The 72089-nt window shown below is 34.5% G+C and overlaps 2 pseudogenes; both read left to right on the top strand.

The window, feature by feature from the left end:
- Positions 1 to 24004: 24004 nt before the first annotated feature.
- LOC120595889 (uncharacterized) lies at positions 24005 to 24123 on the top strand (annotated as a pseudogene).
- Positions 24124 to 61339: 37216 nt separating this feature from the next.
- On the top strand, positions 61340 to 61458 carry LOC120595815 (uncharacterized; annotated as a pseudogene).
- Positions 61459 to 72089: the final 10631 nt, after the last annotated feature.

Below are 72089 nucleotides of genomic sequence, written 5' to 3'. Positions count from 1 at the left end.
TTACATAGGGCTGCCCTGCCAGTCACCAAATCTTGGTAGCAACCACACAGGCATCTTTTTAGAGGTGTATAAATTTTCAGGAGGAAGTCAGAGCAGTTGGTTAGTGTACAGAAAGAACTGAGAGAAATGGAAAGGATAATGTTTGTCAGAACTCAGAAATTCTTTAAATTCTTCTTCTTTTTAAGCCAGAGTGAGGAATTTGAACAGACTGAAGCACGAATCAATGCTGCACTGTTAATTCACACCCAGACTCTAAATTGAGATGTGTGTGGTGGGGAAGTAGGTGAGTATGGTTTCATTTCTGCTCTTTTTTGATGTCGTCATCTGACAAGGAAGATCACTACTGACCTCATCCTCACTCCCATTTTCAGGTGCTCAGAAGATCAGATCAATGGTTATAAAAACATGAGTGAGCTCATGCTGGGAAACAACCTTCTTAAAAGAATAGACATTAGCTTTTGGCTGAAATTTCTTCATGTTCTCCAGAATTTGTGAAATTACTTTAAAAAATTGATTTTCATTATTCTAAAATCCTGGAGCCTTTTATACGCTAGTTACTCTGAGTGACTCATTCTCTATTTGGTCTCTGAGTTACCCAGATACCAGTGGGCTTCAACCCAATCTCAAAAATTAAAGTGGATGGGGTATAGGACTATGTGTTCTGACAACTCATTGATGTTTTAAAGAAATATCTTTTAGGACAAGGAAAAGATAATGCAATAATTTTCAAGTGAATAGTTAATGACATGGTTCAAAAAGGAAGTAGATTCAAGATGCCTTGTCTCAATGGTTTTCAAACTCTTTCTTATGGTCCTTGGTTTTCTTGAAAATGTCTTTGGGACTTCCTCAGATGTGGTGAAAGATATTAAGAAGTCAGGAATTCTAAGCCCATTTCAAAATAAGTAAGTTCTATTTTTACCTATCAATGGATATGGGTCTTTTGAAAGATTTCTGTTGACAAAAAGAGTTTCAGAGCTTAACCAAGTTTGAAAACATCAGTGTAGCTGAACTCCTCCATGATAAATAACTTCACAAAGAGGTAAAGGGAAGTTAATTCATTTTTTTGTCATCACTTTCTGATACAAAACCTTTAACAGTTCTGTATTGCCTAATTAATTAGGTTCAGGTCTCTATGTAAAGCATTCAAACCTCTTCATTATCTTTAAAATTTTATCTGCCATGTTCTCCTACCCTTATGTTCCAACCAAACTTGACTTCTTGCTACATATTTCTCACCGACCCGCCTTCTCTTCCTGTCTTTACTTATGCTGTTTCCTCAGATTGTAATGAACTCCGATGCAGCTGCCTCCACTTGTCAACATTCTACTTGTCTGTTACTCTCTTTATTTCCAGTTGGCATGTTACTTCTGCATCATACATGCCTATAGCTTCCTGCAAGCTACATTCTGTCTTCCCACTAAACCTTCTCAGTACTCTTTACGTTTTCAATGGTATCTCATATTCTGTTTTACTACTCTTTTATTATCTTATTTTTTGTTTTCTTGTATTTATTTTTTTTACTTCATTTCAAAATTAATCTCTGATTCATTAGATGTCTCTCAGAGCCTTGTACACAATAGGTGCTCAATTTAGGTTGAAATTAAGACATAATATTGGCTTGAGTGGATCATTTGTGGGATTGAATTTTGATTTTTTTTTTTGTCATTGAAAGAACTTAATATTTCTAGATTATGTGGCCACTTTTTAGTTTTCTTAATAGGATAAATGTTCTCTTTCTACTTTCACTGGAATTGCAATTTCGCTCATATAGGAACTAGAAATAATCATTATCTATAAATATGTCCTTGTCGCCTGCTATTTTCAGCTACCCTCACTCTTCTGGACACACTGGCTTCATTGCTATTCCTTGAACAGAAACCACATTTATTTTTGCCTCAGGGCCTTTGCAATTTTCCTCTCTGTGTGGTTTGTTTTTCACCCTCAGTTTAGCCAAATCACTGCTCTTTTTCTAAGACTTTATCTTAAAGAACACCTTGTTGTTATCCATCCCCATTATTCTGATTTATTTTACTGAACCTTATATGCTATCTTACATTTAAATTGATTTATTGGTCGACTTAGCTGGAACTTAAGTTCCGTGAAGGCAAGAACTTAGTCTTGTTTAATGAGATAATTCCAGTACTAGGATAGCATCTGGCATTAAAAAGAAAAAGAGCTCAGGAAATATTTATTAAATAAATAAATAAATACATAAATAAATAAATTAGCATATGCAGACCATGAGAGGGATAATGTGTGTGTGTGTGTTTTCAGAAAGAACCTTAGATTGGAAGATAGAAGATCTCAACTCTAGTCCCTGTTCTGTCCTTAACTAAAATGTGAACTGAGTTAATGCTCTAATTTCAATACTTTTTTCTTTCTTTTGCAAACGAACTGAGAATATTAGTCAAAAAATACAAAAATTTAAAAATCTAACTTGTTATGAATTTTTAAAAATCAATAGCTGTTTCTTCAGTTAGATTTGTGATGTCTTCTTGTACAATGAAGACTTGTAGGCTGTTGGCATACACGGGAGGAAGTCAACTTTCAGAAAGAATTATGACATAGACAAGAAGTGACCAGAATTCACCCTGGAGCTGTTGATATATATGGAGCAGCTTAATGAAATGACAGCTCTTGTTTTGTAAAGCAGCTAATGGACTCGACAAGAATCACAGTTTCCATGCAAGGACACTAGCAGTCCAAATAATGAGTTTTTAACTCACTCACCAGGACTGTCATATCCTGAAAATGCATTTGTTAGGAGCTATTTTGGGCCAAATGCTTAATAAATTCAATAATCTTTTACTAAGTGCATTAGCATTGTCCAGCTACAATCTTGTTGAATTATATTAATTGCATTTAAACAATTAGAAATAGGGCAGTTGTTCCAAGGAAGTAGGGAGGAGAGGGAACCTAGAACTAATTGGTTCCTTTTCTAAACTGGGATGGGTAGCAAAGCTAACTGGGATGCAAAGGCAATTACAAAATCCATTTAAGTGTAACAAATGAAGGTCTGAAAGACTAAAACACTAATTAAGGGCAGGACCATTAAAATTAGAAAGGTGACCACTTAGCCTTAGACCAATGATGCATATCTCTTGCCAAGTAAATTGGTAATAGAATTTTGGGAAGACCTTGCTAGAACTCTGAAGTACTAACAGGAGGCTAAAGCAGGAAGCGTGAAATCAAGGAGTCCAACTTTCAGTGGCCTCTGGACTTCCTGTTTGACTCTTAGAATGTGGAATTTCTTACTGTGCAAGTTGCTACTGGCTTCTAGGTCAAGGGCTTGAAAAACAGCAAACTTCAAGCATGACAGAATGAAATAAAAACCAGAATCTAGACTCAAAGCTAAAGCTCTTTGTTTTAGGCTACCGAGGTTTTATTAGTACACAGAACCACTTCAAGATACAATTTTTAAATATGGCTATGTCTATTGTCCATCTTTCCTTCCTGTGAACATCTGTTGTTACTCAGCACATATTGTTCTACTGTTCTCTATTCCATCTCCTTGGCACTCAGAGATATAACACATTCTCTAGGGAGCCCAGGGTTGTACTGTACAGCATCTTACTATCCTCCCAAACAATGGACTCTTCTTTCATCCTTTCCCTGCTTTAACCTCACCGTGATTACTTGCCCATTCTCTTCCATTAGCTCAAGAGGCAGCTCTTTGCTATGTGATAGTAAGAGACTAATATGTAGATATTAGTCCTGCTAATTTTGTAAGAGGCTAATATATTATCTTTCCAGGAGAACGGAAAGCCTTAATACAAATAACATCAAACACACATTGAATTTTATAGCAAGAGTACAATTTGAAGATGTTTTATTCTAAAACCTTTCTTCTTACCCACAATGAGACTGAATTCCAAGAATCTGGCTATTCTGACCATTGTGATACAGTGCTCTGTTCAGTAACCCATACTGACACCTTACCAAGACATGATGTTAGAATATTAGATGTTTAGAATATTAGATTTTTAGGCTTCCCAGCAGAATTGAGGGACAGATAAGATTTTTGGTGCCTCTTATATCATTCCAAATCCCTCTGTTTACTTAGAGGTACCAACGACTTTATTGCTAGCAGACAGAAGCATAAGATATTGGCAACATTTATATATCATAAAAAGCATAGTCTTCTTAAGGAATTAATATTCTTCAAGTCATACCAGATATCTAGCAGGAAAGCAGCCTGCTGAAAGCATGGCTTTGGGGATCAGCTAGCCCTGAGTTTATATGCTGGCCTCGTCATTTTCGTGAACAGCTCTTTACCCTCATTTCACCACTATATCTTTATTTATAGAGATAATAATACTTACATTTCAGTGATATTGTGAGAAATAAAAATAGTATATATACATATGTATACTATGTACACACATATTTGGCAAAACTTCTGGCATACTGTAAGTAGTCAAAAGAGTAGTTATTGTTTTTCGTTTTTATTAAAATATAAGTAGAGTGATTTCTTAATTATAGTGAAGGGTGAATTGCTTGAATAGCCACCAAACTACAAATGGCAGCCTTTTCCTAATCACATACTTCTACTATGTCAAAGTTACCAAATTTGGACCTGCCAGAAAAGATAGTAACACTTTGGAATTTGTCTAAAATCAGGTGCCCTTTCTAATTGCCACATGCACACACACACACACACATGAGAGAGAGAGAGAGAGAGAGAGAGAGAGAGAAAGTTTATTTTTAAGTGCATAAAGTTGGGAGAAACAACCCCCCACTCCTCCACCAGCTGCAAGGGTAACCTTACTACAGTGGGCTCTCCCAAATGATTCTCCAGGAGACTTCGCTCCCTTTCTCACCCAGCTTAACAGCCAACTGATCACTGCTGCTGGTCAGCACTTGGGAGGCTCGTTGGACACAGTTTCTCATGAGCGTTCCTTTCATGAGTACAAAAACACAGGCTAACGTAGGAGAGGCCATGTTTTCCTTTGCTGTTCTGGTAATTTTATTTCCCCAAACATAATCATACAAAGCTATATGTGTATTATTTTATTGAAAACTTTGGATAATTTGGATAAACTGTAATGAAGGAAAACAATTCAAACTCCGTGCTAACCATTGCTTTCCCATAGTTCTGGGGAATCCCCTAAAAAGCTAATCCCTTGCCCAGATGTTCTTTTCCTTAACCTTGTCCACCTGACCTAAGGGTTCTCCTCCTTCTGAGAGCATTTTCTTCTTCTAGTCTGAGCTGTGTTAGTGGATATCCTTTTTTTTAAAAAAAATTCTAACCCTGATCCTGAGGTTACTGGTGGATTCCACAGGTTCAGGTTAGTAAATGAAGGTAATGAACAGGAAGAAGGTGAGGCTTCATGTTTTTCCATAGCTGGTCACTGATACCTCAAGCTTCAGGAACAGCTTAAAGAAGGGCTTCACCCTGTTAGGTGAAACTGCACACTCTAGGCCTGACACGGAAACGGAGTCAAGTCCTCCTTTGAGATCTCTTCACCTGCGTCAGTTATGGCACACATATTCATCATCCTAATTGTCCAGTGAGTAGCTGTTAAGTCAAGTACAAATGCATGCCAACACAAACCCATGCGGTTTCCCAGAATAGTAACGATCAGTGACAGTGAAGCAAGCCTACGCCCATCAAAGGGAAGAGAATATATCTTTCAAAGTGTCATAAATTTCCAGGTGCTTCTTCACACAACGGTGTGAATATTGCACAGACTTTTGTATGAATAATTATCTCCTGCTTTCAAATGTTGCCTTCTAAGGCCTTTATACCTTATTTATCTTAATGGTCACTCCTGTGGGTACAAAAGAACTGGTCGAAGATTTGAAATTATTCCTTGATAGGATGATGGTAAGTTCTTTGCCATGGACACCCATGCTCTTCAATTTCTATTTTGGATGAAGATGGAGGGGATTTATATTTTTCAGTTGGAGGAATATTTAAAGAAGTTTTCTTTTAGAAAGCCAGTTACATGGCTTTTTCTCTCTAGGTTGACTTCTTATAGGAGTTTTACTAGAAAATTGCCCTTTCAAATCTAGTTTAAACTCAACCTATGCCTAAACTAAAGTGCCCTTTCCCTTTAAATGTTATTATTGTGCACATTGGAATAATCTGGAGCAAAAAAATACAACAAATAGTGTTTGTTGTGTAATGGACCAAGCCGGTAGTCAAAGACTGAAGGAAATAAAGGTATTTCCTGGCTCCTCCAAAAAAGTTTTACTGTAGCTAACCTGGTACTCAGATGCCTTCCAAATCTCCTTTGAGTGCTTTTTAATCCCTGCTAACATGGAACAGCAACCCAGGGACTTGTACATCTTCTTCCACCTATGTGTTGGTCTGGCATTCAGCACTAGATATCCCAGGTACTATTAGAGTCAAAGCTGTTAGAGGAGGACAGCCATCTGAGCAGGCAGTAAAGAGGGTGGGGAAAACATCTAACCTAATGCTGACTCCTTAGACTTGAAGTACTGATGTCTATAGTTAACAAGATGTGTGTTTGTATTGAGCAAGGAGGAGAAAGCTTTCCATTTCAGTTAAATGTCTATTTCCACAACATATATAATTGAATTACATATCTGATTAAATCAGAAAATGGGAAAATCTTTGAGTATGCAGTGCCCTGTGCTGACTACCTTAACGTGAGCTCACTTGCTACCTCACTGCCAGCTTTAATATGGCAATTAGTGCTGGCAAATCTCTATTTGCTTACAGACCTAATTAGAGATCAAGAGAGTGGCTCACTTTTGATAATTGCATGGCTGTGGCCCATCTATCAGCCATTGTTAAATTGTTGTTATATTAATGTAAAGCTTATAATCACTGCTGTTCCAAATTGAATAAAATGTTCTTGCCAATTCTCCGATGCAATTAATTTACATAAAAGCCTCTGGAACCAAAATTAAAATGATATACATCTTTGCAAAGGCTTCAGTTAAAACAAAGCTAAGTAATAAGGAACTCATACATCTTTTCCCCTGCATTTTTATGTTTACTGGCATTAATGGCCAAACAATCATTAAAATGTGCCTAAAACTAATTAAAATTGTTATGCTCATACCTCATTTACTATGTACTCTAATTTATTATTCAAAGCATTAATATTTTAAATTTCCTGTTTCAGAGTCCAGAGAGATTCCAGGCAGTGAAACAGGAGGTCAGCAGTTCCCCTGCCTTCTAGGATCTGCATATAAATCACATTAATCTCACTGAGGCATTTGATATTGGCTCAGAAGAACTGATGATATAGGTAGGCTTATCTGTTTTTGTTTCTTCTGCTTAAACTAAATAAATAAAACAAAACACAGTCACGCATCATCAGAAGATCTGCACAAGATTGCAAGCACGGAATAATACATGACAGGTGCCACATTTATATCAACTTTAAAATAGAGAAAAACAAAAATTTGTTATATGCCATGTGCCAGGCACCTCCCCACTAAGACTAGCAGAAGCAGATATACCAGCGTGGTATTAAGAATCTTCAGAGTTTATCGTAAATACACATTGATGTGACCATTTATAGCAGAGCCAGGTGAGAGAATTGTCTGTGTCTGACATTAGATGTCATATTAATAATGTAATGTATTTATATTATTAGTCTACTTACATTGTTACTCAATTACTAGTATCTACCATTTACTTAGCGACTACTGTGAGGCAGTGTCTCTTACATAATTTATCCAATTTAATCTATACAACAATACTATTATTGCTGCCATTTTAATGTTTGATGAGGAACTAAAGCTCAGAAATGTAAAATAACTTGCCCAAGGTCACAACTGTAGATGACAGGGCAGGAAATTAAACTCATGTGTGTTTCTATTGATATTCCATGATATTTTGATTAGACTTTGCTGATCATTCCAAATAATTTTGATTCTTCTGGAGCTAATAGGTAAGTATTTTCTCTACAAATATCTCCTACACAATTCACCTTCACAGTCTTTATTCTTTATTTTTTTTCTTATTATCTTTTTACCACCATATTACCATAATGCAGGTCTAAAATTGGCACCTTGAAAAGATCAGACGTGAATAGAAATTTTCCACTATGAAAATAGCTGCTAGAAACGTAAGCCTGTTTAAAGCAGAATATTGGGTAAATCCTTGACTTACCTTGAGTCATATCAGTGGACTGAGGAATATTTCAGACTAGCTTCGGGTAAAAGAAAATATTGGTTATTTTGGCAAGATGGAGTATAAAAATGTGCATTTTTCTTGAAACCCATTTCTCATTTTTGATCTTTGACTTTTGTGCTAACGGTATGAATCTGAACAATTCAGTCTCTCTTAGGGCCTATTTTTTTCATCATCTGTAAAAACAGAATGCTGTACAGGAAGTTCAAAAGGCATCCTTGCAGCTCTATTATCTATGATTTTATTTAGAAGAGCTTGAGCATAGACAACGACCATAACTTGGAGCTCATAAAGTTGAAAAAAGAATCATAAATGTGCTCTGGAGGGTTTCAAAAGGAAATTAAAAGTTGAAAATTTTTGCACTAACGAGTGGTTATATATTTAGTTTTTAAAAGTGTCTTTAAGAATAGCATTGTTTTGTCAAAGAAAAGGTGTCCATGTGTGTGTAAACTTGTGCATGCACACGTATATGAATGTATAAACTTCATATATTAAATAAGTTAACTAGAAATAGGTGTGGGGTTTGGATAGTGGAAGTGGAAAGGCTTTAGGAATTTCATTCTCTAAAACAAGATATTCTGCAAAACCCTAGATCTGTGAAGAACACAGCTTAAAAACAACTTCAATGGCAAATTATTCCAATGAGAGCAAGAGAGTGAATGAAAGAGAGGGAAAGAGAGAGAGGGAGAGATAGGAAGCCACTCAAGAAATAGAAATATATGAAACTCCTGAGGGAGCTCTCTGTAAATTTAGGTTACAAAAAAAAAAAAAAAAAAAAGAAAAAAGAAAAAGAAAAAAAAAAAGAAAGAAAAGAAAGAAAGAAAAAGAGTCATTAAAAAGAAATCAAGGAGAAATAGAGACAAGTGGTATAATACTGTAACAACAATGCCAAACCTAAAGTGCATCAAGGCTAAAGACAGCACAACTATCTTTATAAACAGTGTTCACAGTGAAAATTAAAAGGAATATCTCACTGCTGTTGGGGAATGGGTACTTTGGAGGAATGCTGTGGTTATTCAGAAGGAGAAAGTTACTTCCAGCTGTAGCAAATCTGTGAGGAGAATCAGAATAAAGCCAAGAACTCTAGTTGAAAAAGCATTGAAAAGTAGCAATAGACGATGTAACCTTTTTGAAGAATGTGAAGAGTTTATGAAATTTGGCCTTTCAGAGATTTAGGGAAAGGATGAAAGATGTTCTAGGCAAAGGGAAAGGCTGCTAAATGAAGGAAGGGAAGCAAAAGAAAACTGTGCATCTGGGAACGGCATATCTATGTTTTTCAAGATTGGAGACTGAAAAGTTGTGAAAGGTACATTTATTTATTCAACGGTTAATTATTGAATATCTACTATGTGTTTTTGGTTCCAGGGGTACAGTTGTGAATAAAATAGACAAAAGTCCTTGACATCATTCTCTGAGATGACAGATACCATGTAAGATACTACATATGTATTATAGTAAAAAATTATAAGAAGAAAAATTGAATGGGAGACTTCATTGGCAGGGTGAATTTTGAATCAAAACCTGAACTAGTCATATGGATGTGTGAGTGAAAAGCATCCTCATCAGAGAAAAAGCCACCTGTGCCAAGGTCTTGAAATAGGAGCAAGCCAGAAACAGGAAGGTAATATGATTGGATTGTGAATAAAAGTTAACTTAGTATGAGATGAGGGACCAGTTCATGTAGGGCCTATAGAAGATAGTCAGTGCATTGATTTTTAGTCTGAGACAATCAAGAAGCCATTGGAGGGTTTTAATCAGAAGAGGGGCTTGATTCAATCTGTATTTTTAAATGGTAAACCTATCTACTGTGTCGAGAAAAGATAGAAGGAGGCAAGAACAGAAACAGAGATCAGTTAGAAGCCTAGACCAATAAATATCCAAAGGAGGGATGATGGTGATGGGCCAAGATGATGGTAGAGGAGTAAATGGTGAGATTCTGGATATATGTTCAAGGCGAGATGTGCTAAAGAAAGAGAGGTATCAAAATCAAATACAACTTCTAGGTGTTTAGCCTCAGCAACTAAAACAAAAACAGACAACTGACATGGGAAGCCTCAGAGAAGAATTACTTTTTGTTTCATGTAGTTATGCTTTTTAATGGGAAAATATCAGGAACTCAATTTGGGACATTAATTTTGATATGGATATGAAACATCAGGCGGAGGTGTTAATCAGGCAGTTAGATATATCAGACTGAAGTTTAGAAGAAAAGTTTAGACTTGAGATATAAATATAGTGTAATGGTATGTAAAACCGTGAAACTATATAAGATTTTCTAAGGAATAAATGTAGATGGAAAAAAAATTGGGCAAAGACTCAACCTTGGAGCTCTCAACATTTGAGAGCTGGAGACATAAAGAAACATCAGTGAAAATAATCTAAGAAAGGGAGACCAGAAAAGTAGAAGACAAATCAGGAGAGGGTAGAAGCCAAGAGAAGAAAGTGTTCCAAGAAGGAGAAAGGAATCGACTATATCAAATGCTTTTGACAGATCAAGTTAAATGAATATTGAAAAATGACTATGGCATCTAGCAACACAGAAGTTACAAACTTGAGGAGGGCAAGGTGGTATGGTCAGGGCAAAATCTGATTGGAGTGTGTTCAAGAGAGTATGTAAAGAGAAAAAATGGAGATGATTAGTATAGATCCTTTTAAGAGGGTCTGGACTAAAGAGAAGAAATGAAGCACTTGCTAGTGGAGGAAGTAGAAACCAGATATAATTTTTCTTTCTTTTACATTTTTTTTTAAGATGAAAAAACATAAGCATGTTTGTGCAGCGATGAGAATCATCCAATCAAAGAAAGATTGGAAGGAGAAGATAAAACCAGTTCAATAAGACATTAAGTACTAGGTTAATCATAAATTTGAGTGTGGTCTCATAGGCATTGAGGACACACTGAAATCAGTAGATATAACATGTACAGAATTGACATAAAATCAGTATTGTTAATAATGCAGGCTAGTGCTATCATGGCCTAAATTAGAGTCAAAGTAGAAGGCATGCAGCGAGGGAAGATGATTTCAGTAAGGTTTTAAAAGCAGAATCTAGCATACATAACAAATAATGTGGGAGTGAAAGAGAGTGAGAAGGCCAAGTGAAGTGTAAATTTTCACTTATGGGTGACTAAGAGAGTAATGGTAGTATTCATTAAAATAAAGAAATTGGGCAAGTATGAGGTATGGATCAGGTTAACTGGTTGAGATAGGCAAATGTTTATCTGTGTTCCCAGGACATCTACATGGTACATTCTGATAGGCAGTGGAAAATAATCAGTGTGTTGAAGACAATCAACTTACGAAAATTCTTGGGCTGTTCTGGACATTTAAAAATCATAAAACATTAGTAAGCCAAATTAAAATAAAAATATAGCCAATGTTTTGGGGTTCATTTCCCTTTAATGTAATTTTGAAGGCAATAAATAATTAGCATGAACAGTTATGCAAGAATTCCTTAATACTGTCTTAACAAGCTAAGTTATATAAAAAATAAAATAGTACTTTGTTAACAAGTCACATTATTGTTTAAGTAAAAAGTGATATGCACTAATTAGAAACATAAGAGAATTTATGCCTTGACATTTTGATCCCAATAGATATAGCTAGTTTTATGATGTCTGAGATATGAAGAAGCTAAATATGAGAGAGTGATAAATAATATTTGAAACCTTGAGAATTCTCAAATAGGTATAAATAATCACAAGCAAACACTGCTCAAGTATCACTCCTAATTGCCTTCACATCAGCCCTAATTTCTACATCTGACCTATGGTTCTTTTCTACCATTTGTACTGTTTTGCCCAGACTTTGTTGTTAATCCTTAGTTTTCTGACACGTCCCACACTCGAGAGATCCTTCCTTCTCTTACGCTTAGCACTTCAGTCCTATTCTCAACCCTGAGCACCTCCCTCCCTCCACCTCAACTGCTTTTTTCCTTTAGTCTTTCCTAGCTTAGTCCTGAAATAGGAGATAGAAGGTATTTAATTAAACAATTCAAGAAAAGCTTCTAATCCAGCTATCAACAACCTTGATAGCCTCGAGGTACAAAAACAGATCAGCTATGTCCATTGTAGCTCAAGGCATGAGCGGATAAGAAAAGGAGTAGAAGAGAAAAGGGAGAGAAGAAAAAATGAAACACACACAGAAGCAGAAAGAGAGGGTAGATTTATCCTGGTGTGGGTACTTGTAGAATAGGTCATAATATTCCAAAAGCTAATCCAAGAACTGATGCAATCCATAATTAATTTTTCAGATGTGTGTGGCATGAGAAAATAAGGTCCGTTTAATGAATTTTTCATAATTCAAATTTGTTCAATTTATAGCTCTGTCATTTATTGAGAATATATCTTTCCTATGTTTTATATTAAAACGATCTATTAAAAATGATAAAATCAAATGATATTGTTTGCTTATTTTGAATTCCCGACAAAATTAAAAGTGGACAAATATGTGTATAAGTGTGCCTGTGTGTATAAATATGTGTAGTTTATATAAAATTTAATATGAAAAATCCCCAAATCTGGCAACTCCTGTCTAAATTAGTTAAATTTGTCTAAATTGGTGAGTTTAGTTAGCAACTACTGTTGTCTTTATTTCAATGGATCAATGAAACAGAAATAAAGCAAGTTCTATCTTAAAGAGGTAAAGAATAAGGAAAGTAAAGCATCAAAAAGAGCCATTATTTCCTCAGCTTCTCTAACATCTGTAAATCTGGGTACCAACCTGGCTGGTAATCTTTAACCCCATAGAGGAATAGTTTTATATAAATTTAGGCAGTTCCTTGTATTTTACTTTTTTTTATTTCTATGAATGTGCTTGTTCAGATTTGTGTGTTCCTTCATCTTGTTCAGGCTGAACTTAAATGTTTCCTGTGACTGAAATAGTTCTTGCTTGGGTGTCTCTTGTGTATAATTCTCCCTATTTTTTTCTCTGCTCTCTACTTACCTTTCTAGGCAGGAAATTCTAGGGAGCTTCATTTTGTTTGCCTAAGTGTTACTGACCCCAGTTTTCATATCACAGGATCTCCTAATGTTCACTCATTTTTTTCCTCCTGCCTCTAAATCATTATTCCGAGCAACATTTGCTTTAACTTTCCTCTCCTATTATAGTCTTATCCTAGAAGACAGCAGCGTCAGCACTCAAAGTGTCAGCCCACAGTTCAATAACATGCATCAACTTATATTCTAGTCAATTTTTTTTTGCCTATATAAATACAAATGAAAAAGTAAAGCATCTATCTCTCATCATGCTTACTTCTGAAGTTTCACGTTTTCACAAGAAGTCAACAAATGCAAAGGCAATAGTGCAAAAGGAAAAAAAAAAATAGAGAGAGAAGAGAGGAAGTGAAATCTAGCATTTTCACTGGGCCAGAGAAGTATATTTACTCACAGCAACAGCTGACCTTTCTCATGAAGGACATCTTGAGACAGGTGGTGTTCCTGTTAATCATGAATTATCATTCTGCTCATAGCTTCCGGGCCTGCTTTTCTCACAAACACCAGAGATAACGCAGTAAAAGAGGGGCATGCCAATTCTCTTAGTATCATTAAATGCTAGCAACTGAAAAAGCATTTAGATGTCATCAGGTTCATAAAGGTATTCTTTTCAATAACAAATATGACTTGAGAATCTTTCGTATCTGTATGTGTGTCTGTGGGCAGGGGGATCTGCCAGGCGATATACTAGATGATGGGAATGCACAGTCTCTGTTCTCTTGAATAAGTACTAGCCAGAGAAGTTTAAGTGCCTTAGCCGAGGTTATATGTTTAGTGGCTGTGCTATGAGGTACCATGATCCCTAGTATTACACACCTCTCATCCTTCTTTCTTCAAGGCATGTTTATTTATTCTTCCAATTCCAAAGATATTAATATCTTTCCTCATGTTCCTACTAATTTATGATTGCATCATCCTCATTCATCCTTGTGTCTGTCACTAGCTAGTGGAGTGTCTTGAACATGGCACATACTTATGTTTCTTGTTAAATGTACGTATGTTTCCCTAGAGTGTAGACACAACTATTACCTATGTTGATAGAATTGTGCGTAAGGCAGCAGTGGGCATGAAGAAAACATGCAATTATGGAGGGTCAGTCTGCTGTTCCCAGTGATTTCATGGTTCAATGATTTGAAGGTCGATGGAAAGGTTAGAACTGAGTCATTATACACCAATAAAAGACAGTCTTTTCAAACCTGCTTGATCCTTGTCTGCCTTGTGACTTTTAACCAAATGAGAATCTAACTAATTATTTGCATAGCTTCTCAAGCCATATAGAAATGAAAATAAAGCTTGTCGAGCACTGTTTTCTTGGCCCACAGATTATAATTCATGACACTGGCAGATAAAAAGAGATTTTTAGGCTCCTTATTATAAGCATTTTTAAGGTTCTATATACATGTACTTATGGAACATTAAAGTGTAGCAAAAACAGCTCGCCAAAGATAATCAGAAATTGTTTAGACCATGAACATAGATAATTTCGATAGATAAAAATTCTACTTAACTTTTAAGACACAGTTTTGCATCAGAAAGAGTTTTGTGAAAGTATAATAAATGATTTTATTTTCTATAAATGAGACAATTACAGCTTAGAGAATTGTCAGAGTATTCATCACAAATCAAACTAGTTTTCAGGAAGCACAAATTGGTAATAAAAATAGAAAAGTAACTTACTAGAAATGGAAAAATACAAAGTTTAGAAGATTTTTTTTACAGGAAAAAAAGATTAGAAATGAAACCCTCAGAATGATATCTTACTATTTAAAATTTAAACCAACTCTATTTGCTTATTGTGATCGCTAAAACAAATAGAAACTGAGTATAATGGAACTTTGTTGTTTTGAGCTATCTAGGATTTACTTGTCCTTTTAAAAAAATATATATAGCATTCCACTCTTAATTTAATTATCCCTCCTTCCCCCATGAAGCCTATGTTCTTCAACACTAAATAACTTTGATATTTCCCCTTCCTGGTTTAGAGATCTGCATATAACCTAAGCTGGCTCAATGCAATGGGAATCCAGGCCTTCTGTGGAAATACTTTCTCTTTGCTGCTCAATACAGTCAGGGAGCAAGTTCCTGTGTAGCCATTCAACGACAACCATATTTTTAAATTGGATTTTTTTTTATTGTTGAGTTGTATGAGTTCTTTGTATATTTTTGATATTAGGCCGTTATGACAGGTGTTGTTTGCAAATATCTACTCCCATTTGTATAGTTGCCCTTTATCTTATTGATAGTTTCTTTAAAACTGAAAACAACAAACAAACATGACAAACAGAGACTCATGGACTCAGATAGAGAGTCCATGAGTGGTTACTGGAGGGAAGAGGGGGAAGGGGAGGTAGAGAAGGGCAAAAGGAGTCAAATATATGGTGATGGAAGGAAATTTAACTTTTGGTGGTGAACACATAATGCAATATACATATGATGGATTATTGAATCATATATTTGAAACCTATATGACTTTATCAACCAATGTCGCTCCAATAATTTAATTAAAAATAAGTAAATACATAAATAAAGACAACCATGGGGAAAGGATGATGAAATGGTATTAACTCCTGAGAAAAATGGAGAAAGAAAAACCAAGTTTTGGTCAGTTTGTGAAGAAGCCATATCAAGCTTCCCCTAAAGTCAGACCTAACTCTTCAGTTTTTAGGTATATGAGTCCAAAATTATTTCTTATTATTTACATTAGACTGAGATTTATTTATTGAATCTTGCCTAAGTATCATTACTAATACTTAGGGTCACCACAGTCCAAGATCTGCCTTTTAGTATGTCTAAAATTTGGTTTTATCCTTGTACCTAGAAATGATCAAATCCTTGGAGAATAACTCATGCTAAATAAATTAATAAAAGAAAATTTAACTAGAATCACAATTAATTATTTTCCAATAATAATTATCAAAAGAAGTAGGTTTTCGTTTCTTTGGTAATTACTTTTCCTCCTTGTGCAAAATCTACATAAGAAGCTAAATTTTGTCTAGGGATATTCATGGTGGTCTTGAATTAGGAATAAAGCAATTATTTCTATGACTCTAATAAAGGATTTTCTGAAGTATATTTATATAATACAAGTTCTGATGAATATTAATAATTATATGAGAAAAGGGGTTCTCAAAGTCAAACTGATTTTAGAAATCACAGGTTAAACAATTTAAAGTGCTTTTACTTCAAGACTTCTAAGAACCTTTCCTAAATGAACGTGCTTTGTAGCTATCGAAAGGAAGATGTACTATGGGTTATGCAGATTCTATTTTCTTTTTTCTGTAGACTGTCTGTCACAAGATACAACCATGTGGGGTCAATTATTCTTCTTGGACTGCTAATTATTGCTTTAAAATATATTCTGAGTCCAATTGCTCTCACAAGTTTCGTGACTTACGCCATGGGCCAGGTCATTCACCATCTTTCACCTGGACTATTTCAATAGCCTCCTGACTGGTCTCACTCTTTTTATCCTTCACCTCAAACTGTTTATCCTCAACAGAACAACCAAAGTGATTCTATCAAAACTGAACTCAGATCATATCACTCAGCTACATAAAACTGTTGGAGGTGATGGATATGTTTATGGCATTAATTGTGGTGTTGGTTTCATAGAAGTATATTTCTCTCCAAACTCATCAAGTTTTATACATTAAATATAGACAGCATTTTGTATGTTAAAAAATTTAATAAAAGGAAAAAAAGGTGTTTCTGTCTGAGAGTGCTAAAAATAAACAAACGAATAGAAAAACCAAACTAACAAAAACCCAGTGGCTTCTCATGAAATTGAATAATTTAAAATTATACCATGACCTAAAAAACCCTTTTGTATCTGTCCTCTTCCTCTATGCCTTCTTCTGTCACCATTCTCCCCTGTTCATTCTGTTCCAGCCACATGTGCATGTTCCGGCCTGCCTTAGAGCCTATGCCTTTTCTGCTATGTTCGTCTACATGCTCTTTACCCAAGTGTCATTCTGGCCCATACTTTCAATTTATTATCTTTTCTCAGATACCACCTCTCAAGCCACCATGTCAAAAACAGCATCCTCTATCATTTTCTGTTTCTTTACCTGTTTTATATTTCTTCAAAGCACTTTTCACTGTAAGATATTATATACTGATTAGTTTGTTTATTTTCTGTTACCATCCCTAAAATGCATGTTCGATGAGGCTGGAGATTCTGTCTTAGTTAATAGACAGAATCTTTAACTGTGGCTTTCATAGGATAAGTGTAGTTAAGTATAGTTAAGTATAGTTAAGTATAGAGGGCACTCAACGTGCCCTCTCCCAGAAGAGCAGGGAAATACTGACGAGTTATTTTTTTAGATGCTATGCGAATCATTCTTTAGTCTATTAGCAAAATTTAACAAAATATTTCTTCAGAGTTTCTTCTTCCTAATTACAACAATATTCCAATCATGTCTTGATTAAACATTTTTCCCCCCTAAAGCATCTTTAACTCCACAGGTTAATTTTAGAATGGGTTATTTTTTCAGAAATATAATCTCACTCATTAGATGACTTTTTAAAATAATTTTATTTTCTGAGCTTATTTTCAAGTAATGTTGTGGCTACTTTGCTGATAGCTCCATGTACAGACCATGCTTATTCACTGAATACATTAAAAAATTTTTTTGTATATTCTTAGCTCATAGGCAGTAGATACCTTGTCTGACATTAAGCTTTATAATTAAGAACTGGCATTTTTGTGGGCAGAACTGGAGTCAAGCCCTATCTCACATGTTATTTCAACTGTTTCTGTCTTAGGTTTTTCATTTGTAAATTATCAATAACTAAAAAAGTTATCTTACAGTCCTGTTAGGGAGACTAAATAAAATAAGATGCTCCAAGTGCTTAGCACAGTTCTTGATACATGATAAACTTTAAAGTTTTCACTATTAGTATTATTGTCGAGCTTGTTTATTATGCACCCATGCTTAATTAGAGATTTTGATAACAAAAGTCTGTGTTGGTTCCATGTGATTGTTTATATTTTATGAAGAAAAGCATTGGTTCTAACATAAATGAACTAAACATACAGCCATAGCAACAACCCACAGATAAAAACAGAGCATAGCAACTGCACTCCTACAGTTCTAAAATCAAAAACACTTCTCAAAGTCAAACATCTAAATTGGGCTGATAATTATTCTTAGAGGCACTAGGAATATTCTTAGTTTCTGTTTCTGGTTATAAAAACAACCAAAAGTAATGAAGAAAAGACAATATTGAAAATGACAGTGTTTTTTATGCATATAGGATGTTGTTTTTTGCAAAAGACTTTCTTACAAATAAAAGACAGCATTGGAGCATAGTGGTTAAGAGTGAAGACGCAAGACCAAATGTCTGGGTTCAAATCCAAGCCCTACAGCTCTTAATGTATGCGATCTCAGGCAATTTCTTCACCTCTTTGTCTCCCAATTCTTTTATCTATAAAATGGAGAAAACATTAGTTTTCTATAAAGTGGAGAAAACATTAGTATCTATATCATCGGAATGATATGAAACTTAAATGAGTTATTCCTTATAAAGCATTTACAATGAGCCCAGCACGTATTGAACATTATTAGCAATTATTTTCTTAACAATATCAAGACAAATAATAACCCACATTTTGTAGAGAAAGAAACTGACTTTAGAGAGACTAAGTGCTTTGACTAAAATTACAATACTTTTTATGATGGTGCTGGGATTACAGTATAAACTTTCAAATTCCTAAACCAGTGATATTAATGCAATAATATTATCTTCCCTATTGATGTAAAAAAAAAATAGTATAGAGAACAGAACTAATGGGCAGATAACATATTCAGGAGATACTGCCAAGGTAGATATTCACTACCATGTACCAGTGTGCTGTACCCATTGTTGAAATAATAAAATACTTTCATTCTGATTGATAAATAGTCTACTGCCCTGAGCCCTTCAGGTGCCCTTTCCCAACCCTACCCCTAGTCAACGCCTGTGCTTATCTAGTCCTTTCTTTCATAAAACTTGAACTTTCACATTTAACAACCAAGGAATTAATGCCACTACAGGAACATTTAGTCGCTATTTAATTACCTCCTCTGTTCTGATTATTTGGTGCAAGTATAGTTTCTGTTTTTAATGTTTTAAAAATCGTCACTGTTTGCTGAAGACCTTATAGGAATATTATGAGGACCAAAGGAAGTTATGTCTAATATAGTAATGGTAAACTAGAAAATGCTAGATATAAAGACCAGCTCTCTTGATCTACTCTAGGCACAGAATTATATTCCCATGAGATAATCTGAGCATCTCTAAAGGGTATCCTTGTATTAACTACAAATCTTTATATTACAATACCAGTTAGGTTATTTTCAGAGATCACCAAAAGTTATTAATGAACTTGAAATCAATTGAGGATAAAAATATTACTCTATAATTTTTGTCAATATTATCTATCTATCATCTATCTATCTAGTCAATTTCATTTCCAGCCAAAGTGTCCAGCAAGGAGCGACCTGGTGACAGTGCAACAAACAAAAACCTGCCTGAAAGAGAAGATGAAGGCAGGTGGCTTCAAGTTAGAAATAACGTGTTAATGTCGTGTTAATGTTAAGGTGCTTAAAAGAAGTGGGTTGGGGTGAGAAGGTACAAGGAAGGGAATAAACTATCCTTTTTAGAGACCAGGACAGAGTTGGAAGATTTATAGTTTAATTTAATGCATTTGGTTTTGAGGAGGTTCTCCTCAGGAATCATAATGTGGAATTGTCTGAGTTAAATTTCTAGGCAATTATCTCGATAGAAATAAATTTAAAACAACAACAGAGAACATTTTGTATAGAGTCAAATGATTTTTCTTCTTTTTCCAAAGCTCCAAATTTTGTTTTGGTTATTTATGTTTCTAATTTCCAGTTCCCATTTTAACATGTTTAACCACAATGACAACTTTGCCTCACTAAAGGATAAAGTAAAATGTAGCAAAATATATTGTAGTACTGTAAGAAAATGCACATTTCTCATAACTAAGAAAATAGGCCACTTAAAATGTAATTCAGTATGCAATATACTAGGTAGGTGCACTTTGGATGTCAGCTGTAATGTGTGTACTGCAGTTCATCCATACCCATTAAAGTTTGTTTACATCTAACCATCATTGCTTTAAAAATAATTATTGTTCTACTTTAGAAGTAAAACAACATAAACATTTTGAAAACTGTGTCTTTTGTCATAATTTTTAAGATATTAATGTGAGAAGCTGTGCTTCGAAAAGGAGTAAAACAGAAAAGAGATTAAAGTAATTATGAGGAGTGGAGAAGAAAATTTAAATTTATATAAAGCTACATATCTAAATATAGCTTTCCACAGCCTTCTGTACTATATTTCTTCATTATATGTAATGAAATTAATTTATCTTAGGCTGTGCTGACATAACACTAATACCACTAGCTCAATAGTAAGTGTTATTGGGATATTTCCATGTATATATAACTGGTTTGATTAAATTTGTTGAATTAACTAGTTACTTTAGTGTTGTGTAGACAAAAGCTTCATGACACAGAAATCTAGACACGATTTTTAGCTGATGTTAGTGGTGTTTGATGTCAAGTAGTAGAGGAAAAATTCAAAAACTTGCTATTATCTCCACACCCAATTATCAGCCTCTGATGGCATAATCTGTTTTCCACTAGTGTAATAAGGCATGAGGATACTATAACCAGGAACCAGCAGCATCTATTTATACTATCCATAGGACTACACTTAAGTCCACGTATGCTGTTTATAGTCCTTTGGGGGAAATGATTAGTGGAGCAAACAGACTATATACTGCTGAAAGCACAATCCATTATCACCCAAGATTCTCTTAAAATGACAAAATTTGAAAACATCAGAACAACCTCTCTAGAAAGAAAACAGGTATTACTGTGTAATGTGGTCAACAGGTAAACACAGCACAATAAACTAATCATACTGTTTCATCTCTTCCCTTTGTAGAATCATTTGAAATAGAAGCAAGAGAAAAGCTATTCCTGGTGTTTGTAGATGACACCCCAATGCTCACAAATATCATGCTGCTAAATCTGTGCTAGGCTTCTTTAAAGGCCAGTGTGTTTGCAAACTCACTTCCTTCCCAGTTCTGACTTCACAGTAGGATGTGCGATTTTTGTATACAATGCAGGATTCATTGCAACTATAATTTAGAAAATTTTCAAAATGAGGCACGGTGTCATCTTTCTCAGATGATTTCTTTTTAAAAAGCAAATCCTATTCTTTGAGTAATTTATCCATGTTTCCTTTTCTTCTTGAGTAAATGAAAATGTTGGAAATAAAGCACATTATCTTCCCATCCACCTCAACCCTATCAATCTTGCCACCCGCTACAATTACTTTTCACACCACCCGGCATGAACCAGAGGGACAGCCATTAAGACACTACCACACATCAGAAGCCAAAGCTGCTCCAACCCACAGCTGAACTTAATAAAACCGTTAATGTCAGAGCCTGCCGGCTAGCTTCCCAGGAATGCCACTTGCTCAAAATCCTTCCATTCCAGCCATGCATGTGGCATTTCATCCTTCTCCCCATGCAGAACCATGCCATCTGCTATGAGACACAGATATACCACATGCCAGGTGACATTTTCCTTTAAATTCATTTTTTTTTAATTTACTAGGAAATACACTCAACAGGCAGATAGCAAGAAGAAATTTGTGCTCTACCTAGGACTTTTTCCAGTTTCTTAATATTTGTTATATTCTGGCTCTGCATTTGAATGGTTGGTGAGTAATTTATGGGAAGACATCCTTAGAAATAAGTCTGTAGACATGTAATAAAAAGCTCTGAGCACTGGCACTCTAATAAACCAAAGAGTAACTGAGGAGTAGAATGAAAAAAAAAAGGAAGAAGAAAGAGTCATTATGTCAATAATACTGAGGTCTGATGGTGCTGTGCAAAGTCAATAACATCATAAACTTTTATACTGACTTTGGCATGAGAATTTGCTATTATCTGTGGCAAGTGATGGCAAAAGAATTTAGATCTGATATATTTGACCTAGCAGAAAAAGAGATGGAGAGTTTTTGGAGATGCTCCCGCTTTTATACATTTTGGATAACGGTTAAATTTTACATGCATAGATGGCAATGCATTTAAAGTCACTCAGAGACTGTGGTGGGGTCAAAGAAAAATCTGGGAGAATCTATTTTAAAAATTAGAGATTAATTCTTATCTTCATTTTCAATTCTAATTACAAATATAATATATCCTTCCCTACAGGGACATCTATAAAAGTCTTAAGCTATAGATTCGCAGTGTTTGTATATAACAGAGAAGTAAACTATAAGATTTATATGTAGGACCACATAGCCTCCCCCACAGGAGGAAGCATGTTCTCTTATGTACCAGAAGCAGTCTTAAAAGCCAGATCAGTTAAATTATGACCCATTATACTTGGAATATAGCAAAAGACTATCTTGATGATTATTATTTAGCCTAATTGTGTATGCTGGTAGTGGGACACCTAGAAAACTTTAGATTGAAGTATATGCAATATAGTAAACAAGGCTAAATATAATCAGAATTCATTTTATCCATATTAATTACTTGCTCAATTGTTTAAACATAACGCAAATTACTTCACAATTTACTACTCCTGAAATTGACTAATAAATAATAGATTTATATTTAATAGATTCTTAATTACTTTCCTCCATGTGCTATGTTCTTTTATTAACTATTAATTCTCTCTTTGACTTCATACATTCAAATATTTATCCACCTCACTTCACTAAAACTCACCCTAGAGCTATCGATGACCTCCCCCTGACTAAACTTCATAATGTCCACTTTGGCAAACAGATTGATTCCTTGTAAACATCAATCTAGTCATGTCAATTCTTACTGACTCCTGCTTTCTTCTTTCTTTTCTCTCCCGGCCTTGAGAAAATACTTACATACTCATGTCTTATGATTCTTGCCTCTGGTCCACACACACCTTCCAGCTCAGCTCATGTGAGTCCCTCCTGCTCAGCACTTTACTCACACTAGCCTTCCTTTATTTCCTTTCATTCGTCCCTCTAACCTGTGCACATGTTACTCCTTTACCGAATGCTCTTCCATTTCTCCTCTTCACAAGATGCTTTCTTTCCTGATACCTCTTCTCCATTACAGCATTTATTACAACTTCGAATTTATATGAATTCTTTGATTATTGCAGAAGCTTGCTTTTCTGAACTAGTTTGTATACTTCCTGAAGACAGAAAAATGTATTTCTCTGAGCTATGAATCTCTAGTATCTAGAACTCCACTTGGCACTGAATGAGCATGGAATAAAAATCCATTCCCTTAATGAATGAGGAAGTATTATTTCTGCTATGCTTCTTCTGGATTCTTATTCCACTACTGTTCACTAAGCACAAGGAAGTTTAAGGAATGAACTTGAGCTCAGGATGCAAAAAGTTAGCTATCAATTCATTCATAAAATATACATTGTGTCTTTTCCCAAAAGAGATTAACAAGACAGTTATGGTCACTATATTCAAGGAATTTATGTTCTAATGTGATGATAGGCAAAAGTAAAGAAAACACACAAAAAAATTATAGCTTGTAATAAGTTCTAAAAAGGAAATACATAAGGAAAAGATGTAAAGATGACCAGGAGTGTCCTTGAGGTGATCAAAAAAAGCATCTCTGAGAAGAGCAAGGTGAAACACCCAGAAGGAAAATAAATGAGCTATATAGAGAATGAAGGGGAAGAACATCCCAAGTAGAGAGACCAGCACACACAAAGATCCTAATGTGAGAATCGACCTGGTGTGTTTCAAAAATAGAAAACAGTTTAGTGAACTTAGCATAGAATGGCAAGGGATGAGATAGAAGATGATAAGGCTTTGCAGATCAACATAAGAGTTTAGATTTTATTTAAAATGTAGTCGTGGGGTCTATGACTATGCTACCCTCAAAAAGCGCGATCCTGTCTGATCTCAAAAGCTAAGCAGGGTCAGGCCTGGTTAGTACTTGGATGGGAGACTACCTAGGAAGACCGGGTGCTGTGGGTGTAAAAAATAAAAAAAATAAGGGATTGTAAGCTGACAAGGTCCTTGCAATCTATGAAGTCAACAAAAGTTTGCCTCACCTAAAAAATAAAATAAAATAAAAATAAAATGCAGTCATGGCCATTGTCAGGTCTTAAATAGAAAGTGCATCCTCTGATTTATATTTGAGCAAGGTTATTACTGCTTTGGCATGAAGAATGGATTCAAGTGGGCAATTGCAGAAGGAAACAGGCTAACCAGGAGGATTAGGGACCTGCAGAAATAACATGGTGTGGAAAACAAGGTGGTAGTGGAGATGGAGAAACAGATTTGAAATATATTTTGAAGGTAGAAATAAAAGAACTTTCTAATAGCTATGGGTTTTGGGGGGTAGGGCAAAACAATTAATGATAACTCTGGGTTTCCAGCCTCGACACAGGTAGATGATAGTGGCATTTGCTGAAATGGGAAGTACGGGCTTGGGGACGGGTGATGTTGGACAAGAGGAATGAGCAAGATCGATGAAAGTGGAAATTTGGGGATCAGCCTTTTTTTGGCCAAGACATTTTTCCTTTCTGTTTATAGACATCTCCATAAAGCTGTCACTATGAATTTTTATTATCCAGTTAAAATTACAAATCTTTATTTATCCAATACTGGTCACTGGAAAATGAGATTTGACCTTTCTCAATAATGTCGATTATATAACCAATAGAGTCTAAACCTGATGTGAATACTGGATTCAGCAAAATTCTTTCAATATATAAGGTCAGTCTCACAGGCGACAACCTCACTTTAACAGGCCCACTGGAGTGAAGTGTGGAAAGCTAGGAGCGTAGAGGACTGGAGATGTCTTCTACTAATTAAAAGAGAAAGTTCATTTAGCAATGGAGCAGAGAAGTGAGCTCCAGCTGATCCAAACTTGTAGCATAAGAAGAGAATCTAAAATGTCTGTAAGATAAACAGAGACTGTGATAGCATCTAGTCAATATAATTCAATTAAAGAAAATGGACTCCAGCAGGGTAGCAGCACGTAAAGATCACTGGTGCAAATTTTTAAAAGATAAAATCAATGACAAATCTAGAAGTCTAGAAATGCAGTGCCCCTTATAAGAAATGTCAGAAAAAACGCCCTTTAAAAAGTGCAAAATAAAGACATCACCATCTTCACGGGTGTAGTTCGCAACACAATGCAGGAGAGGAGATCCTTGCAAGACTTCTACCTTCCGCTTTACTGGAGGTCTCCTCACTCTCTCCAGTCAAAATAAAGGCCCATGGGTAATTACAGGCCACGACATAATAAATTTTAGACGTGAGTTACTCCTTCCTTTAAGACTAATCGTTCTTGATTTTTATAGCACAGAACCCTTTTTAAGGGTGATAAAATTAGGGACTTTCTTCTCAAGAAAAAAAGTATTTAGAATTACACACATTCTCCTCCTCCAAACCAATCTCTCAGGAATCTAGGATATCAGGTCAAGAACTCCTTTTGTTTTAGCTTAAATGGAAAGGAACCATTAATAAAAATCTGGTCTGGGGATCAGTCTGGTAATCAATCTATAGATGCCCTTTGTTGAGGTGGCAGCTGAGGCAGACCCACCTTACCTCGTCCTCTATGGCTATAAATGGTAAATTGTTTTCACAAGTCCCTTTCAGTCTCTGGGCCTCCCAATATTTCAAGAGCTTTTGATGTTACTGCAGATGAAGTTTGGTCTAAAAAGCCATACTGCTGTGCTTGCAAGTACAATAACTAGCATTTATCACATACTGCTTATGATGAGACATACTCACACCAACCTATGAAATAAATATTGCTATTAGCTCCATCTTACATTTGAAGAAACTTTAATAAAGGAATGCTCCTAATGTTAACCATTCAATTTTTTCCCCCTCAGAACATGGAAGACTGCAATTTAACAGTGTCTTTGCATGTAGCTTAGTCCATATGGTTATATCCAATGGAATGTGAATGAAAATAATGTTCTTTCCTTGCCCCAAAATGCTTTGTGTGATGTTTTATGGTTTGCTACACACTCACCAGCTAGATGAATGTGGATATTCAGCAGAGCACCTAAGCGATGCCAGAAGTCACTAAATGGAAGAGGCATGGGTCTCGTAATTGCCATCTGGAGTAGAGCCACTCAGAAAAGCCGCCCAATCAGGAATATCTGAATTGAATTTTATGAGAGCTAGAAATAAATACTTTTATTGTGTTAAGCCACTGAAATTGTAAGGTAGCTTTCTCCAGCAGTGTGTATTAACACCCCTGATTAAGACAATTATACACAATCATTTGATAGAACGAGATTGAGACCCAAGTTTTCTTTCTTCAAAACACTCAAGTTTAATGACAACACTACGCAACTCCCTATCTAAGTGCTTGGCACTTATCCTTTTGCTAAAGATACAATAATTGATCAGTTGCTTGAGAACCACAGATTTTAAAGGAGAGCTAAGAGGGTCTGTCCCAGGGAATCTGTGAGTAAAATAAAATAGTGGAATATATGGGCAGTATCTTAGATGCAAAAGAATAGAGAATGCTTTGAGAGTGTTTGCCTAGCCCCTGTCTTAATTATACAATGTTCTGGCTTTAATATCCTTTTCATAGTCGCCCAGAAAACTGTGAACAAAACACGACAGCTTAAAAAGAAATCACAATTATTTCCACAGAATGGGTGTCTGAACCTTTAGGATAAAAAGCTTTCTGTGGGAATTAAGATAATTATTGAAGGAAGATTGACAGAAATTATTACACCAGCAAGAGTGAAATCTGATGCCGTGTTAATGAGAACTGGGACATGGGAAGATAGGGAAGAAAGTCTTGATGGTATGTAAGAGAAATAAGTGGCTATCACTTCAGATGGAATGCTATTAGGTTCTGGACTCTTCCAGGAGTTAAATTAAAAAAAAAGTTGTGTGTGTGTGTGTTTTTTTTTTAATAGAATTTGTTTGAATAAAAGGAAAGAAGGGAAAAAATAGAGGATCTGGGATTGAACTCTACTCTGTATCCCAGGAAACGGAAAATGAACAGATGGTCATAAAAAATGCAGAGTTTTGCAAATATGGAAAAAACAAAGAATTTTATGACTGTAAAAGTGGATCGACATGACTCTTTGCATTGAGAGCTGTTAAAACAGAATGATGCAAGAGCGGTTGGCAGTTGAAAGAATAGTAGGTAACCTCTTTATTAATACATTACATCTAGTTCCAAATGACTAAATGCTTTCTGGTTTTCTCATTAGATCAGTGGAACATATTAGAGTGATTTCTTTGGACATCGGTGAAAAAAGAATGGGGCAACGATATTACATACTCCTTTTTGCAGAGGAGGTGAAGCAATTTCTACCAAAAATGGGCTCTATTCTTACCTTAGAAACTGGTTAACACATGGGAAGAAGAGACCAAAAGGCCTCCAATACTGTCTTCTGCCATCACTCTCTGCTCCATGTTGGCTTGGAGAGTGAAGCAGTGCTATCATGTATTACTTGTTATCTCTTTCTTTGGAAATGGATCTCTTGTGAAACTATAAGGGTCAAAAAACCATAGATAATTCCCTAAAAAGATGTCACTTCTCTCCATTTTCATCTATAGGTTCGACGCCATTCTAATCAAAATAAAACAGTTTTTGTTGTTGCTAATGTTCACCTTGACACACTAATTTTAAAATTTACATGGAAATTCATGTAAATGCATTCTAACTTCCCTCCAGATATAAAAAGAACATATACAAACCAATAAGGAAAAAAATGCAATAGTAAAATGAGCAAAGGACTAAAACTGGCATTTGTAAGAGCACATATTCAAGTTACCATTGCATATTTGAAAACCTGCTCAACTCCATCAATAATCACAGAAATGTTAATTAAAAACAAAATGAGAAATTACTACAGAAACTCTAATACCAAGTATTGCTGAGGATATGGAGAACTAAATCTCTCATATGCCGCTGGTGAAAGCGGAATTTATATAATCACTTCACTTAGGAAAATACTTAACATTATCTATCACAGTGGACATGTGCACATGCTGTTCTTACATGCATATATCTAATTGCCGGAACCCAAAGTTATATCATAAAGCCTAGCTACAAGAGTACTAGTAAAAGGAAATTTTTGTCTTTCCAGCATCTGTAATCAAGAAAAAAACAAATAAAAATAAGTAGGATGGATGATGTTCAAGCCAGTCCATCAAATCTACCAAAAATTGCCAAGGCCTATGGCATGAGGAAAAGGAAAAATGACTGAGAGAAGACAGCATGACTAGTGTGAAGGAAACTAGGGGAAACAGTACAAGGGAAGCTCTTGCTAAAATATAGGTTCCACACTACAAAGGGTTATTAAGACTACATTAGGAATTCTATTCTTTATCCAAAGAGCAAAGGAAGTCGATTGAATTATTTGGACTTTGTCTATCATAGAGCAATTATAATACATTCGAAAGATGTCACTCTGGGTTTAAATGTGAAAAATAGATCATGGCAAAAGCAGTTACTCTAATGTTGAACTAGCTCAGTGGTCGCACTCAGGAGTCATTATTGGAGAAGTTAACCAAATTCTACTCCTTCAACCCTCTAATGATGCCCTAAGCACCTGCTTCTAATTCCCGGTATTAATACCCACTCTGCCTAAAAAGTATATATACATATATAATTATTGATTATCTCACCTGCTTGTATTTCAAGGAAATGAGATCTAGATGTCATTAGAAAATAGGATATTGATGACTCAAGAGATACAGCATCAAAAGAGTTACTATAATTGTTTCCTATGGTACTATCACCTGGAAGGAAGTGTCTATTAAAAGAAGCTTTAGCATATCAAGGAATTGTTGCAATAGACTGCTGTGTGAGAATTCAGTAAAAAAGGAATGTGCTTTTAATTTGCATTTAACTTATAATGCATTTAATTTGCATTATAAGTTAAAATCCTGAAATTCTTAGTTTAAGCCATAGTTAAAGCACCACTGAACCATAAAAGACTTTCTTCTCTTTAATACCTAAAGGCTAACATAGTAAAAAATAAGATTTAAAGTCTGACCACTGGGTTGCTGAATTACAGAGTAAGTTGGGTTCAGTCTCACAGGCTCTATTATCTAAACAGAGTAGTAATTGCCAAACATTGCAATCTTGAGACTTGGCTGGTGATATTTGGTTAGATTCAGAAGACTGGATCACTTGAAACCTTTGAAATTGTAATACCCAAGGAGCATTTCTTGCCAGCAGAACTAACTCTTATTCTTTCTCCTGACTTGTTGGAAGACCTTTAAATAAACTCATGCGAGGCAAGAGCATGTTAATTGTCCTAAAGCCCCACCCCTATCAACTCTCTATATGTAAGTCAAGTCACGTCTCTAGTTGGAAAATGCCTGACAGGTCTTTATAAAATCATAATGGGGAGATACAGTTAGTTGACATCCAATAGAAACTCTTTTAGGCATTTTTTAATTTTTTTAAGTCACTCATTCATCTAAGACATATTACTGAGTGCTTGTTATGTGCCAGGCAGTGTTCTAAATACTTAGTATAGATTAATGAAAGCAATTAATACAATCTGTGCTCTCATGAAGTTCCTGGGGTAGAAGTTAACTCTGCCCTATTAGGAAGGCCAATTTGTCTGAAGTGTAATGGACCTGACTGAAAGTAATAGGAGATGGAACCTGAGAAGTAGGTAAGATTCCAGGCCAAGCAGGACTTTGTGGGCCAGCATAGAGCCTGGATTTTGTACAGTCATAACGTGGTAACATTGGTCATTGATTATCTGAGAGTATGCTCTAGAATTTCACAATTAAAATAACAAAATGTGCTATCTGGGACTCTATATATAAGTAAAAGAAAACAATTCAAGCCTCCTTAACCATTAAGGGGTATTTCTTTGTTCACAAAATAGAATACTCCAGAAGTTGTCCAATCATGCAGAGCTCAACTGAGGCTTTAAAAGATATAACTAAGAATCAGTTTTCCTGAATATGTTTCTGTGCTAATTGTCCGTGGCCACGTCCTCAGTCAAACTTTTTTCTCATGGTAACACAAAAATTACCAGAGCACCCAGAGCTCTGCCATTCCCTGGGCAGGTCCACTAGAAAAACAATGTCTTTTTTATAACACCATGGGAAAAGGAAGCTTTTCTAACCTGGAAGATTTATAAATATCTCACTGCATATTACTGACTCTGGTAATTTTAAATGCCAATCCAAATATACAGAAGGATGAGCTATGATTGCATAAACCAGAACAAACAACTTGGGTAGGGATGAAGAATTGGTTAGTTCTCAAAAGTAGAGTCTTCTTATTGAAAAAAGGATGTCCTCAAAAAAGAACGTTGTGGAGGGTAACAGCAAATGTGTACCGGAATAATTTTTGGAGTAGCCGATTTTATTTATTTGCTTGGACTGCCATAACAAAGTACCACGGACTGGGTTGCTTAAACAACAGACATTTGTTTTCTCATGGTTTCAGAGACTAGAAGTCTAAGATCAAGGTTATTGGCAAGGTTGGATTCTTCTGAGGCCTCTCTCCTTGACTAGATGGCCATCTTCTCCCTATGTCTTCACATGGCCTTCCCTTTGTATATTCTGTGTCTATGTTTGCTCTTCCTCTAAGGACACCAGTCATAATGGATTAAGGCTCACTTTAATTATTTATTTAACCACCCTTTTTCTACATATAATTGCATTCTGAGGCACTGGGAATTAGGACTTCAACATATGAATTTGAGAAGGGACATAATTCATCAAATAACAGCAATAGAAAATATTTTTCTTTTGTGCTTAGTTCATTTACACCTGTAAACAGAATAAAAAATATTTCATGTTTGTAACAGCTAACATTTATTGAGTGTTACTGTGTGCCAGACATTGTACTAAGTGCTTCATGTGTATTATCTCATTTAATTCTCACATTAAATCTTGTGTTTTTCCAATTAAGAAGAAGAAAAAGGAGAAGGAGAAAGAGGAGAAGAAGAGGGAGAAGGAAAGAAAGGGGGAGGGGAGAAAAGGAAGAAGGAGAAGGAGAAGGAGAAGAACCTTTTATAGTCCCTAGACCCTAAATTAAGAAAAGAAATTTGGGTTAATAGAGGATAAAGCTCAAACTATGGATTTTAACAGCAGCAACAGAACTTTTCTCTGTGTAATCCTAATTTTAGGGCTTGCTTATATCTGTTGAGTGAAAATTGTTATATGAACTCTAGCAGTGAGTTAATCCCGTGAAGTGGGAAACTGAACCAGGTCGCACAGATCTGGAAAGATGATCTTTGTGTCACTATGAGTTCTTCATATGTAAAATATTGCACCCAGAAAACACGTTTAAGTAACACCCTATAGAGCACTGGTTTTCAACCCTGGTTACATGCCCCAGAATGTCTAAACTTCACTCTAGAATCTCTAGGAATGAGGCCTGACCATTAGCATGTTTCATAAACTCTGCAGATAATTCTAATATGCAGCCATAGTTGAGAAATATTTCCATAGAGAAAATATATTAAAGTACCTGAAGAATATCTTTGCCAAAGAAGGAATAGCTTCTGATTTCCATTCCTGACTTAGACACTAACACCCTAATTCAGTTTCTCTCTCAGATTGTTTCTGTCACCTTACCTACGGGCATTACTGCAACATTGGCTTGTTCATGTTGAAATAATAACTAATGAGTCTCTCCCCCCAGCAATTAGTTCCTAGGGTTTCTAAAATATTTATAAAGCATATATCATTCCTTGGTGTTATATATAATATAATATTTGCCTTAAAGGCAAATATTCCAAAACAGATAAATTTAAGAATAAGCTCAAAAACTCTTGGGAAATATTTTCATTATTTATTAGAATTGCGAAGTTTTATTTTCCTCCAAATAGCTTAGAGCTAGTTATCTATTCTCTCTCTTGGTGAGAAGATAGACAAACCATCCTGAAAAACTGGGCTGACTTCAAGTGACCTACTGTAATTAGGACCTACCTGCCTTTCTTGTTTCTTTTTTTTCCTGGATTACCTAAACATTATCACTGAACTATTATTTTAATTGACTTGAAGGAACAGAACTTTAAACACTGACTTAACTTTCATGACTCTGAAATCCTCAGGCATTAGAAATGAGGTTCTGTAAATCTAGGATACAGGCTTGAAACAGACTTCTTGATGGAATGCTATAATATATCTGTATGGAATGTTCAACATTTATACTAATATTACCCAGAAGGAAGTGCTGCTTCATCCACCTCTCCTAAGAATCTGGCATTGAGATAGCAAATATCATTTATCTAGCTAGTAATCTTGGAGCCCAATAAAGGTTTTCATTATTCTAGTCTACTATAAGAGAGAAGCTAAAAACATTTGAAAGATCTCTCTTTCCCCTGATTTAAACAGAAGTTAAGATCAGCTTATTTAGCTGAACCTTCTTTTATCAATCAAAATGTAACTACATTGATGAAGAGATCATGTGTATTTTAGTCACCAATAAAGCCCCAGTACCTAGTACTTCATGAGCCATATAGAAGCTCCCATATAAATTTTAGTTCAATGTCTACTTAAACATGGGGGAAGTTTACACTCAATAAATTAATGTATTTCAACTCATTTTCCATAGCATGTTTTGGGGAGGGGATCACATGTATCTTGCTCACCATTGTAGCCCTAAGTACCCAGCAACTTATGAGCCATAGGCAAGCTTTCACATAGACTTCAGTTGAATATTTACTTAAACATGGGATCAGTTTAATGTACATTTTTAATGTATGCTTTGAGAAAATTAATATCCTTTTAATAATAGATTCAGAAATTGACCCCCAAAAGTACACTTAGGTCAATCTTGAAATGTAAAGAGTTCATCAAGAGAAGGATGTAGTTATACAAAGGCATGAATTCAAGAAAGTAATGATACAATCAGAAATATGGAAGAGATCATGGTTTGAGTACAGTGAGGGAAGAGCCTACCTTGAGACTGATAATAAAGGCAAGGATTTAAGCATTTAGACTAGATTAGAAAGTTTGAACTCTATTCTATAGATTAGAAACCATTAAAGTATTTTAAGCTTAGGGCTGCCATAATTACACTTGCATTTTAGAAAGATCACTCTTGGGGCTCTAGGATTGGAAGGACAATTGAAACTGGACATAGGGAGACTATTAGGAGATAAAAGATAAGCCTGACTAAAGATAGCATGAGCAGGACATTAGACATATTCAAGGTATATTAAGGTTTAAGTACAAAAAGGTTTCGTTTTTTGTAATTAATTGAGGGACAAGGGGAAGTCTTGGATTATCACTAGATGTGTGGTTTATGAAACTGGAGGCTACATTTACCATTATTTTTTAAAAAAAAAATAGATGAGAAGCATCAGGTATGAGGAGGAAATATAGTAAATTGAACCTCAAATATGTACCCCTGTGGTGTCTAGGTGGCACGTTCCAGTAAGCAAATGGAAATGACTACTATTATTGAAAACCTATCAGACACAAAGCATTACCCTATTGTAAACCTTACGTAATTTATATCTTATAATTAATCATGATAATAATTATTCCCTCAGGGCCTATGCTCTTGAGTTTTAAAATATTTTAGTTAAGACTAGTGTAAAAATAATGATGAATGTCAAAGTCACAATAAGAACTCAGATCTATCTGAATCAAAACCCCATATTTCTACTCCTTTCCAGTGCCTCACTGAAATTTAGGAGACAGAACAAGACTGAAAATATTGATTTGGGAGTAATTCAGCTATCAGTAGTAGCTGGAACAGTAAGAATAAAAAGAGTTCATGCGGGAGAGCCTGTATAGTGACGCTAGTAATTATTAGCCACTGGTAAGAACAAAATGTTTGTGACATTGCCCTCCTCACTTTTTCATGGTCTCTCACATTTTGGTATTGTCCTTTCTCTATTAATCTTTTCTCACTGCTGCTAGATTATTTTTTCTAAAGCGCAGCCCAAATCATGCTACATATTGGCTTAAGCATCCATTTATTCAACAGAGTTTTGAATGTGTGTTGTAGGCCTTCTAAATAAAAAGTCAAAATCTCTGCCCTCAAAGGAGGTCACAGTCTATTAGTATTAGGGAAAGCATTTAAGTAAGGGGCAATTTATTTAAAAAAAAAAAAAGTATAATTGTCAAAACAGAGGTAAGCCGATGGTTCTGCAGTAGGCACAGGGAAGTATTTAAACTACACTGTCATTGTAAGGGTAGACATGTAAAATAAAGATGTTTCAGGAGCTTTTTAGAAAGGTAAAAAGAATACATAAAAACAGTATCAAGAGACTTTTTGGCAGAGGGGTCTTTATTGCAAAGCGAGAAAGCACAATGCTTTTAAGAAACTTAAGAAGCTGACAGATTAGGTAGGTATAAATGAAATGAGCTGTCGAAGAAATCAGGTGACATATCATGAATGGCCTTGTGTGCTTAGCTTAGTTGTTTGGATTTTATCCTGAAAGAAATGAGAAACAGAGAAAGGTATAGAACAGAGTGATTTGAACAGATTTACAATTCGGAAAAACACTTTCACTCTGATGGATGGGTGAGTGTTAGATGAGCCTGAGAACAGGAACATCAGTTAGGAGGCTATAGGAACAGTCCGGGTAGAAACTGATTAACTATTGCTCTAAATGAATCATTTTACCTAGCATTCGATGTACCCCACATTCTGGCTCTAAGCTACCTTCTCAACCCTCTTTCCAATAGACTATTCTTTCATCAAAAACTATCTTGCTGTGTTAGAAGCATTACTCTCATATTTTGTGTTCCTAACTCAAGACTCTGAGTCAGACTATCTTTTATGGCCTAGCACACTGTAAAGCAGGTAGTGAATGTTCAATACAAATTGAGAGAATTTAAGAAAAGCAGATACTTTTAAAAATTGGTTTTGGATATTTTATAGTCAAAGTAACATTTGAATTCTTGCCCAAATCTTTCCAGAATTCTTTTCCTAAAAACTAAAATTGTTTGGGGATTTAATCCCTATGTTTAATCTTTTAAAATTTATCTCAATGAGCTAGTGGTACTATAGTTGCTATTGGATAAATTTCAATTCCTACTAATTGATAGAATTGTCAAAAATGACTGCAGTTCACATTCTATCACATCAGATTTCTACTGATTAATGTCAGACTACTGTCTCAGCTCTTACTACTACAGGATTATTATTTTTTAATTTCTAGTTAGATACCAATATGACTTAAGAAACTCCAGCAATTAGTCTAGCCATTTGGCCTTTTAAAGTGCTCTCGGAAATCCGAGGAGGTTTAAAGGAACTTAAAACCATGGATGTACATTCAAAGTGTCAAGAAAATGGTTTAGAAATATGTTTTATGCCAAATGGTAGTAGAAAGAGACAGGGAGAGAGAGAGAGAGAGACAGAGACAGAGACAGAGACAGAGACAGAGAGACAGAGACAGGAGAGAGACACAGAGAGACGAGACAGAGAGAGAGAGAGAGAGAGACAGAGGAGAGACAGAGACAGAGACAATAGTGAGACCACAGAGAGAGAGAGAAATAGCATGAGCAGCAGTGGAAAGCAGTTGTTGAAAGAAAGAAAGAAAAGTTATTGTTGTTGTTGTTGAAAGAAAAAGAAAGAGAGAGAGAGAGAAAGTTGTTGTTGTTAAAGAGAGAGAGAGAGAGAGAGAGAAAGAAAGAGAGAGAGAGAGAAAGAAAAGAAAGAAAGAAAGAAAGAAAGAAAGAAAGAAAGAAAGAAAGAAAGAAAGAAAGAAAGAAAGAAAGAGAGAAAGAAAGAAAGAAAGAAACCTTCCAGGACCAAACTTTATTTTCACCTGATTATAGAAGTTATAGTGTAGCTAATAAAAGGAGGGTGTCATATACCGTCTACAATATTGCACGAATCATGAATTATACAACAGGCAAAAATGAGAAACGGCAATGGAATCAAACCTATATGGAAATAAATAAAACATACAAGCAAAGTAGCAATCATGTCAGTTCTGTTAATAAAATGTGCATGCACAGGGGGCCCCTCAGAAAATGAATGCAATATGTTAATAGTAATTATTATTTTAGAACTTCAATGTAACCATGAAATAGTTGGTAATTAACAAGTAATTAGTGCTGCAAGTTCTTTGGAAGATAAAGCAGTGGTTTGAAAAATACTCATATACATTGAATAGGGTCTCAGAATGAAAGTGATAATCAGTTGTAATAGACACTTTTTTTGGATTGGATATACTAGAGCTTTTTAGAGTTTCCCTTTTCTCAGAATTCTTAATAATTGAAGGAATTCTTGTGTTTTGTTTTGGTTTTGTACATTTGTGCAGCTGTTTATATTAATGGGGGTAGAGAATGATGGCATGTGATTTTGTGGTTTATATTAATATGTATTTGTTTAGAGTCCCTAAAACCCTGCAATTTCCTAAGTGATAAGAGCTATAAAGGTGTCTTGTCACTCATAAAAGCCTCTTTTAACCACTCCTGAGTTTATGTTAATGAAGTGACTTTTGGAAGTCCCTAAGTATGGGTGCTGGATGCCAAGGGAACCAACCATATGACTAAAAGGTTGGAACTTTAAGCCTCACTTTCCAGACCTCCTGGGAGGAGAGAGGGGCTTGAAATTGAGTTCAGTCGCCAATGGCCAATGATTTAGTCAATCACGCCTAGGTAATGAAACCTCAACGAAAACCGAAAAGGATAGGGTTCAGAGAGCTTCTGCGTTGGTGAATACATGGACAGGCTGGGAGGGTGGTACACCACACCCTTTCCCCATACCTTGCCCTATTCATCTTTTCATCTGGCTATTCCTGAGTTATATAATTTTATAATAAACTTGTAACCTAGTAAGTAAACTGTTTCCCTGAGTTCCATGAGAAGCTCTAGTAAATTAATTGAACCTAAGAAGGAGGTCAAGGAAGCCTTCAATATTTAGCCCATCTGTGGTCATAAACATAGGTGATCACCTGGACTTGGGTTTGGTATCCGAAGCAGGGAAGTCTTGTAGGACTGAGCACTTAACCTGTGGGATCTGATGCTATCTCCAGGTAACTAGTGTCAGAATTGAGTTAAACTATAGGACACCCAGCGGTTGTCACAGAATTGTTCGGTGTGGGGAACACACACACACATACACACACACACACACACACATACATATGGTGACCAGAAGTGTCAGAAGTATTGAGTGTGAGTAACAAAAGAGACACAGGAGGGCATGAATTAGAAATGTTAAAATCTTTTTTCCCTTCCTGAGGAAATTAGGAAAAATTTATTTGATCTTATCTTCCATCTTTATTGAGTGTCAGTTTGTGAGAAAGATTGTTTTATGTAATGAATAATTTTGACTTATATTAATATCTGAACTCTTATGTTTAGGTCTCTTAACAAGCAATGTAAAGAATTTGCTTTATATGAAACCACATGCATGCTGCTTGATAAACTATATGCCTTTCATTTCTCCCCCTGTCCCACCATTCCTCCATGGCCCAACCATCCTGCCCAACCAAAAAAAAAAAAAAAAAAATCACCTTTAGGGTTGAAATTAAAAATAATTCAGTGAAAACATTTAAAAAGTGGAGGCATTTAACTGGAATCTGGAGAAGACAGGAGTTATGAACCCTCCTGTGCTATATTCAGGAGTCTATCCCTGATGGGCCATATAGTGAGCCAAATTTTATCTCTATGATTTCCCTAGTGGTTAGAGTATTTCAATGGCTTCTGAAAGAATCAATGCACCACTTATGTAACTCACTTTTCACCTTTATTAATCTGTCCCACAAGCAAGGGCAGAGTTGGGCTGAAGGAACTTATTACATTTATTGGTCAGAATTAAATTATTCACTCAGACTTTTAAAAAGGTCACAATACTGTGTGATCCATGGTGATCAGAGGAGACTCCTCCAAGCTGAGAGGAGTCAGATTTCAGTTTTTAAAAAGTATTAACTGATTATCTGAAAAAAGAGATCAGGAAAGGTACTTTGTCCCAAGGGATTCTTAGAAATATGGAGTTTATTTTCTCAGATCACTTAGACTTAAGATCCTCTTGTCTAAAATCCAACAATGAGTGCGAAGTAATTTTCAGAGTTCCATCAGTTTAGTTAGATGTAAACCAGAAAGCAATGTCAGCGCTGTCCCATTGTTTAACAAATAGAACATTTTACACACACACAGACACACACACACACACACACACATCACATTTTCTTCTCATGGTACTTTGTAAACAACATAAAAAATTGCTTGCAAATTTCTTAAAAAGATCTACTTAAAATGTCCAACTCAATGACTAATTAGAAGATAGCTATCTATATCTTTAATATAGACATAAATTCCAAACAATCTACTTAATAAATTTAGAAATCTATCTGACATTTTTAGCAGACCTGCTAAAACTAAGATCATCCCTCAAACAATAATATTGCCTTTATACCCATCCTGGGTTCTAACCCTACACATAAATTAATAGGCATAATTAGGGTTTATTAAGCAAAGCTTGATATTTAATAAGAAAATATTTTATTGAAATATAATACCCTAAGTCATAAGTGTACAATTCAATAAATTTTCCTTGAGTAAATGTGATGGTGTATGCAAAATAAAGATTCCAAAAGAGAAGTCCATGTCCTTTTCCCAGGGACTAAGCACCTTAAGATAATATTTTCACTTAAATCATCATGAATTAGCTTTGTCTGTTTTTGAATTTTGTATATAGTAAAACATATTGTACATGTTTTTTGTGTCTGTAACTTTTTCTGTTATACTTGTAGGATTCATTCATGATGATGTATGTAGTAGTATCCCATTTATCCTTACTACTGGACAATAATTTATTCTATAAATATACAGTAATAAGATTTAATAATTCTACTAATGATAAATATTTGGGTTTGACCAGGTTGAGAAAATTACAAACAGTATGATTGTGCATATTGACATGTCTTTTTGTTCATATATGACTGTGTTTCTAAAAGTATATACTTAGGAGTGGAATTGTTGGGTGTTATGTTTTGCATATATTTAGCTTTAGCAGACACTGACAGTTTTCCAAAGTGATTGTATCAATTTACACTCTATTTAGGGTGTTCTTTTTTTGGTGTGACATTTTTATCATCTAACCATAGCGTTTAGTTCATTTGCATTTAATATAATTAGTGATATATGTGAATATATATATCTATTATCTTCCTTTTCGTTTTCTGTTTCCCGTTGCTCTCCATTCTTGCCTTCTTTTGGGTTAATCATTTTTTCAATTACTCAATATTTCCTCTATACCAGCTTCTTAATTATATATCTTTTATCTATAAGAGTTTGAAACATGCATATTTGATTTATTGCAGCCAATGTAAATGAAAATTTTTATTACTTCCTAGACAATGCTAGAATCTTGGAATATTTTAACTCCCTTTATGATTCTTCATCTTTTTGTATTACTGTTAAAATATATTTTAATTCTACATACATTTCAAACCCCACAAGACATATCATTATTGGCTGTACTGTTAATACTTATAGATATATCTGGAATCATTTACATTTATCCTCATATTTCCATTGCTCTTTATTCCTTGCATTTCTCTAGTTTCAAATTAGGTCATTTCTTTTCTACCTAGGTAAATCCCTTTATTATTTTTCTTGGTGTGGCTTTTCCAGCAATGAATTTATTCAGATTTCTTTTTTAATGTCTTTGCTTTCAATTACACAAGATATTTTCACTGTGTACATATAGATATGTAGGTCAATGATTAGTTTATTTCAGTACTTTAAAGATATCACTCTGCTGTCTTCTGCTTTCCATATTTTGATGAGAAATCATTTGTCAGTCTTTTAATTACCCTCTGAAGATAATATGTATTTTTTTCTGACTGCTTTAATTTTTTTTCTTTGTTATTGGTCTTAATCAGTTTTACTCTGATGTGCCAAAATGTGATGTCCTTTGCGTATATCTAGCTTGGGGATATTAGTGCTTTTAGTCTATTTTGAAGTTTCTCATCAATTTCAGAAAAATATAGGCTATTATCTCCTTTGCTCTTTTTTTACTTTAATTTCACATATATTTGATGATTTCACCATGTTTAATATAGCATATATATATACTCGTATATATATATATATATATATATATATATATATATACACACACACATATATGGAGATATATATGTGTGTATATTTGGTGATATATATATCTCCATAGTATTTTCCTTTTAGGAGGAAATGGGGCTCCCTGTACTTCATCCTGGATATTCTCAACTAACTTAATCCATTTTATTAATTTTTCTTTTACTCTGTCTAATTTGCTTTTAAGTTCATGTATTTAATTCATAATTTTAGCTATTGTATTTATTAGATCTGGGATATTGATTGTATTCTTTTTTATAGATTCTATTTTTCTGATGAAAGTCACCATCTTGCCATTTGTTTTGTTAATATATTAATCAGAGTTATTTTAAGGTCAATGTCTCATGACACCAAAAACTGGGACATTGTAAATATTGCCATTGTCTATTTTTTACTGATAATCTTAGTGATATTTGATTCAGTGTCAGGTATTTAGTAAGAATTTTTGCAGAGGCTACAGATAGGGCCTACCCTACCCAATGCTGGGCCGTCAGACTGGAAGCTGTGTTGCCTAAATTCCACCTGAGACTGGGCTTATTTGAAGCAGGGTTTCAGGTTTTAAAATGTTCACTCCATTTTTATCTGAATCACTCACACTCCTGGACTTCTGCCCTTTTGGGAGTTCCTAACTGAGATTCTCTCTGATTGTTTACTAAGGCCCTGTCTTCTTGCTTTTAAACAGTTTTCTGCTTAAATTCTCAACCTCTCACACTGTGGAGCTTAAGATGTAGGCAAGATATCTGACAGTTTGGCAAAAACAAAAAAAATGTTGCCTTTGAGAATTTGTCCATATCTTATTTACCTATTGCCTCACTGACATTTTTGGGTGGTATCATCAAATAGCTCTCTACCCAAATAAAAAAAATAAAAGATCATTTCCACCTGAATATTCTTTAAGATATTTGAATTTATTATAGCCAAAATTAAATTCAGTCTTCTCTAAATGACATTCTTGCCCTATTTTTCATAATTCATCAAATTATACAAAAATAATATACCAGTTGTCCATCTATATCACCAAATCTCATTAATTCCAAATTTAGTTATATATTTATCTCATCATGTTCCTTCTATTTCTATTCTATTGTACTAAATAAAGGAATATAAAAAGATTATATATTATTTTACAGATATTTTATAATATCTGATTAGAAATTTTAGCAGCAGCTACAGTTTCTTCTTGAAATAATTAGGTATTATTCTGATTATATACAGGCTCTGAAATTTTGTGTTAATAATGAATTCTTTGAATTTGCTGTTTATTTGACCTTATAGTAGATTAGAGTTTCTTTTGACTTATTTCCGAAGACATTAATTCCCTTTTGTGGAAATCATACTGGTATCCTTTGTTCCTTTGGATAGATACTATTTTATATGAGAGAGAAGTGTGAAGAATAAATACACTATATCATCGATAGAAACAACTTACACTCAGATTTCAACACGCTGTGATTGCTGGAGAACCCAAGATGCTTGGTTCCTCCTGAGGTTTTTAAGGAAAGCATGGAGATAGCTTGCTGGGTTATGGGATGAGGAGCTCTGGGGCATCTCATTCTGCAGTGGCCTTCTTTCTTTCCGTTCCCTGCATTTGAAAAGCATTGTTCCTATAATAATCTAACCTCTTCTTCTCATCCTTATTTGCTTTCTCTTTTTTACCTCTTCTTCTTTCTCCTAATCTCAATCATATTCTTTCTTCCTTTTGCCTCAAAGTAAAAGTTCTCAAAAATATTTTCCCCTTGAATAAATAGTAGAAGGTGGGTTGAGGGTATAATAAAATATGGAAAAAGAGGAGAACGTTATAAAAGAACATCTTATGCTATGAGAGTAAAGGCAGAGGAAAATTGTTCTAAGGCAGTATCAGTCAGCTTTTGAACTGTTAACAAACAAGCCCCAAATACCATTGGCTTAGAACAACAACAGTTTACCTTATCCATAGTGTTTTGGTTGCATCTCTTCTATCATTTGTCTTCGTTCTGGAAACCAGGCTAAAAGAACATTCCCTACCTGTGATATGCTGCTCTGGTTGTGGCAGAGAGACAAATAAAGCTTTCTCAGATGCAGCATGCACCTCCTTTTACCGACATTTTATCAACTAAGTGAGTCATGTTGCGCTGGCAAATCACATGACTATCCTAGATACCATGCATCTTCCCACAGGGCGGAGTGAGAGTACTTGAGAAAAATAACACAAATTCCTATATATAAATAAATAGATGATAGATAGATAAATAGATAGATAGATTGATAGATGATAGGTAAATAAAATGGCAGTAACTACATACCTATCAATAATCACTTTAAATGTAAATGGGTCAAGCTTCAATCCAAAGACATAAGGTAGCTGAATGGATAAGAAAACACGACGTATACGTATACTGTCTACAAGAGACCCACTTCATATCAAAAGTGACACATAGACTGAGGTTAAAGGGATGGAAAAAGATATATCATGCAAATGGAAATAAAAAAAAAAAGCTGGAGTAACAATACTTATACCAGACAAAATAGACTTTAAAACAAAAGCTATAACAAAAGACAAAGAAGGATATTTCATAATGATAAAGAAGTCAATTCAACAAGAAGATATAACTCTTGTAAACATTCATGCACTCAACATAGGAGCACCTAAATATATAAAGCAAATATTGACAGACATAAAAGGAGAAATTGACAGTAATATAGTCATAGTAGGGGATTTTAATATCCCATTTTCATCAATGGGTAGATCTTCCAGACACAAAATCAACAAGGAAACAGAGGCCTTAAATGACATGTTAGACTAGATGAATTTAATTAATATTTTTAGAGCATTTTACCTCAAAGCAGCAGCATACACATGGAACCAGCATTATGTAAAATAGCCAAGATATGGAGTACCTATCAATAGATGATTGGTTAAAGAAGATGTGGTATATATATACAATGGAATATTATTAAGCCACAAAAAAAGTCTTACCATTTGTAACAGACAACACAGATAGACCTAAAGGGTATTATGTTAAGTGATATAAGTTAGATAGAGAAAGACAAATACCACATGATTTCACTTATATGTGGACTCTAAAGAACAAAATAAATAAACCAAACAGAAACAGACTCAGATACAGAGAACAAACTGATGGTTGCTAGATGGGAGCAGGGAGTAAAGAGCTGAGTGAAAAAGGTGAAGGGTTTAAGAAGTACAAATTGGTAGTTACAAAATAGTCACAGGGATGTAAGTACAGTGTAGGGAAAATAGTTAATAATATTTTAATAATTATGTATGGTTCCAGGTGGGTACTAGACCTATAGGGGGGATCACTTTGTAAATTATATAAATGTCTAACCCCTATGCTGTACATCTGAAACTAATATAAAGTAATATTGAATGTCAACTGTAATTGAAAATAGAAAGAAAGAAAGAAAGAGAGAGAGAGAGAGAGAGAGAGAGGGGAGGAGGTGAGGAAAGAAGTAAAGGAAGGGAAGGAAGGAAGGAAAGGAAGAAGAAGGAAGGAAGGAATGGATGGAAGGAAGGAAGGAGGAGGGAGGGGAGGGAGGGAGTGGGAGGGAGGGAGGGAGGGAGGGAGGAGTGGAGTGGGGAGGCAGAAGGAAAGAAGGAAAGAAGGAAGGTAGGAAGAAGGAAAAAAGAATATGATTTCCTAAGTCATCACTCTTGGCCACAAGTATTTCCTTTCCTCCCTTCTACTCTGGTAAGGCAATTAACACCTCCCCAAAATAAACAACATCCAGCACCATTTGGAAGTAGCTCTGCTCTTTGTCTTTATTCTGTGTCTGAGGCTGAGGGAGAAAGCCCTCTATGGTACATGCTGCTCTTGTGACAGAGTGAAGAGAGTAATGGCAGAATAATGCTTATGACTTTCAAACTTTCCACTCGCACATGGCATGGGTCATTCTGTTTACATTTTATTGACCAGTGCAAGTTCTATCACTGCACTTGCTATTAGTAGTGAGATGATATCATCTCCTTGGTTACCAAGCAGGGCAACAGATACTTAGAAACAATAATTAACCTTTCGAGAAGGAGAAAGAGAAATGGCAAGATAGAAAGAAAAGGTTTGTAATAGAGAATGGTAGACAGAACATGGTGTGATCCTATGAGCCATGGAAGCAACAGATTTTTTAGCAGGTGCCCAAAGCTTTGGTTTCAGGTGGAAAGGGGATTTATAAATAGATCAAGCTGCCTCACATAGCGTGTGAGTTTAACATGCAGTTTCTGTCTTAACATCATAGACATAGGAATAGGTACACCTTAAATCAATATTGTTTGTATGGTGCTTATGATTCAAAGCTACTTTTCTTCATAAGATTACACAGGTATTTGAGACTATTATCTCATTTATTTGTCCAAGTTTATTTAAAATGATATGTGGAGATAATTGATAAATTCTAACATCCTTGATCAAAATCCCCCCACAAACTCTAAGAATAAGAGGATATCCTAAATATTTTAAAGAACATACAATTTTATGTTAGCTATATTTTATAATAAAAATATTAAAAATAAGGGGAACATATATTTTAAGTCCACAGTGAACATAACAATAAAGAATGAGTATGAGTATTAAAAACTTCCTTATAAATGACATAAAGTATTTGAATTAATCAAGAACATTGTACTACCTATATTATTAAATATTTTCTGAATTTTTCCATTATATTATAAGATTTGACTGACACAGTTTTGAAATGTGTTCAAAACAAGATTTGAAATAAATATTGAAAAAATAAGGCTCATGTGATAGGCTATACCAGAATATATTTAAAAATCAATAGTTTCTCATATACTTACATTTAAAAGATGTAATTAGAAAATAATATTTTATGTGCAAAAGCATCATAGAATTTAAAGATAGACTTTAACATTAAAAGTGTTGTCAAATGGAACTGAATTTATATCACAGTTCTGCCATTTACTGTGTGTCTGTTATCAAATTGTTTAGCTTTCTAAGTTTCAATTTCTTTCACCTGTAAAATGTAGATAACAATAGAACTTATCTCATAAGACTGTTGCAGAGAATAAATAATGAGTAAAATTTTAGAGAGCTTGCTATATGTACAGTATAATTCTGAAGAATGTATGTTATCTCCATGCATTGTGACAATGACGCTATGAGGTAGATAATATCATTTACTTTTTTACTTTTTTCAGATAGGTAATATGAGATCACAAAATGCCAACAAGATTGTACAGGGTTATTCGGCTATTAAAATTAATGATGGGATTTTAATTCAGGTTGTGTGACTCCAGAACCCACACTCCTAATAACTGTATACCAACCAATGATACTTTTGAAGAGTTAATAAGTTCTTGGAATATATCAATGAACAAAATAAAGATCTGTGACCTCAAGGAGGTTACATTCTAGCCAGTGGAAGGAGACAGACAATATAAATATAAGTAATAAATAGATTATATAGTACACTAGAAGTCATTAGTGCTATAAAAAAAATTAAAGAATCAGAGTAAGGAGAAAGTGCTAGGAAATGTGGAATAAGCCTAACTGAGAGGTAAGTAAAGACTTGAAAGATATGGGGGAGTTAGCAAAGCAGGCATTGAGGGAAAAGCATTCTAGGCAAAGGAGACTAAAGCAAAGAGCCTATGAAAGGATTATATCTAAGTCAGGACAACAAAGAAAAATGTGGCAAGTGTGGATTGAGAAACTGCTATAGTACTACAAGAGGAGTCAGTTCTTTATTTATAAGTTTTATATGTATTTTGACTTTTGCTCTAAAATGGAAAGCCTTGCAGTATTTTGAACAGGAATGACAAAACTCTAACATATTTTAAATTTTCACTCCAGTTACTGTGTTGAGAATGGATTAAAGGGGAGCAAGAGCAAAGTAAGGGAGGCTAGCTTAGAGCTATTGCCGTAATCCAGGAGAGAAGTTATTGTATTGTACTACCAAGGTATTAGTAGGAGAGGTGGCAAAAGATGCTCTTACTCTAAATATAGAAAATAGATCCAACAATAAGATGGATTAAATGTGAAATATGAAAGAGATGGAGTTGCCAAAGATATCAAGTTTTTCTTTCATTTTTTAAAACCCGAATTGACCTGAGAAGGATGGAGTTGCCATCAATTGAGGTAGAAAAGCTGCAAAAGAAACATGTTTGGTAAGAAAGACCAGGGGTTGATTTTAAAGATGTTGAATATGAGATATCCCTTAGTTGTCCAAGTGTAGATGTGGAATCAGCAGTTGGATACATAAATAAAGAGTTTAGGAGAAAGTCTATACTAGAAATATAAAACTGTGAGACTAGATAAGATCAAGAAGGATGCAAGTATGAATAAAGATGAGAACCCTTTCATCTCAAGAATGGAGCCCTGGAGTGCTCCAATATTAGGACACTTTGAAAAGAGAGGGATCCAACCAAGAGACTGAGAAGAAGCAACCAATCAAGTCATAGGAAAACCAAGAAAGTCTGTGTGTCCTGGAGGCCAAATGAAGAAAGTTTGTCAAAGAGAAAAAAGACAGTGTGCTAAATGCTACTGGGTCGAATCCTTCTGATAAGTCAGATAAGATGAAATTTAGCAAATATGTGAAAATCCAAATTATAATATTTGTTGGCATAGTGGAGACAAAAGTCTGATTCGAGTGAGTTTAAGAGGAAATAGGGTGCATTTTATGCTAAGAGAGAGAGAGAATTGGAAAGGGTATCTTATCAAAGGAATTTTGCTACAAAAGTAGGCAAATGAATAATATGAAAGCTGGCAAGAAGATGAGACCACAGATTTTCTTTTTTTTTCTTTTTTCAGAGATGGAAATATACTTTTGTGTGATGAGTATGATAGAGAGTAAACATTTGATAATATAAGACAAAGTTAAGAAAATGGCTGCAACGATGTCTTCAAGTAGGCAAGAGTGACGAGAAAATCTGCACGTGCTGACATTGACTCTAGCTAGGAGCACAGATCTCTCATTACTGGTAAAGATAAGGTGGCAGGGTATATGCTGCAGATAGGTAAATGAGATGATAGGGGTCTAGGGCACATTTCTTCTGTTTATTTCAATTTTTCAGTAAAGTAAGAGACAAGGTTATTAGCTGAAAAGGAGGAATGCAGAAGAGGTATTGTGAGTTTTAAAAACAGTAGAGAAGGCCTGAAATGGTCACGTAAAAGTATAGAAACATAAAAGGATGAGTACTAGGAGATAGAACCACAAGAGGAGCCAGTTCTTTATTTATAAGTTTTTATATGTATTTTGACTTTTGCTCTAAAATGGAAAGCCTGTGTATCTAATATAGCAAATATATCTAATTGTGTGGCATCACTTCGGGCCCAGTTGAGGTCTGTGTATCACACTACAGGAAAGCTATGTAAAGTTCTAAGCGCAGTGTCTAGCAAAGAGTAAATATTCAGAATGTGTTACCTATCATTTGTTCTGTTCATAGAGCCCCTAGGTACATATTATTGCATGTCATCAGTCCACTAAACACAATCCTAAGCACTGAAGATGCAACATGAATAAGAAAAGATACCTCTGCCCTTATGCACTGTACATTCTAGAGGGAGGAGTTAAACTGTACATATGCAAAATAACCAGTGAGCTATCAGTTCAGATAATAAGAAGTGCTATAAAGAAAAAGCATTAGAGTAGCAATATGTGGTGTCCAGAAAGTTGTTTCTTAGGAAGTGATATTTGCATTAAATCATAAATCTTTTAAAAAGTGGGAAGCCCAAAAGTTCTAAGGAAGTAGTATAAAAGAAAAAGAAAAAGAAAACAAATCAAATGCTCTTACTCAGAACAAAATGGGTTGTATTGGTGGTGAGAAAAAGGCTAGTGTGGCTGGGTGTGGATAAGGTGAAGCCTAAGAAACCTTATCAGCCCTGGTCAGGGAGTTTGAATGTTTCCTCAATGCAATGAGAAGCTCTCTGAGGGTTGGCTACAAGCTCTGACTTTCACTGTTGTTTGAAGTAAATGGTGGAGATAAAAAAAAATGGACTATAAGAAGGCCACTTAGGTAGGAAGCTGCTACAATGATCTAGGTAAGAAATGAAAGTGGTTAAGACCAGGGTTATAGCAATGGAGATGACAAGAAGTGATAGAGTCTCAGGCATATTTTAGAGGACAATGGAGTAAATGGGGTATGAAGAGAATGTATATGAAAGTGGTATAACAATTAGAATATTTGACCTCAGGTACTGATAAAATTAACTAAAATAAGAAAAAGAGGAAAACAGAAGACTTGGGAAAGGTCAGAGGACAAGTGAAATCAAGATCTTTTATGAACATTCTATTTTTAGATGCTTAATAGACTTTTGCATAGAAATGTTGAAGAGGGAACTGGGTATTCAGTCTGAAAATCAGGAGAAATATTAAGGTTAAAGATAAAGATTTGTGAGTAGGCTTTCCAGATTTAGCAAATTAAAAACAACAACAACAACACCAAAAAAAAAAATAATAATAAGATGTCCAGTTAACTGAATTTTAGATAAACAATGAATATTTTCTTAGTAAAAGTGTCTTATGCAATATCTGGGACATACTTATACTAAAAAAATTGTCGTTTATCTGAAATTGAAATTTAATGAGATGTTTTTTATTTAATCTGACAAACTGTGAGCCACCAGTATATAATCATTTAATATTATTATACTTGTCTTTACTTGTCTTAAAACAACTTCAAACTAAATGTATAAAACCTATATGTTCAGAAAAAATTTAATAAAAGATGCTGATAATTTAAAAATAAGGAAATTCAAAAAATTTGAAATTTTTTAAAAAGATAATTTTTGCCCATTAAAATGTTAATAGCTACCGAAAAGTATTATTTGTTGCCATCAAGGGACTGAAGAGATGAAAACTTGTGTATCTGGTTAGTATAACCAAATTAAACATACTTAAGAGAAATTTGGCAACATGTATCAAAATCAGTTGAAAGATGTCAGGAATTCCAGAACGATTTACCTGAAACCAAAATTTTCTCTGACATACAAAGACTTGATCTGCCAACATTATTCAATGTTAAGGTGCAAGTATTCCTGGGAAGGGCACTATGTCAGTTGTTAGTCATAAAGACTTGGTCATATTAGAACCATTTTCCAAGATAACTAGTTGGTAACAACGTCCTGTAGGTAAAACACATGACGCATAAATATTAATAGAGGAACCAGCCTTGAGAACAATTTGGAGAGAGAATCCTGCCCAGAATCAAGAGGATGCTTGTAACTAGGAAAGTGTAATCAGAACAAGTACATGCAGATGTGTGGGCTCACGACAAGGGGTAGAACAACAAAAAAAATGGACAGGACACTTCTAAACATAGATGGCACTGCACTTTTGGCTTTCAAGAAAAACTATAAAGAAAATACACTATAAAAGAAGAGGGCATGACTGAGAAAACAGTTCAATGAAGGAAGATCACCAAAATAATGTGGAAAAGGTTTTTCATCTCTGCCCCCTTTGGATTTTACGAGTCCGGTCTCAATACCAACCATAGAATTATGAAAACACAGGTTGTGCTGATATTCAGCAGAACTCAGTAGCAGATGCAATCAAGGAAGGGACCCAGGGAAGAACTCACCTAGGGCCTTATGTTCTCACATTTGTTAATATGATAAATGAGCTTTTGGCCCCAGTTCCTTCTTTTCCCTTCACACTGCACAATACTTCCAGAAGAACTTCTTAATTGCCTCTGTACATTAAATCTTTCTAATGATAACAGCTTAACTCAGGCTCACTTTTATTTTGGGCCAAATTGTTGTCATTGTACCACATGGAATTAATTAAAATGTAGCCAAGAAAAGCCGCTGTGAACGACAGAGGCAGGGTTTGATTCTGAAAACCTGTGGGAATCGACAGTGAGATGTGAAGAGCAGCCAGCAGTCTTGCTCCAGAGCCCTGACTGGTTTCTCACATGCTCTTCTTAAGGAAGGGCATGGTGGGCTAGGGGAAGGGGACAGTGAAGATGGAGGAAACATGAGTAAGAAATTGAGATAGTTTTAAAAACAAGCTTGGGCTGTTCAAGTTGGGAGCATCATTTGGCGTAATTGCATATGTTCAGCATTTAATATCTCTAGAGAGATTTAGCTTGAGTTGCGACTTCTTACATTTAATGAAGCGAAACTCTCCCAGGGTACTGCAAGACATATCTAAGGATGAAAACCAGTAATTTACAGCTTTAGTGACCTTATTACAGTGTACTTTGTGCTTGGCTGCTCTTCACTCTTATCTGGGCCATTATCAGAGGCTCCGTGGAATATTGGCCATTAGCTACATGCAGACCACGGGGCTTTGTCTTCAAAGGCTATGGCGGGGGCAGGGTGGGGGGAGTGAGGAAGATATTGAATATTTTATCTTAACTCCTAGAAAAATCAAAATAGCAGCATGCTCTTTGAAACACTAATATGCATGTGAATGGCCGTGATGAGGCAAAGTCTCCAAAAACAAACAAGCCTTGGTGCAAAGGCTTCTAAAAGATGAGCTAATTACACTGAAAGCCCAAATAACAATGAATATTCTCCACTAGCTGATGAATAGCTCCTGATTTTGAGATGCCTAACCTACATCTGTGCTATGGAGATGGAAATAACAACAGGACAGAAAACACCGTCATATTTGCCAGATGCCAATGGCTCGCAGTGGGAGGACAAGGAGCTCAGGTTCTCTCATTCGGATGGGTCTTATTGCCAGAAATTAACTCCATAGATGTAGACCCATTTCAACACACATGCATGCATGCACATATTCATTCAGCAAATATGTGGAACTCCTATCACATGCTGGGCAAATCTCTAGGCCAGGCGTCAGGAAACTTTGTCTATAAGGGGCCAGGTAGCAAATATATTAGGCTTTGTGGGCCACATACAGTTTCTATCACATATTCTTTTCTTCATTGTTTTTAACAACCCTTTACAAATGTAAAAACAAGCCCAGTTTGGGAGGTCATGCAAAAACAAACTGCAAACAATGGTTTGCTGCCCCTTATTCCAAGCACTTGTCCAAAATTTCGAACCAAAATAAAAGAGCAAAAAATAGCCCTGCCATCGAGGAATGTAGGGGAGGGAATGCCAGCAGAAAATACATCATTAATGTCATTAAAATGATATAGAAAGGTGATTAGTGCTAGGGCAAAAAGAAAAAGGTAGATCTATGAATGATGGGAAGATAACATTAAGAAAAATAAATATTTGGAAGAAAAAGACTTTGAGATTTCGCTATCTGAGATTATGATGAGGAAAGCACCTCTTGGGTCTGAGTTTTAGTGTTTAAGAGGAGGTGACATGGTTCATTTTAGAGCCAACACATTTGTACTTGTATGGCCATGAGAAAATGGCTGAACATTGTCAAATTTTCATTTCCACACCTGCAAAATGGAAATCTTTATGCGTGTCCTGCTATCCTGCAAGTCTGCGAGGCTCACTGAGTTGATCTACATGACAGCGCTTTGTAAGTGGTAGAGCAAAAGACAGACTTTCATAGCATCCTCACCAGAGCTGTAGCTACTAGAAAGGTGGGTTTTTAGTTGTCATTGTGTTGTTGTTGTTGTTGTTTAGCTTGTACCTTTTATAAAAATGGATGGTCAGCTTGAAATAAATGATAAGAATATGGTTTTATGTTTCTGCGATAGAGACAAGAGTATAAGGAAAGAACAGCCTGTGAATCAATAGAAAAGGCATTCTCTTGTGTATAGTGATTTGAGGAACAACATCCAAAGTCTCATTTAACATAAAATATTCTCTTACAAGGACTTAAAATGTCTAAAATTTGAGCATTAGTCTCACTCTCTTGACTGAGTTATGTGCCATCAGGAAGGCTCCCATAAATGTGAAGAATTTGGCTTGTGACAATTAATGCTAGGTATTGTAATCTGTTGTCAGGGAACAGTCAACTTCTTAACTGAAGCAGGGCTGGCCTCCTGGATGAAGATTTACCCAGAGCATGAAACATTAGGTCGGAAGGCAGATGTTCAGGGATATCAATAGAAGATATGCACAATTGGGTATGAGAAGTGCCACGGCAGCAAACTAAGCAGGATGGGCAAGGCAGAAGTTCACTGGACTAGTGATTGAGCCAGAAGGTAGACACCAAAAGGAAAGCATATAGACCCCATATATGGCTCTGGTCTTTTTGCTTTTTTCATATAAGGCCAATCTTGGGAACCTAGAAGAAAATAATGTATGAACTGAAGAAAAACGTGTCAGACTTCATGGAATTTTGTTAACTCTTAATCATCCACATACCTCTTAAAACTGAAAAATAAAGAGATATTATACCCCATTCCTTCCGCTTAGCAGGTACTTCAAAGTTTCCCAGTGTAGAATCTGGTAGTTTTAGTCTCAAATATTAACAAAACTCGTTTCTAAAAGATAAAATGCTTTAGAGTCATTTTGCTTGAAGGGGTTCCTATGAAGAACTCAACAATCCATTTGAAGGGGAGAAAAGTATATCACAGAATTCATAAATGATGAGCATTCCTTATAAATGCCAGGGCCTGAAGTGGCACCCATAATGTGAGGGCACGTTAAAAGGAACAATTCCCTGAAATGGCACTAAAAGAGCATGCGGGAGACTGAGCCCATAATTAATCCATTGACTAAATATCTTTTCTTTGTAGTTAATCAAAGAGGCCTCTCTCTTCTGTACTCCCCTGCCTCTCTCTCCCTCTTCCTCCTTCCCTCTTTCACTCCTCCTCTCACTGTGTCCCTCTCTTTGTCGTTCACACACGCAGTAAGAAAAAAATATATACTTAGTTAAATATATACTTAGCTATCTTTTGTCGAAGCAATAAAAATAAGGTTTACTTTCCAAGACTTCTTCTGACAACCTGTTACAAACTATTCCTTTTAACTCAGCCAGAGGCCATTTCATTTCTAAAGATTTCTTTTTGTATAATTAAAGAACCACTGCCACACTCTGGTTAGCTTTACCAAATGTACTTAAAAAAAGAAAAAGAAAAAACAACTTTTAACTCCATTTTAACTGGCATTTGCCTATGTTTCATCTCTTGTCATCACTGATTAGCAGGATATTTCTGTGTAAACAGAAGCTGTCTAGGTTCTAATCAGCCTGCACTACTCCCTCTGGTGACTCACCAAGATATGCCAGCACCAGGAATCCTTGTCCCAGGCTCTGCTGTGGCCGCAGCTGTGGAGCTGAGTTGTTTAGAGAGGGGCCTTGTGAGGGCAGATCCTAGGCATCATCTTTGAGTTAGCTGGCAAACAGCTATGGCACAGGATGACAGATTTTACACTTTACATTATTTTTGAAAACATAGTATTCATATGAAAAAGCTATTCTTATCCACTTTTAAGTGCTCATATAGTCTCTGACAAATAGAAAGAACACAATAAATGTTTATTGAATAAATATAAAATAGTTTTTTCCTCCTGACATAGAAACTCAGTTTCGGCAAGATTAACTGACTTGATATCAGATGAAAACATAGATCTGAGCATTTTTATCTCACCAAACTTGGATCATAGACTCCACATTGTGGAAGACTTCAGTTTACAAAGCAAAATTGATTTGTTAAATACATTGACTTGCCATATTTTCGGTATCAGAGAGATAAATCTGCCAAAGGAATCTAAATAAAATAATCTGATTTCCACTGGGAATTGAAATAATTGTTTCAATCAAAACAGGAAATCTAAGATATAGCTGGCCTGTGCAGCTTATCATGGCATTCAAATATTTAAAATAATTAGAAAAGCTCACAAGCCCAAATTGCTAGGAGTATTCAGAGAACTTGGATGAAGTCTCAGTGACTAAGTAAAATTCTTATAAATCCGTCAGTTGTCATTGTGAACAAAAACCTCCCAGTGGATGCCCAGCTTTGTGGTGAGGCTCCAGCATCATTTGTGTACATGAGAGTAAACCGAGTAAAAAGTCAGAATAAGTCAGAAGATATATATATATATGCCTTACTGTTAAAGTGTACAGCTGAAACATTGGATTTCATTAACCAATGTCACCATAAAAAAATAAATGAATAAATTAGATTTCTAATTTGAACTTGACTGCTAACTAGACGTAAACTTAGGCAGGTCACCTAGCAACTGAGATGACTTCTCTTGTTTCCTCATGCAAATAGGTGTGGCTATTCTGGGTACTATCTAAAATTAAGTCTATAAAATTATGTTTCAGCTATAAAATACATTAGCTTACAAGCTGTAATATAGTGTAGTTATTTAGTAAAAATCTGGGGGGAAAGGCTGCATTTTATTATAAACTTCATCTATCACACTTGTCAGTTTAGCCTGCTAGAAAACCAAGCACCCAAGAGGAGAAGGTCAATGGCATTGAAATGTTCCTTGCTGCGATTAAATCATCTGCATAAATATTTGATGAACCACGAATAAATGGCGGTGGAGAAAATGGGAAATATTGATTGATTCCCAATTTTAAAAGGAACAAAAATATTTGATTGCCATTACATTTGATAGCCTCTGGTGAAAGGTACTACAGTATATTGATTATTCTTTTCATCATGAGGCTTAATCTCAGCACTGGCAGCTGAAGGATGAAGAAAGGAAGAACATGATTAACAAACGTTTCTTAAGTGACCATTGTGTGGCTGAATTCCAGGCAAGGAAGGCAAAGAAATGAACACAGAAAAAAATAAAAGGGCGTAGTTTTTCAAATAATCTAGAAAAAAATGTTCTCTGATTGAGAAAAATGTATCACATTTAATTTTTAAAATAATTTCTTAGTTGCTCAGATATGTAAAAAACATTCTGCTTCCTCTTCCTTCTGGATTCACTTTGTCATAAAATATGAATACTCCATCCAGATGTACAGATTGGGATTCACCACAATTTCTCCCTCTCCCTCAGCCCTTCCTTCGATTGTGTTACACAATCTAGTTTATTATGCCTCTGAATTATGTCTTGACTCTAGACCTTCCTTTTGTCAACAAAGCATTAGGTAAGGTCTTTATTATGTACAACAGCCTCCAGGTTGTTCTCCTTTTATTCATCTTCCATGTAAAATTTTTCTTCAATGCTTTGTCATAAAACTGATTTCTGAATACAAAATTTTTTTATCAGGTCAGTTCCCTGCTCATAGCTATAAATGATTCGTCATCACCTGAAGGATAAAAGTAATGCTTGATAGATAAGCCTTGGCCTCATACAGTTTTCTGCTGCTTCTACCCAGGTTTCCACACTCTGCCTTGTTTCTGTATGCCACTGATAACTAACTAAAGGAGTGCCTCTGTTAATAAATAGGTAAGTGCTTCCCAAGTATAGTGCTTTGTAAATCCAAACTGAAATTATGCAAGATGATAAATGATAGATCTCCAACATCCAAATATATATAATGTGGAATTTAAAATTATTTTAAAATTTAAAATATGATAACGTACTAAAATATATATGTTACATATAGTGGATTTTTAAAAATGTCTTTATATGATTATATTCCAATGCTTTTTTTTCCTATGCTTTTGGACATTGTCACTGCTTTTGTCCTTATGTGATATAATAGGGTTAATAATATTCATTTAAAATTTCTGTATTTTAAAAAAGCCCGAGTTCTACTTAAAATGCAGAAAGCTGAAACAAAATAAAAAAAAAAAAAGGCAGATAAACTATAGAATCCCAACTTTTCTAGACTAAATCTGAAAGCTGCTTTACAGGGCAACCAAATAGCCTGAACTCTATTAACAATAAAATACCTAATACAAAAATATACAGTGCTTCAGTAGATGGTTGTTGATATTATTCTTTAAAAATGAAGTTCGTGTCCACTTTGCCAGTGAAGGCTCTAATTTATTCGTTTGTTAGCTTGCAGCTAGCCTGTCAGTTCTTCGATTAAAGCAATGTGTCCTTATGTTAAAAGAACTGAAAATTCAGTGCATTCAAAGACAAAGCAAGTAAAGAGAAAGAAGGAAGCAGTAGGGATCAGCGAGGAATGTGGAAGCCTTGGGAGATCATGCCCTTTCTAAAGGCTTGTGTTACTTGGTTCAGTATGGGACTGGAAGCCAAGAGTTCTTTCTTCTGATTTCTCAAGAGGAACTGGAAATTCTTCATTTTGGGTGAAATCTCCCAATTTGAAAACATGATAACTACCTACTTTTTTCCAACCCCTATGAAAACCAAAATCTGATCTCTGTTCTAAAGTTTACTTATTTTATTTAAAATAATGACTAAAACCAGAGATGACAATTCAAGGTATAGTTGCACTTTGCACAATGTATGTTTCCCCAAAAGGGAGCCTGGAGATCAAACGTATATAAAAATATGATCAAATTCAAAGTATATCAAAGGTACTTGTGATTTAAAAGAAGCCCGTAAAAATCCTTTTGTCTTATAGATAATTATTTCCAAATTTGGTTTGATAAATTACTATAGAAAGAATAGAAAGTGATTGCAGAAAGAGTAAAAAGCAAAGACAATGGAATTATAGAAATAAGTACCATACACTTGTTTTGCCACACATGGTGGCAAAATAGATATAGATATAGACCATCTATATCTCTTATATATATTATATATTTTTTGTGAAAATTAAACCAGATAATATTTTATATAGTTTTAGTGAAAATTGAATGAGATAAGATATTTAGGCTCTTAGAGAAATGCTTGATTAAAGGTAGATATTGCTAATAAAGAGGATTTCAGATTTGTACAAGAAATATTTCATATAAAGATTAATAAGTTATACACATGTATCATTACCTTCTTTAGGTAGTGAAAGAAGTATGACGCTAACAATTTACTTCAATTTAAGTCTGTTCCTTAAGCTTGGTCTTGAGGCCATGGGAAGATTGTCAGAGTTTAGTCAAACATAAATAATATCCTTGATCTAAATGTTATAAAATACCATATCACTGTCTCAAGAGACCTTTAAAAACTGAATAGACAATTTTGTCTTATAGGAATTAGGTATTGACTGACCAGGACAGGACAAAGACGAGCTAGTTGTCCTCCTGTGATTTCTTTCTTCTGCTGATTTTGATTGACTGCTATACAATCTTAGACAAAAACACCTGACACTTTTGTGACTTCATCTTGCTGCTCAGCAGCAAAGAGAGAATGATAATAACCTCCTACTTCTAACCTTATAGGAATTATGAGACAGAAGATGAGACATTAAATGACTTTATGAGAGGCCCTAGAGCACTCTGAAGCTGAGTATCTTGGCAACATAATGTCATGCAATCCACATTAATTGTTGGCATGAAATCACAGAATTCTGGCTACTGTTACTAAAAACTTAGTTTATGGCACTAAAACAGCCGCCTAGTCTACAGACATGTAAAAGGTCTTCTCTTAGCTTTTTAAAAAAAAATCACAGCATATTTTTAAATTTACATATTTATGTGTTGTCTTGACTGTGTTTACTAAGTAGTAAGTGTACATTCAGGGTCATAAAATATATTCACAGTTTTAAAAAATATTCTTATAAGAAAGATGTGCTTATTCATTCAAGTAAATATAACTAAAATCAGTCGATAAGAGAAAAAGAACTGGCTTATTATGTCCTAAATAAGAAATAATCATCAGACTTATGCTTCTCTATTGAATGAAAAAAGAAATCACAAGCAAATGTGCTACAAACCAGATAAGCTACAAAAACCATAGATTTTTGGAACCCATTAGAAAGCTGAGAATGCAATCATCAGGGAAATACAAAGCAAAACCACAATGAGATATCACCTCACACCTGTTAGAATGACTATTTAAAAAGACAGGAGATAACAAGTTGTTGGCAAGGACGCGGAGAAAAGAGAAACCATGTGCACTGTTGATGGGAATGTAAATTGGTGCAGCCACCGTGAAAACAGTATGGATGTTCTCCTCAAAATTCAAAATAGAACTACCATATCATCCACTTCTGGATATATATCCAAAGGAAATAAAATCTGTATTTCAAAGAAATGTCTGCACCTCCATATTAATTGCAGTATTATTCACAATAGCCAAGACATGGAAACAATCTAAATATCCATCGATGGATGAATGAATAAATAAAGAAAATGTGGTGTGTATGTTTACAATGGATTATTAGCCATTAAAAAAGGGGAAATCTTGCATTCGTGACAATATAGATGGACCTTAAGAGGCATTACACTAAGTGAAATAAGTCAAACAGAGAAAGAAAAATACGGTATGATTTCACTTACATATAAAATCTAAAAAAACAAAATTTATAGAAATACAGTAAAATGGCAGTTGTCAAGAGCTGGGGAATGGAAGAAATGGGAAAATGTTGGTCAAAGGATACAAACTTTCACTTATAAGATGAATAAGTTCTGGTGCTCTGCTATGGTGATTGTAGTTAGCAATACTGCATTATATACTTGAAAGTTGCTAAGAGAATAGATCTTAAATATTCTCACCACAAAAAAGAAAAACCAAAAATACACTAAAATTATGTGAAGTAATGGATGTGCTAACTAACTTTATTGTGGTAATCATTTTGTGACAATGTATATCAAATAATCATGTTTTACATCTTAAACTTACATAATTTATATGTCAATTATATCTCAATATAGCTAGGGAAAAAATTAAAATGCTATAAATAAAAAAATCAGAAATTAAAAATTCCTTCTATGTGTTTAAAGTACACTTGAAGTGTTGGGCCTGGTTAGTACTTGAATGGGAGACCACCTAGGAAGACCTGGTGTTGTAGACGTAAAAAATAAATAATAAGGAATTGTAAGCTGACGAGGTCCTTGCAATCTGTGAGGTCAACCAAGGGTTGCCTCGCGAAAGAAAGAAAGAAAGGAAGGAAGGAAGGAAGGAAGGAAGGAAGGAAGGAAGGAAGGAAGGAAGAAAGTACACTTGACACAGCCAAGGAATGTATTAATGAACTTAAATAAAGTTCAGTAGAAATTAATCAAACAATTACATAAGAAGAAGAAAGGATAAATCAGAAGAGAGCATCAGAAATCATGAAACAATGATAAACGGTCTAATATATGTATAATTGGTGTATCAGAAAGAAAGAAAAGAGAGAATGGGGCACTAGCAATATGTGAAGAGATAATGGCTGAGAATTTTCCAAAATTGTTGAAATGCATCAGTCTACAAAGTGAGATAAGTGAATGAAATAGGACAAACAAAAAGAAAAGGATATTTAGGCACATCATAGTCAAATTGTAAAAAAAAAAAAGATAAAAGGAAATTTGAAAAAAGGCAGACAAAAAAGGAACATTATAGCCAGTGAACAAAGGTATGTATGACTGACGACTCCTTTTCATTTATAGTGGAGGACAAAAGAAAAATAAATGACAACTCTAAGGTGCTAGAGAATTTTTGTAACCCCAAATTCTATATGCAGTAAAAATATGTTTCAAAAATTAAAGCTAAATGAAAATGTATTCAGAAAGACAATAGCAGAGATTTGTCTCCAGTAGACTTATATTACAAGAAATGCTAAAAGAAGATCTCCAAAACCAAGGAAAGTAATAACAGATGGAAATTTGAATCTGTGGGAGTAATGAAGAGAACTAGTATATAAGTGGCAAACAGAAAATACTTTTCTTTCTCTCTCTCTATGGATAGAGAGATGATAGATAGATGATAGGTAGGTAGGTAGGTAGATACATACATACATACATATACATACATATATACATACATATGTAGATACATAGACACATTAATACAATGATAGCTACATAGATGCATAGAGACTTATGTCTACACTCTTAAATTTATTTAAAACATTAACTATTTAAAGCGATAATAATAACATAAAATGTTAATTTCAGATATGTAGAAATAACATCTAGGACAACATAAATATAAGTGGCCAAGAAATTTATACTATAGAAGAGATAAATGGAATAAAAAAATTTATTTCACCAAAAAAGATAAAAGGAAAGATGTCACAGAGAAAGAAAGAAGAGATAATACCAATACGAAACAAATACTGAGATTGTGGACTAAAGTTTAACCATGTCAAAAACTACATTACTATTAAGGCACTAATCACTTTTATTAAAAGTCAGAGACTGATAGACAATAAAAAAACAATAATCAATTATATGCTATTTACAGAAGACGCTTTTTATATATGAAGACAGACTGAAAATAATAGGGTGAAAAAATATGTGCGATGCAAGTGCTAAGTGAAACAAATCATCAAGACATAAAAAGAGACTTTCTGTAATGGTAAAAGGGAATATTCATCAAGAAGACATAGAAATCATAATTTTGATATAACAAAAAATAGAGCTTTAAAATCGATAAAGCAAAACTGACAAAGCTAAAGAGATAAATGAATCCATAATTTTACTCAGAAAATTTTAACATTATTCTTTGAGTAATTGATAAAACAAGTAGACATACACACAAGAGTAAAAATATGGAGAATTTGAAAAGCACTGTCAACTAATTAGATTTAATTGATATTCATAGAAGACCACACCCATTAAATTTAGAATAATCATTTAATGCATGTGGAACATTAACCATGATATGCTAGACCATAGAGAAATCTCAATATTTTTCAAAGAATCACATTTATACAGAAAATGTTCTCAAGTGACAAATTAAATTTCAAATCTGTAACAGAAACTTATCAGATAATTCTCGAATATTTGGAAATTAATCAAAAATACTTTTAAATAATCCAGAGATTAAAAAATCACAATTAAAATATGGTTTGAACTGAATGAAATGAAAGCAAAACATATTAAAGTTTGTATATAGTAGCTGAAACAGCTCCTAGAAGAAATTTTGGCCTTCAAGACATATGTTATAAAAGAAGAATGGTAGAAAAATCATAAAAATGTGCCTTTACTCTTAAAAAAAAAAAGACTAGAAATAAGCAACAAATTAAAACCATAGTGAGAAATGAAAAAAATATGAGTGGAAATAATTTAAGTAGAAAATATACAAAAGGTAGAAAAATCAACAAAGTAAAAACTGGCTCTTCAAACATATTAAGAATGTTAACAAACCCCTAACAAAAATGATCAACAAAAAAGAAAGAAAATAAAAACTGAGTTCATCAGGAATTAAAGAGAGTTCAGCACACAAAATAATGCAAATATTAAATTTACAATAAGGAGATTTATAAACAACTTCTTGTTAATCAATTTGACAACCTAAATAAAATGGATAAATACCATAGAAAATTTAATCAAAACTAAAACAAAACAAAAAAAATTATGAATCTTAACTCTATAGCGTATAATATATATATTATATATATATAATATATATATAGCGTTTTATATATATATATAATATATATATATAATATATATATATATAGCGTTAAGATTCATAAATATATAAAATTAGTCTATGGCCATCCAACCCTGAACAAGCCCGATCCCGTCTGATCTTGGAAGCTAAGCAGAGTTGGGCCTGGTTAGTTCTTGGATGGGAGACCATCTAGGAAGACCAGGTGCTGTAAGCGTAAAAAAATATGAAATATATATGAAATTAAATTTGTAATAAAGAAAACTCTAGATGTCTTCACTGGTTGAATTCTAGAAAATATTTAAGTGAGAAATAATGCTAATATTATACAAACTTAGAAAAGAGAGATTGAAGATATAGTTATTACCTTATTTAACAAGCCAAGCATAACTCTAATACCATTAGAAGGAAAGAAATTTGTAGATAAATGTTCCTAATTAAATAAATAAATAAATTCCAACAATTATTAAAAAACTAATACATCATGATTAATGAGATGTATCATAGTAATGCTTATTTGATTTAACATTTGAATATTAATCAGTGTTAATCATCACACTAAAAGAATACATAAAAAAAGAATATGATATTCAGAAGTGATGGAGAAAAAAATTTGTCTAAATTCAATTATCATTCATGATAAAAAAAAGTAAGTAAAGGTAGAAGAGAATTTCTTTGATCTTATATGTAGTGCCTATGAGAAACTTACAGTTAATACCATTGTTAACAGTAAAACTATTAACAATATTTCTTTAAAATTGAGAATAAGAAGAATGTCTCCTCTATCTCCGTTTAACCTTGTATTGCAAGTCCTAGCCAGTGCAAAAAGAAAAGTTACAAAATAAAGATCGAAAAGAAGTGAAATTATTTTTAAGCTCAGATGAAATCATTGTATACATGCAAAACATTATGGAATTTAATTACAAAATCATTTCCTAGCACTATATAAAAATTTAGCACGTAAACAAGATACAAAGACCATTTTAAATAAAATTATATTTCTATGTATATTGAAAACAACTGAAAATAAAAATTTTAAAATAATATTACTTGTAATATCAACAAAGAACATTAAACACCTTGGATTAAATATAATAAAAATGTTTATGGCTTCTACACTGAAAACTGCAAAATGTTGCTACCAGAAAATAAAGAAGACTTACATGAAAAAGAGATCTATAATTTCATATGTTAGAAGACTCATATGACTCATATTATCAAAATGTTCATTCTTCTCAAACTGATCTTTAGATTCAATGCAATTCCAATTAAAATTCTACATTACTCAATAAAATGTCAAAAACGATCAGAGCTGGAGGACTTTCAATACCCAATTTCATTACTTACTATAAAGTTATAATAATCAAAACAGTGTTGTATCAGCATATTTTAGATGAATAAAGAAAAACAACAGAGAGTCCAGATAGACCAACCGATATTATTAATTGATTCCAACCAAAGTACCAAGTCGGTTCGGTGGAGACAGTATAGTCCTTTCAACAAATAGTGCTAGAACAATGGAATATTCATATGAAAAAAGTAGACTTGAAATGTATTCCAACTCATTAAGTATAATTAATTTTTAATGGATTATAGATCTAAACATACAAGCTAGATCCACACACCATCCAGAAGAACAAAGGAGAATGACTTTGTGACCTCAGGCTGGGAAAAATATATTCTGTAGCTAAGTCACAAAATAATAACCCCCCCCACACACACACACACACAATTTAGATTTCTCCAAAATTAAAAATTTCTGCTTACCAAAAGACCTTGTTAAAAAAAGGAGCAAGTCTAAGAATTGGAGAAATTATTGACAGTACACATATCCGCCTAAGAATTTGCATCGAGAATATATAAAGCACTCCGCAGATCAACAAAAAAGACATAACTCATTTAAAAATGGGCAACAATTTAAACAGACACTTCTCAAAAGAAGATACAGAAATAGACAATAAACACATGCAAACATGAAAAGGTGCTCAACATCGTTAATCATCAAGAGAATGCAAACTAAAATCAATAAAATATAATTTTATACTGTTAGAATGGCATTAATCAAAAAGGAAAAATATTAATGTTGGTTTGCAAACTGGCCCCCATACACAGAAGGCAAGGGAACTTACCTATGATGCTTGTTTTGGGCAATTGCAAGATGAACAGATGTCTGCACCTGTCCACCAGAATTTTAAGAGTTTATATAGAGGCCTTATCAGAGTTCAGTCATGTATACCAACCAGATGGTTTTGACGACATATTGGTCTCTCAAGGCTGTGTCCTTGAAAGTGGCTCCTACTGTGGGAACAGTGGACAGAATACACATTCCAAGGACAAGGGAGGGCATGAGGAACCTCTCATTGCCTTGGTCCAGCGCTCCAGTCAGTAGTGGTCATGTGTTCTTTATGTTCTTCTCCAAAAGTGAAAATGAGCAAACAAACAAAATCAAGAAATCTCAACTCTCATTGCTAGTGAGAGGGCAGAATCATACAAACACTTGAAAATTGTTCAGCAGCTTCTCATAAACAAACAGCTACCATATGACCTAGGAATTCAAGTCTCAGGTAAATATATGAGAAATGAAAACATGTGTTTTGTATAAAACATCTTGTACATAAACTTTCTTCATAGTAATGCCAAACTATAACAATCTAAATGTCCACTGATAAAAAAATGAATTGCCAAGTTGCTGTATAATCATAGAATGAAATACTTAGCAAAAAAAAAGGAAAAAGAAAAGAAACATAACTGCTTATGAACCAGTTTATTTAATGACCAAGAGCAGGCAAAATAATTCATGGCAAAATCAGAACATGGTTTCCTCTGACCGGGAAGAATGGAAAGAGAGGGACAAATGTTAGGCAAAATAACTGAAAATGGACACAAAGTGTCTTTCTGTAATGATGGAAATATTCTATAGCTTGTTTGGTGTAGTCATTTCATGGCTGTATACTTTATGATATATACAGTTGTCAAAATCACCCAACTGAACATTTAATATCTGTGCATTTCATTGTATGGCAATTATATCTCAACAAATGCAAATAAATAAACATGAAACATAAAAGAATTAATGATCAACTTGAAGAAATTCGAGAATAGCGAGACCCTCAGATAATAGTATTCATACCACCCTGTGGAAAAGTGAACTCTCACATATAAACATTCATCTGCTCCGTGGGAGGCTTGCCGTGGAAGAGCATATTGTGTAGACAGCCTTGCAAGCGGCTGTGTTTATTTTCAGTTTAAGACAATGAGACAATAACAGGCTGTGAATTTGAGATGAGGAAAATGATTGTGAGAAGATATGTTAGGTATATGAGAAATGGCACATGGGATGGGCTTCAGAAAAGGACAGTCAGAGTGTTTCCTCGCATGGCTAAGCTTATAAGAGGATAGGAATCAGATGGTCTTTTGTGAACATATCTGTTTGCACAATTCTCATTTTCAAGCACCATCCTCTCGATAAGCTTAAACAACACTGGGGCCAAATTTAATCTACAAGGTAAAGAAAAATCTAACTGGGACATAGATCTAACTTTCCTTTATGGAGGTGTCAGCTCTTGACAGCCAAATTTGTATTTACATCATTATAAGTAGTATATTTCTGCAGTTACTAGCTGGACCAATTAGCAATTTGGGGAACAATTGAGATTTAAGCATTTTGTAAATCTAAGCAAACCAAGCAGTAAGTGAACTGTGGCCAACTTGGTTTGATGAAAGCCAGTGTCAAACAAAAGAATTCATCAGTGATTTAGAAAGCTAACACTGGATCCTTCCTCCACTTTTTATGGAAAGAAAGGACATCGGCAATCAATTATACTGCTTTAAAACTTTTTAATGTTTGTATATTACCCCAGTTTTTCTTATTCCAAATCTCTGAGGAGTACAGGGAGGGTTTTTTTGTTTTGTTTTGTTTTTTATGCCTGGAGCACCTTGTATTCCTAGGTGGTCTCCCATCCAAGTATTAATCAGGCCTGACCCTGTTTAGCTTCCGAGATCAGACCAGATCGGGCATGTTCAGAGTGGCATGGTTGTAGACTCAAGTATAGGGAGTTTTAACCTAAGTTTTAACATAGGTTTCCTTCCCTACGAATGGAGGCAAATGACTTGCCAATCTCACATATTGACCCTATGAAACTCTAAACTGTACGACTTCTCAATACTATATTTCTATGCTTGATATCATTTCATTCTTATCTGTTTCCTGATCTTTTATAGCACTGCAGCCCCAAGGGTTGAGCACAAGATAAACTCTTAGCATCAATACTAGTAGTAAAGACATTGGTTAGGAAGGACCTCCTATTATTTCACTAAAAATTGTATGTAAGCAGAGATCTAAAGGAAAATGCTGCCTGAGATTTCAGAAAATCCATCAAAAAGAAAAAAAAGTAACATGTTTGAGGGGAAAGCAGAAGATTGAAAGAAGTATAATTCACTGAGTGAGCTTTAGGACTTGATTTCAGGAAGAGTTACCCAGGCCACGTTTTAGATGGTGTTTGCAGCCATTTGTGATGTTATCAGGCTGAGTTTGATCCTAACATGGCTTTTTCTCATTCTCTTCTGGCTGTATCTAATATCTTAACTCTTCTGGTTATTTATTTATTTTGGATTTATTTAGGATTATTCTTACTTGAAAAATCTTTTAGAGCATGCCTCCATGAAAAGTCATAAAGAACTCAGAAAACAGCTATTTTTTACATAGCAGATGCTTCCTAGGACTTAGGGCAAGACATTGTAGGTAGGGAAGTACATGACAAGAAACAGGGAACACAAGACCATTCGGATAGGTTATGTCCAGGTGGAGCATCCAGTGGAAGACTGTAGGCAGCCCAAAGTCAACACAAAGGGGTGTGTACCTGCAGTAGAAGCCTACATGGAGTGCCCGTGGAAAGGGGAGAGCTAGGCAGTCCAGGAAGATAATTTCAGGTGAAGAATGTTTAACATATGAATTCTGCAATATTTATTGAGAATGTACTATTTGCCAGACATAGGGCTCAGTGCTAGGGAAGCAATGGTAAAGAAGACTAAAATGTGCAAATTATCACATTTGACTCCATTATTTGAGAGATAAATGACCATGTTGGGAGTATGGAGAAAATGTAGACACATGGAGATAGAGCTGATATTTTTTCCCTCTTTTTTTCTCTGTTCTGTTTTTTTGTTTGGTTTTGTTTTTAATTTCAGCAGCTTTGAATGACTCTATTGAAATTCTATTTTGAAAATCCGTATCACCTGTCCCTAATTTCTGAGCAACACCAATTTGTTTCTTTAAGAATCATGAGAAAATTAGTTTAATTATATGCTGTTTTCTTCAGCAATTTCCTTTAGGAGTACATAGGATGAGAATTATTTTTTCCTGCTGCTCTGCTGCATTCTGTATACGACTGTACCCGCTTCACGTCCGGGGCCCCATCTCATTAAATGTTACAGCTCTGTGTGCAGAGTTGGCATTATTATGATTGGAACATTATTTATTCCTATTAAACAAAAGGTGGTTTTATGTAAGTGTTAAAACATTATTGCTTTTTGACTCCCTGGATCTATCAAATACCAGCTTGTACTGTACAGCCTGGCAGAAAGTAATCTTGTATGTTAACATTCAGCTCTGATGTACACGAAAAATGAAACTCGTATTGGTTGTCTTTAAATGTTAGAAACGTGCTCCCTTCTGATGGCTGTTCTCTCCCAGAACACCAGCTAAGAGGAAGCACACAGATGGCTTTCCTAAATCCTGTGCATAAGAGGAAGGTAGACAAAAAGCTGTCAGAAACCTAAGCCTCACTCTCCAACCCTGAGACAGTAGGTCAGGTGACAGAAACTTGCGGACTTCGCAAAGGCTTTGGGAAACTCTAAGAAAGAAGATGCTGAATTATTGGTAGGACACAGCCAGAGAAAAGTGGAAGACGTCTGCCTATAATCCCTAGATAAGCAAACTGGTCAGCTTTCCCTGACCCAAAAGATATTCTTAAAAGAGGAGAAGGTAATTTTTTATCCTCATTTTTGTCTCGGATTTTTCAACCCTTAAATGCAATTTGAAAACCAAGCTTTCATGTTCATGGTCTTTTTATTATTTTCATATGTTCATGCCATTGTGATGAATAACTAACACTGTTATGAACTGTGGAAAGCAGCCTCGGGGTGATGGATCCTCGGAGTGATAGGAAACTGGGATCCTAGTTGCTGTGCCACTGAATGACTATTTGTGTGACATTAGGTGGGTGTTTTGCAACATGTGATCCCCAGCCAGCAGCAACTCGAAAGATGGAGTCCAATTTGTATTTAACAATTTGCGCTCTAGATATTCTGCTTAAAGCTAAAGTATGAGAACCACTGCTTTAGGTAATAGGAGTTTTCTGTGACTAAGTTTCCTCATCTACCAAATGAGGGAATTTATCTAGATGACATTTTATATGTATCTTACTCTAATATATATTGATTTTGTAACATTAAACATTAAAAAGAATCTTTATTGGTCTGTGCCCCTGGGACTAGTAGGTGCTCATGGAATGAGACGGTGTATTAGATGATCACTGCCCTGACCTGAAAAACTCACTGGTCAATAGGCAAATATTTCAACATAATTATCATTCATTTGTATGAATTGAATCTACCAAGCAGAATTCTCTTAGAAGCAAAAATCAGTCACTTTGCCCAGGAAGACTAGGAAAGTGTCATGAAGGGAAAGTACACTTCACATGGCTCTTAAGAGTGTGTTCATTGAACAGTGAGAAAATGCTGAGGATTACAGAAAATAGAAGGGAATTAGGTATGAAAAAAGCATTGTGTTTGGGGGTGTGGAAAGAGTATGTAGTAAAGCAAAAAAACAGCGATGTCCACTCAGAATTTTGTTAAGAAGGATTGTATATATTTTTCAGACTTCTGAAACTATTATAAATTTGCAACTGCAAATTTAGATGTATGGGAAACATCACATTTGTCTCCCTTTAAAGCAAGTCATATTTGACTCCAAGCTTCCATTCTGCTAGACTGGCAAAGATTCAGTAAACTTGTTCCTCTACATACCTGTCTCCTTCACCCAAGGTTGGGCAAAGATAAAAAAAAATTGGGCTCAACTGAGTATTCTAAAAAAAAAAAAGGTCCAGGTTATTTTTTTCAACTTTGATGACTTCCTGGTTTCTATGCTCCCTAGAGCAGAAGAATCTTTGCCAGGACTGGGAAAGGCAGTACCTAAGGATCCGTCTCCCGCAGCTGTCAGAGACTTGCCAGAAAATAGGTTGTATGTTCCTTCTGACCTAGGGGAGTGATAACCTCTCCCTCGTGAAAATCTAAAGTATTTCCTCTCACTCTCTTGCCGCCTTTCAAAATACTTGCCTCTCTCTGGAGCACCCTACATAATTTCAAATACAGATGAAAGGCTAACTGAGCAGTCTCTGTGATGGGTAGCTTCAGAAAAAGATGGAAGGAAAAATTCACAGAGCAAAACGAAGTACAAATGAATGGAGTCATATTTTGTAAAACAAAATCAGTGAGACTGAGTTCTTTTTGATATTTGGAGTGTGTAATTGTATTCCACAAAATAAAACTAAGATAAGGCCACATATCCCAAAGGACTGTAGTTTTCATAATTCAAAGAGATAGAAAGTTTCCCCTATTTGTTCATGGCTTTGTATTAAATGAAAATGTTGCACCGGCAAGAGCTCCACAATTGAATTTACCTAACCTGACTCAAACCTCCTTTAAGGCACTCCAAACTAAAATACCCTAGGAAATGAGGAGCTAACTAAGTTTTCTCCTGACACCCATAGAACCTATGCTATACCTTGGAGATGCAGGCTTATTTTCTGATGGCTTAAAGAAACTCTTGGCAAGCTATAGAAGGATTGTTTTTGGAAGAAGTGTCTGCTGTGTGTGATGTTTATGAGTTTTGTGAAAAGGAAATTCATGCCATTAGATGTGAATCACAGGGTTTGCTAAGCACTAAGTTCTCACATTCAAGCTGCTTTATATTTCCTGGTCCCTCCTCTTTAGAAAATTTAAAAGGGACAGACATTTTTAACTTTAGTTTTACAACAACTACAAATTTTCCCTCTTAAGTTAAAAAAAAAAAAAGTGTTTCTATCTGTATCTCTCCATCCTACTCCCATGTGCCCCAGAAAATTAGTCCAGGATGAAGACAAGACAATTCAAGAAAAGGAGTGTACGTTCACTCAGGATATCTTCCAATGTTTCTCTAAAGAATCACTGTAAGTCCAATCTTTCTTTCTGATTTCTAATCACTGGTTGAATAAATTTCTCTAGGTCGCTGTTCTTCTTTTTTTTTTTTAAGTAGTATTTTCTTCAGTTTTCAAAGAAGTGATACATGTTAATTATAAAATGTTGAGAAAATTCAGAAAAGCAGGCACTCAAATATATACATACAAAAAAATAACCATAATTTAAAAATTATCTCTCAGAAATGACTAGTGCTAACATTTTGGTGTTTATTCTACCAGACTTTTTTTCCTACAAAAGCACACAAAATCACCCATTATATCATCATGTAATCACCTTAACCTCTGTTAAAATTATAAATGCATTTTACATATAATAATACAACTCTACATGCATATATACACTTTATAAAATTGGAAACATACTCAAGATACTAAGTTGTTACTTACTTTTTCCCACAGCATACCATGAACATGTTCTAAAGCCTTTAAGAGTTTCATTAAGTTAAATGATGTAAACACAATGAAATTTATTTAATCTGTTGTTTTCAGTTTTTCCCTATTATTAGTAACACTGTGATTAACATTCTTAAACGTAAGTCATCAGACTCATGTAACTTATTCCTTAGGATGAAATCCAGAAGTTGGAGTGCTATGCACATTTCAGAGCTATGCACATTTTCAATGTATTCGACCTAAAATATATTCTGAATACGATTTATCAATATATGTTTCTTAAAAAGTCAGTATGCCATTTTTTTTCACTTTCACAAGCACAAGGTAATTTCTTTCTCTTTTACTCTTGAATAATTAATAGTTGAAAATGGATATAATTGTTTAAATTGCATTTAAAGAGTTACTAGTGAGATTGAGCTTGTCAACCTTTTTCAGAGTTGATCTGTATTTCTTTTATGAATTGCTTCTTCATGTCTCTTCAAATTGATACACGTCTCCTTTATTTTTCTATGGTTGATTTAAGTAAACTAAGAAATTATTGGCAGAAATAAATATAGCTCTATAAGATATGATGGTTAATGGACCTCTCAGGAGTTTACTTTCTTGTGAATGTGGGACTTGGATCTCCTCTGGCTACTCATTACCATATATGGTAAAAAGAAACACGTTTTATTTAAAGTTTATATTAGAGAAAATATCCTTTAGGATGTTCTATTTTATTACCTTAAATTAAGTAAATTTTCTTATATTTCTGTTAGAGTGTAGCCCTCTAATGTCTTCTCCAGAAAATAAGCAAACATGACCTAGAAACTCTTGGAAAACGCTACTAGAAATCTCAATTCCTGAGCTCTGTTAGTTTCAAACTGTTCACTTAACATTTTTATATTGCTTCTATAACTCCTTTTCCTTTTTAAGTCTGTGTGCTCATAGATATATTTTACCAGGGAAAAATAGGAGAAGAGGAATAAAAGTGAAATTATTTTTTTTTCCTTGTATGAAGCTACTTCTAATTCTCATTCTTGAATTATGGTGCAATTTAGCCATGAGAAGTGATTTTTGGTTACATTTTTTTCTTGGATTTCTTTGTCACAAGACTACGATATCAAATATTTAAGGTCCTGTATGTTCCATGAATAATAGCACAGTCGATGAGATACAGTGACCTTTTCAGTATTCTGTATTGTGACTAGCTATAGTCAATCCATTCATTTTGCTCTTTTATGGCCTCCCTGAGCTTGAGAGCAAAGAGTGAAATGGCCATCCGAATCAAAATATGATGTGCCAAAAGGTCAAAATAGTAAAGTACACTAGTATATTTCATAGAATATATTAAGGCATTAAAATCCTAATATCTTACCCTGGTGCCAGAATTCATAATGGGAAAAGAAAATGACAGTTTAGAAATTTGCCCTTGTGAGAACTGGAATGAATCCAAATGGGTAAATGACTATTTCTCATCTTAATTACAGTGAAATTTTATTTCTCAAATTCTGAAGTCTATTTACAGTGTTACATTTTTTAAAAGCATATGTGTTGGGGTTTGTCGACACATATAATCTCACTATTGAAGGTGAGAGAACTTGTCTCCTCCAAAGCTCTTGCCATCTGGTACATTATTTCTTATAGTTTCCTTCATCTTTCTAATTTCATCTGACTCAAAAAAAATGCATGTTTATATGTATATCTGGAGATAGATATAAAGAGATAGACAGGTAGATAGAAAGATAGATGACATTATTGCCTTTCTTATTTTTTTCTTTTGCTTGTTATATGTGATAAAAAGGTTTAAAATTAATCTCACTATTATATCTGATACAATGCCATAAAGTCAGAATACCAGCTCAAGAGTATTATTGTTTTTATTTCTTTCTTCTCCTAATCTTATAAGAATTGAAATCCTAGCATGTTTTTATCTATGAGTATTTCAACCAAAAATTGTGACAAGTGTTGAGCCAATCCTACAATGGTTTAAGGAAAGATTACCTTTCAATTAAACATTATAAAATTAGGTCAGAACAAAACTTGCTATCAGCTCCATATTAAAATTTATACTGGATCAGGAGAGTGTGGTAGCTAGATTTTTTGCATATTTTATTCCCTCCAACAAAATAAAAAATATCTATATCATCTATATCTATCTATATCTATATCTATATCTATCTATATAATCGATTAGAAGAAACACATTTCTTTTGATTATTACCTTTTCTTTACAGAA

Source organism: Pteropus medius, unplaced genomic scaffold, assembly GCF_902729225.1.
Source record: "Pteropus medius unplaced genomic scaffold, Ma_sr-lr_union100, whole genome shotgun sequence".
Taxonomy (NCBI): Eukaryota; Metazoa; Chordata; class Mammalia; order Chiroptera; family Pteropodidae; genus Pteropus; species Pteropus medius.
The sequence above is the reverse complement of the archived record's forward strand: the minus strand, read 5'-3'. Positions and strand labels throughout refer to the sequence as shown.